Here is a 72,089-nt window from a genome sequence, read left to right as displayed (position 1 = left end):
TAGGATTAGCTCAGGGGTAAAGTAGTGATAGCTCTCGTGAGACCATAGTCTCCGATAGGCACAGCGGAATAAATGCAAAAAGAAAATGAAATACAACCAGAAAATGATAAACAATAAGAATAACAACAAGATTTACGTGGTTCGGTAAAGCCTACATCCATGGAAGCAATGACACTAGAATTTCACTAAGGAAATCTCAAAGTACACAATACACTTCTCAAATGATCACACTCTACCTATCAATACATGCCCACAATGACATATATAATAGTCCCTCGGAGGTTTCCCTCCAATTACACAACCACCCCAACGTTCAAATTCAAAATTCAAAAAACTGCTCGCAACTCAGGTGCACTTGTTGACGAGTACAGGGGATTCATCGACAATCCAAAGGACACTCATTGAAGAGTATAGGGTATTCATCAACGAGCCCATTTTTTGCTCTCGGTATCTCAGGATCTTTGAGTTTTTGTTGCTCTCAGGATCTACTCATTGATGAAGACAGGGCACTCATCGACGAGTCCCTACTGTGCTGCCCCCCCCCCCTCCCCCGCACGTATGTTTTTCTTCCTTCTTTGGTTATGAAATCTAAAGTATAAGAGCCACACAACCAGAAAATGATAAACAACAAAAATCAAATCAAATCAACTCGAATCAAGAAATTGATTGACCATTTTTTCAATTTAGTTTCGTTTAAAATTTTTATTTTTTTTGGTTATCGAGTTGGTTTTGTGTAATAATCCCAAAAAAGGATATAGAAGATTAGTGGAGTGATTCCCAAAAAAATAAAATAAAATAAAAATAAGTAAAAAATAAAAATAAAATTAAAAAATAAAAAATTAATTAATTAATTAATAAGATTAAAAAAAGAAAAAAATAATTAAATTTATTTTTATTTTTATTAATACATTATATTATTATTAATATTAATATTAATATTAATTAAATTTATTATTATTATTATTATTATTATTATTATTATTATAACTCTTTCAAAGCTTCTAGGTTCAGGTTTGATTTTTTTTTTATTTCTTTGTTTTTTTTCTTTTTCTTCTTCTTCTTCTTCTTTTCTTTTTCTTTTCTCCTATCCTGCATGTATCTTCTCTCTCTCTCCTCAATTTCGTGATGGATTTTCGCTCGATCGAAAATCAAAAGATACCGTTGAGCTCCATTCTCCGCTGCCATCATTTCTACCGGAGCGAATCGGTGGTAGGAGCAGCATAGGCATATCCCCTAGGGTAAACCAATTTCTTCTTTTTCTTTAATTTCTTGTAAATTATAAGCCTAATTGATAAACAGATACCACCACGAAAATCTAGAGATGATTCTCTACAATTCTAGGGGGATGGAATTCTCATGGGGTCGTCGTGGGAAAAATCCCAAATTTGGGGTACGTGGGTTATTAAGGGGCTTATTTTTAATTAATTAGGATTAATTTAGAAATGTTAAAATGTTGAACATTTGGAGTTGAAGTGGAATTTTCAGAAATTTAGGGCCTAGGTGAGCGCCGCGGATATAATTTTGGGACCCGCAGGCAAAATTTAGAAAATTAAGTGGGGGTGTTAAATATTAGTTTAAATGTTAATTTGAGGTATATGGAGCCTAGGGAAGGTTAGATGAGCATTATTTTGAGGAAATAGGTTAATTAATTTGGAAAAAATGCAAATTGCAAGATTTGAATTTCGGGCGCCAAGAGCATAGAATTTGGGTCCTAATGAGATTCTCAGTAAGTCAGGTAAGGGGAATAAATTATAATAATATTTTTAGAATTACTATGTGAATTAATATGTGAAAATGAACATATGATATTTTGCCTGAAAATTATTATGATATAAATATTAGATAAATTGTGTGACATTTGAGTAATACTAAATTGTGATGCTTTACAGTGTGAAATTAACATATTATGAGTATTAGATGAAAATTATGTGGCACATGACATGTGTTGAAAAATGTGAAATATAATGATGTGTATTTTCTGAGAAAATATTGAAATGAGAATGATTGATGTGATATTTATACGTGAGTAGAAATTATTTGCATGAAAAATGAATTTGTACAAATTACTAATATGAGTATTTTGGGAAATATGGAAATACGTGAAATATGATATATATTATTATGAGATGATGAAATGTGCATAGAAAATGATGAGAATATTTATATTAAATTGAATTGAGATATACTAAAATATGATTGATGATATGCCAATACCGCACAATAATTGCAGGTAGGTGATATTTATTTCCTACTGATGCCGTTGGGGAGGCATGGTCAGTATGGAGATTGCGTGTGTGTGAAGTTCCTACTGATGTTCTTGGGGAGGTATGCTCAGTAGGGAGATTGTGTGTATGAAGTTCCTACTGATGTCCTTGAAGAGGTATACTCAGTGGAGATTATGTGTGTGTGTGTGTGAAGTTCCTACTAATGTCGTGGGGGAGGTATGCTCAGTAGGGAGATTATGTGTATGAAGTTCCTACTGATGCCATTGGGGAGGTATGCTTAGTATGGAGACTATGTGTGTGTGCAAAATTCCTACTAATGTCGTTAGGGAGGTATGCTTAGTATGGAGACTGTGTGTGTGTGTGTGAAGTTCCTACTTATGTCGTTGGGGATGTATGCTTAGTATGGAGACTGTGTGTGTGTGTGTGCAAAGTTCCTACCAATTCCGTTGGGGAGGTATGCTCAATATAGAGATTGTGTATAAGTGTGTGAAGTTCCTACTGATGCCATTGGGGAGGTATGCTCAGTATGGAGACTGTGTGTGTGTGTGTGTGTGATTCATACTGATGTCGTTGGGGAGGTATGCTCAGTATGGAAATCGTGAATGTGACGACGTGCTTAATATTCACATTTATTTTATATATATTACATATTACATAATCACTAATCCTAGCTCAGCAGATCATAACCCACCTAGACCCGTGGGTACCAGGGATACATCAGAACACAAAATGGAAGCTTAAGCAGTAGGAAACATACAATCATATACATCTCATTATACCATACATCACAATACCAGAGTTACTAATATCATTGTATATATATACACAACACTCAACCCAAAAAGATGTCACAGAGTCATTTCCACAAAATACATCCGACCCTATCAAAATACTTACCCTTCTGGAAGGGCAGATTTACCGTACTAGATCAGCGGGGCTTTACCTGCTCTCCTATCAAGGGCTCCTGAAAAGTTTATAAAATTTTGGGGTGAGACACCTCTCAGTAAGGGAAATAAACTAATATCAGTATGTGACAACATAAGTATTCCGTGTTATACATATACCATACAGAACATATTCAGTAACTGTTATGTCAAATCTGGGAAAACACATATATCATCAAAACATGGTAGAATATACTGCATTTTCATAAACATATATCATCTCATATAATAAAAATACAAAAACATTTCTAGTAGGTTAGCTAGCTGTTGTCATGTATTACCCCCACATGACAGGGTTGTATGGCCCGAAGGCAGGACCTGACAATGGTTGGTCGACCACTGTCAAGTCAAAAGTACAGTCTGTAAGTCTGGTGGGTCTGCCAGACCTGGTCCATACACCAAGGGCGCTCACACACTTCTTAAAAACCACATCGACCATTCAATCTCATACCACTCCGTACAGCGGCATTAACGCAAATATCATGATCATGAAGACCATGGACACATAGCAACGGTACCGTGCAAGTGCTAGCCTAAACCAAGCCAACCGGGTTCTGATATCAAATAACATATATTGAAACTGTGATACATGGATATTTCATATCATTAATTAGCAAATCAATCATATCATTTCACATATATACGTATATCACGAAAATCATTGGCCTGTACGCCGATATTTCACATTTTACCATAGCTCGGCCCATACGCCGGCAAATCAGAGCATAGCACAGCCCGTACGCTGGCAAATCACATCCATAGGTGAGCTCGTATGCCTACAAATCATATACATAGCTTAGCCCGTACGCTGACAAATCGCATCCATAGCACGGCCCGTATGTCGGTAAAATATATCCATAGCTCAGCCTATACACTGGCAAATCATACATATAGCACAGCCCGTACGCCGAAAAAATATATAAAAATCTCGGCTTGTATGCCGGTTTTCCATTTTAAAAATCCGTATCATTACACATTCTCAGAAATAGTATTTCATATTAATTTCTACTCATGCCACACTAAATAGGTTTTTCGTATATTTAACATATCATCACTTTCAACAGCATTTTCCCAAATAAAAATCATATATAAATATATTTATTTTCCTGAAATCGAATGCTATAACAATATACATATTTTTCATAAAATACTAGCTTAGTTTATCCCCTTACCTGATTCTTGAAAAGCCTTTAAGAAAATCTGCCCCGCACCGGCAGGGTTCTCAACTCAACACCCTGGAAACAACATTCCTCATAACTAAAGTTCAGTATTTCTACGTGTATATCACTTCCTACAACTATCAATTAACCAAATATTGAGTAGAAAACCTTATCCTGGATTTGGGATGATTTCCAACTCAGCCCCACCGACGATCCGCTCCGGTAGACTTACAGAGAACTTTCCCAGGAGCGTCGTGGTAGCTTCAGACCATCGATCCAGCGAGGATTTGGCCCGAAATCGAAGAGAGAAGGGGAAAGGGCCGTATGATGAGAGAGAGAGGGTTTCTGCTTTTAATTTCCATAAAAAAATCCAAGTTCTTCACTATTTATTGGGCTGGATTCGTCGACGAACCACGTCATCTCGTCGATGAGTTCTTTAATAATTTCGTTGACGAAACCTATCCCTCGTCGACGAATCTTACCTTCGTCGATGAGGTCCTCTTATACCCTCATCGACGAATCCCCTGTGTTCGGTGGCAAGGTCCTGAAAATTTCTCTCGGTTTATTCCTTCCAAAATGTAATGTCGTCGACGAAGTTGACTGTCTCCTTCTGTTTTTGGTTTCCATTTCCCTTTCTTTTATTATTTAAATACCATTATTTTTCGGGTCGTTACATTCTCCCTTTCTTATAAAATTTCATCCTCAAAATTTACCGTTCACGTAACTCGTCATCAAGAAAAGGGTCTACTTATTTTATTACTTACCCTCACTTATGGCGGAGGAATACCGTGATTACATTCCGAGTCCTGGGAGATTACATATACAAAAGAAAAAATTCTCCCAAAACTAAAATGTTACACTAATTAAACCATTACATGTACCTTCAAAATAAATACTACCTAACTACTTGCATTTTACCTATTTAGATCCCTTGGAATAGATGCGGATACTTCTGTTTCATCTATTCCTCGGATTCCCAAGAAGCCTCTTCAATTGCATGATTCTTCCACAAAACTTTTACTTGAGGAATCTTCTTGTTACGTAGCTTCTATACTTTTATGTCCAGAATCTGTACTGGTACCTCCTCATATACCAGTGAATCACTAAACTCTAATTCATCATAACTAGTGATATGAGAAAGATCTAGGACGTATTTTCTCAACATAATAATATGGAATACGCCGTGGATCCTGGATAACACAGGTGGTAAAGCTAGCCTGTAGGCTACCAGCCCCACTTTATCTAGAATCTCAAATGGACTGATAAACCTAAGATTAAGTTTACCCTTCTTCCCAAATTACATAACCCCTTTCAACGAAACTATCTTCAAAAACACATGATTACCCACATCAAATTCCAGATTCCTGCGGCGATTATCAGCATAACTTTTCTGTCGACTATGAGCTACACTAATCCTGTCTCTGATAAGCCGAACCTTATCGCGCGCTTGCTACACAAGCTCTGACCCCACTACTCACCGCTCACCCACTTCATCCCAAAACAAAGGAGAACGGCATCTCCTACCGTATAGAGCCTCAAATGGTATCATGCCAATGCTGGTCTGATAACTGTTATTATACGCAAACTCTACTAGTGGCAAGAACTGAGTCCAACTACCCCCAAAATCCAATACGCACACACAGAGCATATCCTCTAATGTCTGTATCGTCCTCTTAGTCTGCCCATCTGACTGAGGATGGAATGCCATACTAAATGACAATTGAGACCCTAGTGCTTCTTGCAGACTCTTCCAAAAACGTGACGTAAAACGTGGGTCTCGATCTGACACAATCGATACTGGCACCCCATGAGAACGAACTATCTCCTGAACGTAGATCTCCGCCAAACAGTTGAGGGAGTAACTGATTTTGATAGGTATAAAGTGGGTGGTTTTAGTAAAATGATCAACAATCACCCAGATGGCATTCTGGCCATGTAATGTCGTCGGCAGTCCTGACACGAAGTACATAGATATATGATCCCACTTCCACTCTGAGATAAATAACGGCTACAATTGCCCTGCCGGCCTCTGGTGCTCAGCTTTTACCTACTGGCACGTCAAACACTGGGCTACATACTCAGCGATCTCTCTCTTCATACCACTTCACCAGTACGACTCTCGCAGATCTCTGTACATCTTCGTACTACCGGGATGAACTGTATACAAAGATCTGTCAGCTTCCTCTAAAATAGTCTTTCAGATCTCTGTATCGGCAGGAACACATAATCTGGAACGGAACTGCAAAGCTCCATCATCTACAATACTGAATTCCTCCCCCTAACCCTTCTGTACTCTATTTATCACCTCTGCTAATTCTGGGTCTTCCTTCTGGACAGCTTTAATTCTTTCCTACAGAATAGGCTGCACCGCTAAACTGGCAAGGTGAGTCTGAGAATCACTCTCAACTAATTCAATGTCGAATCTCTCCAGATCCCTCATGATCGAATATTGGATCTCCATAGCAGCCAACACTGATTCCCTGGATTTCCTACTTAACACATCAGCTACCACGTTTGCTTTCCCCGGGTGATAATTGATGGTACAATCAAAATCCTTAATTAACTCTAACCATCTTCTCTACCTCATATTCAGTTCCTTCTGCATGAAGAAATACTTTAAGCTCTTATGGTCGGAGAAAATCTCACATTGCTCGCCGTACAGGTAATGCCTCCAAATTTTCAATGCATGTACCACTGCAGCCAATTCAAAATCATGTGTAGGGTAGTTCTTTTCATATTCTTTCAACTAACTGAACGTATACACCACTACCCTGCCATGTTGCATCAATACATAGCCAAGTCCCTTCAAAGACGCATCACTGTAAATGACATACCCCTAATCCCCTAACGGAATGACCAGTACTGGTGTTGTGACTAGTCTTTGCTTCAGTTCTTGAAAACTCTGCTTACAGCTATCGTCCCACTAAAATTTGACATTCTTCCTCGTCAATCGTGTCAAAGGTCTTCACAAAGCTGAGAATCCCTCAACAAAATGATGGTAATAGCCAACTAGCCCCAAGAAACTCCTGATCTCTTGAACATTTCTCGGTCTAAACCACTTCACTACCGCCTCAATCTTGCTAGGATCCACAGAAATATCATCTCCAGATACAACATGCCCCAAGAACACGACTTTCTCAAGCTAGAATTCACATTTACAAAACTTGGCATACAAGTTCTTTTCCCGAAGTGTCTGCAAAACCTGCCTCAAGTGCGTCTCATGCTCCTCATAGCACCTCGAATAGTCCAGTACATCATGAATAAAACAACAACAAACTGATCTAGGTATTGGTGGAGGACTCTGTTCATCAAGTCCATAAATACCGCAGGAGCATTTGTCAAACCAAGTAGCATAACAAGAAACTCGTAATGCCTGTACCTGGTCCTGAAGGCCGTCTTCGAGACATCTTCTGCTTTCACTTTTACTTGATGATAGCTAGATCTGAGGTCAATCTTCGAATACACCCGTGTACCCTGGAGCTAGTCAAACAAATCATCGATACAGGGTAGAGGATACTTGTTCTTGATTGTCACTTTATTAATCTCCCTATAGTCTATACACATCCTCATAGTTCCGTCTTTTTTCTTCACAAATAAAACTAGAGCTCCCCACGGAGATATACTGGGTCGTATAAAGCCCTTATCAAGCAGATCTTGCAACTGATTCTTCAATTCTACCAGTTCTGCTGGCGCCATCCAGTACGGTACTTTAGAAATTGGCGCTGTGCCGGAAGGTAGATCAATAGGGAAATCTACCTCACGATCGGGTGGCAAGCCTAGTAACTCGCTTGGGAAAACATCTATAAACTCCTTTACTATAGGCATGCTAGCAAATTTCAATTCATTCTCTAACATCTCCTTCACAACAGCCACAAACCCCTGACAAGCACTCAGTAGTAGTCTTCTGGCCTGAATAGCTGAAACTAGCTGAGGCGGGGATTGCACTCGCGACCCTACGAACATGAATTCTGCTTCCCCCGGAGATCTAAATATCACTTCTCGTGCCCGGCAATCTATGCTGGCAAAATTAGCTGCTAGCCAATCCATGCCAAATATAATATCAAACTCATGTATGTCTCGCACTATCAGATCAACAAACAAAGTCTTTCCTTGAATATCAACTGGACAATATCGGAGCACCCTACTACACCTCACTGCTGACCCAATCAGTGTAGATATAAACAATTTAACATCTAATGGTTGTGTTTCAACCCCACATAATTTAACACACCCCGAAGACACAAACGAGTGTGTAGCTCCTGAATCAAACAATGCAATAACTTTAAAAGAAAGCATAATAACCATACCTGTCACCACGTCACCTGTTGTCTCAGCCTTACCCGGTGTCAGAGTAAACACCCTAGCTAGAGTCGTATTCCTCTGTTGGCCCCCATGTGGCGCTTGATAACCTCCCTGATATGGTCTTGGAGCTGGAACTACATCTGGTGGGGTAGGGAAATCTGGCACCATGTGCCCCGATCTACCGCAGCGATAACACACCACACCACCAGCTCGACACTCTCCCCAGTGCCTCATACCACAAGTCTGACATACTAGAGGACCCTGCCCTGTCTGCACCTCACGTCCTCCCATCTCCTGCCTCCATCCTCTGCCATGATTTCCTCTCCTCCACTGACCCGGTCTATGACCCTACTGGTAGCCGGTAGATCCAAATCTCTTCCTCTGTCCCTGCTCCTCTACATCGAGACACTCACCAATCTCTGCCAAGGCTGCCCTGTCGACTAACTCAACAAAGTCCTGGATCCGCAGCACCACCACCTACTTGAATATACTCCGCCTCAAGCCTCTCTCAAACTGCCTCATCTTCTTTACTTCATAGGGAACAATGTACAAGGCAAAACAAGAGAGCTTGATGAAACGCGCCGTATACTGCTGGATGCATAGTTGTCCCTACTTCAGACTCAAGAACTCTTCTACCTTAACCTCCCTGACAGTAGCTGGAAAATATCTATTGAAGAACAATTCTTAAACCGGTCCCATGTCATGGCTATCAGAGTCACCCTCTACTGCTTTAATAGTCTCACTACAGTCCACCACCTCTTGGCCTATCTTGTCAGTCTATAGGTGGCAAAAAGGACCCTCTGTTCCTCAATACACTGCAACATAGCCAAGACTTTCTTGGTCTCCTGCATCCAATTCTCAGCGGTTGCAGGATCAACTCCACCTAAGAATGTCGGAGGATTCATCTTTGTAAACTTTTCTATAGTGCACCCATGACCTGCAAATGGACCACTCTACTTGCTCGAGCTCCTAGCGATCTCAGCCATAACCTGTTGAGTCACGCTACGTAATACCACATTAGAGTCGGTCCTAGCTACACTCGAAGGCCTTGCTCCATCACTGCCACTTACATAGGCACTATTTCGTCCTAAATCCATCCTGAAAACAACAAACACAACTTAGAAATTTTATCCTTATAATTTACCCACCTATCCTCACCACTTATCTCAACATTTCCAACTCATTTTTAATCTCCAGTCCTACATTCTAAGAACACAACTCAACAATATCTTACTATGGTTTTCCTGAAATCATCACCCTAGGAAAAATACAGAAACTACCACGGAAGTCCTGCCTCTAGACTGTAGAACAAAACCTCAAATCATTTCCTAAACTCTGGTCTTGTTTCCGCTGCATTCTAAAGTCTACAGAACCTATCAACCTAGGCTTTGATACCAAAATTGTGACGACCTGCTTATTATTCACATTTTTTTATATATATTACATATTACATAATCACCAATCCCAGCTCAGCAGATCATAATCCACGTGGACCCGTGAGTACCAAGGATACATCAGAATAAAAAATGGAAGCCTAAACAGCAGGAAACATACAATCATATACATCTCATTATACCATACATCACAGCACCAGAGTTACTACAATCACTATATATATATACACAACACTCAACCCAAAAAGATGTCTCAGGGCCATTTCCACAAAATACATCCGACCCTATCAGAATACTTACCCTTCTGGAAGGGCAGATCTATCGTACTAGATCAGCGGGGCTTTACCCGCTCTCCTATCAGGGACTCCTGAAAAGTTTATAAAATTTTAGGATGAGACACCTCTTAGTAAGGGAAATAAACTAATACCAGTGTGTGGCAACATGAGCATTCCGTGTTATACATATACCATACATAACATATTCAGTAACTGTTATGTCAAATTTGGGAAAACACATATATCATCAAAACATGGCAGAATATACTGTATTTTCATAAACATATTTCATCTCATATAATAATAATACAAAAATATTCTTGGTAGGTTAGCTATCTGTTGTCATGTATTACCCCCACATGACTGGTTTGTGTAGCCCGAAGGCGGGACCTGACAATGGTTGGCCGACCACTATCAAGTCGAAAGTATAGTCTGTAAGTCTGATGGGTCTGCCAGACCTGGTCCGTACACCAAGGGCGCTCACACACTTCTTAAAAACCACATCGACCATCCAATCTCACACCACTTCGTACAGCGGCATTAACACAAATATTATGATCACGAAGACCATGGACACATAGCAACAGTACCGTGCAAGTGCTAGCCTAGACCAAGCCAACCAGGTTCTGATATCATACAACATATATTGAAACTGTGATACATGGATATTTCATATCATTAATTATCAAATCAATCATATCATTTTGCATATATACGTATATCACAAAAATCATTGGCCCGTACGCTGGTATTTCATATTTTACCATAACTCGGCCCATACACCGGCAAATCCACAACCCAAATGTTGGCAAATCACATCCATAGCTCTGCCTGTACGCCGGCAAATCATATACATAGCTCAGCCCGTACGCTGGAAAATCACATCCATAGCACGACCCATATGCCGGCAAAATATATCCATAGCTCAGCCCGTACGTTGGCAAATCATACACATAGCACGGCCCGTTCGCCGAAAAAATATATAAAAATCTCATCTTGTATGCCGGTTTTCCATTATAAAAATCCATATCATTAACACATTCCCATAAATAGTATTTCATATTAATTTCTACTCATGCCACACTAAACAGGTTTTTCGTATATTTAACATATCATCACTTTCAACAGCATTTTCCCAAATATAAATCATATACAATATATTTATTTTCCTGAAATTGAATGCTATAACCATATACATATTTTTCATAAAATACTAGCTTAGTTTATCCCCTTACCTGATTCTTGAAAAGCCTCTAAGAAAATCTGCCCCACACTCGCAGGGTTCCCAACTCAACACCCTGAAAACAACATTCCCCAGAACTAAAGTTTAGTATTTTATGCGTATATCACTTTCTACAACTGTCAATTAACCAAATACTGAGTAGAAAGCCTTATCCTGGATTTGGGATGGTTTCCAACTCATCCCCACTAACGATTCACTCTAGCAAACTTGCAGAGAACTTTCCTAGGAGCGTCATGGTGGCTTCAGATCATCGATCCAACGAGGATCAGGCCTGAAATCGAAAAGAGAAAGGGAAGGGGCCATAGGATGAGAGAGAGAGAGAGAGAGAGAGAGAGAGAGAGAGAGAGGGTTTCTGTGCTTAATTTCCATAAAAAATCTGAGTTCTTCACTATTTATGGGGTTGGATTCGTCGACGAGCCATGTCATCTCGTCAACGAGTTCTTTAATAATTTCGTCGACAAAACTCACTCCTCATCGACGAAATTCAGACTGCCCAAAACCTCTCTCTGTATTTCCTCGTTGACAAATCTTACCTTCGTTGACGAGGTCCTCTTATACCCTCGTCGATGAATCCCCTGTGTTCGTCGACGAGGTCCTGAAAATTTCTCTCTATTTATTCCTTCCAAAATGTAATGTCGTTGACGAAGTTGACTGCCTCCTTCTGTTTTCGGTTTTCATTTCCCTTTCTTTTATTATTTAAATACCATTATATTTCAGGTCGTTATAGTGAATGTGTTGAGAATGAAATTATGTGATTTAATGTATTATGTAAAGTACATAAATGTGAATTTATGTATACATAGATATGTAATGAGTTAAAATGGGAAATGATTATAAAAAATGAAAGAGTGTGTGTCTTATAAAATAAATAATTGAGGCGAAGTGAAACTCTCCGCCTGAGGGCTTACTGAGTAAGGTGAGTGCCCTGATAGGTATCAAATGTGGCCATTCCTGGCTACATAATGTGTTAAGGCAGAGGGAAGCTACCTGTGTGGGCAGGCAATCTTCCCTATTCTTAAGAATTTCGCGGGAAATTATGTGTGTTGGAAATGAATAAACTTGAGAAATGGTTTTAAAGCTTACAAAAGTTGTGTTGTATATCTATATGATTTTGTGAATGTGAATATCAGTGTATTTTCTTAGATGAAATGTTGTTTTGAAAAAATAAAGCATGTTATAACTGAACTCATATAGCCACACACTGTAAATAATTTATTCCTTCTTATTGAGATGTGTCTCACCCAAATTATCTAAATTTTTCAGGGAACAGGGAAAGACCAGGTAATAGAGCTCCATGATAGTAGGGAGTTGGAACCCTGATATACAAGGTGAGTTTGGACTAAGGGGGTGTGATTCCCTAGGGTTGTATCGTTTTTGGGTATGAGATAGTATTGTGTAAATATGTATGTTAGTACTCTGGATATTGTATTCTGGATGATATGATTATAATGTCTTCCGCTGTTAGGTTTTATAAATAAAATGACTTTTTACCTGGTACCCAATGCGGGTCAGGTCGTATGGATGGTAGTAAGGTTGTTGACGTGGCCGATTTATAGATGTTATTGTTGACAAATGATTATTTATTTATTAATTAAAAAAATTGGTACAAAAATCGGGGCATCACAGTTTGATATCAGAGCCTAGGTTGCTAGGTTTTGTAGACTTTAGTAGACAGCGGAATACAATACCAGAGTATAAAAGTGGATTTTGAGGGAAATAGGAGATGGGTATATTGAAATGTGAGTTAGTGGTTGTTAGAGGATGAGGTGAGAATTTAGGATTCTATCTCGCGGCCTAGAGGCAGGAGTACCAGGGTTGTTTCTGTATTTTTCTTAGGGTGACGATTTCAGGAAAACCATGGATACTATCACTGGGTCTTGTTTTTGAGTGGTAGGACTGAATCTTAAATGGGGATTAAGAATGTGGATAGAAGAGTAATTTATGAGTTATAGCGGTGTATGGGTTGTTGAATAGTAATTGTATGTTGAGATTGGTTTCTCTCCTTGCAGGATGGATCCGGAGAATAGTAACACGAATGCGGGAGGTGGTGGAGTTGGACCTTACAGTATGAGTGGTGCAGACCCTGACGTGGTGTTGCGTAGCATCACTCAGCACATGATGGCTGAGATGGCTAGGAGTTCGAGGGAGCGGAGCTGCACGATCGAGCAGTTCACTCGTATGCGACCCCCGTCTTTCGCTGAAGGAGCGGACCCACTGGTAGCAAAGAACTGGGTTCAGGACATAAAGGACATACTGGCAGTCCTCATATGTATAGACGAGCAGAGGGTGCTATTTACCACATTTAAATTAATTGGGCAAGCAAAGCGCCGGTGGAGGTCAGTGAGATTACTTGAGGAGTAAAGGCCTGACTCTGTAGCGATGACATGGAGTCGCTTCAGGGAGATTTTCTTCGAGCGGTACTTTCCCGCTATGGTCAGGAGTGCGAAGGTGTCAGAGTTTCTGTATCTGACACAGGGATTTATGATGGTACAGCAGTACATAACGAGATTTTTTGAGCTGTCTCGGTTTGCCCTGTATATGGTGCCAGATGAGGAGAGGAAGGCAAGGAAGTTTGAGAAGGGCCTAAGGCAGAATCTGTATGAGCAGGTGGTAGGCTTCCAAGCTCATATCTTCTTGGAGATAGTAGATAGGGCTGCGGTGATTGAGAGCAGCATGCAGAGAGGCGCCGCAGCCCAGAGCCAAAAGAAGAGGTTCGCGCCTTCTAATTTTCAAGCAAGGCCAAGTCGAGGGCCGTGGAGGAGATATGATAGCATAGGGGGATGAAAACAGGGAGGAGGCTAGCGATCAGTGCAGGGCAGACGAATGCCCCCTCCTTGTCCTAGATGTTTGAGGAGGCACCCAAGAGAGTGTCGAGCGAGGGAGGTTGTCTGCTATCAACGCCACCAGCCTGGGCATTTTGCGAGGAACTGTCAGGCACCGCTAGCGGTAGCGGGTGCTCCTTGACCATACATAGGAGGCTATTGGGCACCTCGATGTGGACAGCAGAGGAATACTGCCCCAGCACAAGTTTATGCATTGACACAGGGAGATGCTGAGGCGGTGGGAGATGTGGTGACAGGTACTGTTTCAATACTGTCATTTAAAGCTACTGTCTTATTTGATACTAGGGCGACTCATTCTTTTATTGCCCGGGATTATGTTAAGTTGTGTGGGTTTCAGCCTCAGCAGTTAGATATTAGTTTGTCTGTTGTTACGCCAACTGGAGCTGTAGGGATATGTAGAAAGGTACTCAAAGACTGTCCGGTGGGTATTCAGGGGAGGTCTTTGTTAGCTAATCTGGTCGTTTTAGACATGCATGGGTTTAAGATAATCTTGGGTATGGATTGGCTAGCTACCCACTATGCTAGTATTGATTACCATCAGAAAGTGGTAGTATTCATACCTCCAGAGGGACAGGAGTACATATTCGTGGGATCACGTGTGCGCACCCCACATCAGTTACTATCATCTACTCAGGTATGTGGATTGCTATTAGAAGGTTGTCAGGGATATTTAGCCTGTGTGAAGGCTATATCAGAAGGGGAGCTAAGGGTGGAGGATATCCCAGTGGTGAGAGATTTTCCTGATGCATTCCTCGAGGATTTTTCGGGACTGCCTCCTGATCGTGAGATAGAATTTGTTATTGATCTGGTTCCGGGGACAACACCGATTTCAAAGGCGCCGTATAGAATGGCACCAAAAGAGCTGAAAGAATTGAAAGAACAGTTACAGGAACTATCAAATAAGGGGTTTGTTCGGCCCAATGTGTCACCCTAGGGAGCATCGATTTTGTTTGTGAGGAAGAAGGATGGCTCAATGAGGTTGTGTCTCGACTATCGAGAAATAAACAAAGTGACTATCAAGAATAAATACTCGCTCCTGCATTTCGATGATTTGTTTGACCAATTACAGGGGACACTGATCTTTTCGAAGATATACTTACGCTCTGGGTACCATCAGGTAAAGGTCAAGGCAAAAGATGTTCGGAAGACAGCATTTAGAACACGGTATGGCCATTATGAATTTCTAGTTATGTCATTTGGTTTGACGAATGCTCCTGCAGTGTTCATGGATTTGATGAACAAGGTCTTTCACTAGTTGGATCAGTTCGTGGTAATGTTTATTAATGATATACTGGTGTATTCAAAGAGCCCAGAGGAGCATGAGGAGCATCTGAGTATAGTGCTTCAGGTATTGCGAAAGAAGAAGCTTTATGTGAAGCTCAAGAAGTGTGAGTTTTGGCTGAAACAAGTTACCTTCCTTGGACACATTATATTCAGGGGTGGTATTTTTGTTGATTAGAGTAAGATTAAGGTGGTAGTAGATTGGGTACGACCAAAGAACGTGCACGAGATTAGGAGTTTCCTGAGATTGGCTGGATACTACCACAGGTTTGTTGAGGGATTCTCTAGACTGTCAGGCCTATTGACCAGATTGACCAGGAAAGGAGTGAAGTTTGAGTGATCTGATCAATATGAACAGAGCTTCCAGGAGTTGAAGCAACGACTCATCACTGCGCCTGTGTTAATGATTCCTTCAGGAGAATAGGGGTTAGTAATTTATAGTGATGCATCCTATAAAGGGCTCGGATGCGTATTGATGCAGTGGGGGAGAGTAAAAGCCTATGTCTCACGATAATTGAAAGAATATGAGAAGATTTACCCTACCTATGATCTGAAGTTGGCAACGGTTGTTTACGCACTTAAGATTTGGAGGCACTATCTATATGGGGGTAGGTGTGAGATATTTACTGACCATAAAAGCTTAAAATATATCTTCATACAGAAAGAATTGAATATGAGACAGAGGAGATGGCTGGAGCTAATAAAGGATTACGACTGTACTATCAGCTACCACCTAGGAAAGGCTAGTGTGGTCACTAATGCTTTGAGCCAAAAATCAGTGGATTCACCTGTATTTGTAGTGGAGATTCAGCATCCGATCTAGACGGATCTAGAGAGACTCGGTGTGGAGCTGGTAGAGGGCGATCACCAGGCGTTCATTGCTGACTTAGTTTTGCAGCCAACTCTGCAGGAGAGGATTAAAGTAGCTCAGAGGAATGATGCAGAACTAGTAGAACTTGTAGGAAAGGTACAGGATGGTCAGGAACTAGAGTTTAGCATTTCAGATGATGGAGCCTTGTGGTTCCGTACCAGGTTATGCGTTCCTACTGATCTTGAGATCAAGAAAGTTATTCTGGAGGAAGCACATCGGTCTTTGCATATTGTACATCCGGGTAGTACTAAAATGTACAAGGATCTTCAAAAGTCCTTCTAGTGGAGCAACATGAAGAGAGAGATAGCTCAGTTTGCGGATCAGTGTTTGACGTGCCAGTAAGTGAAGGCTAAGCATCATAGACCAGTGGGATCATTGCAGCCACTCCACATTCCTGAGTGGAAGTGGGAGCATATAGCGATGGATTTCATCACAGGATTGCCATCGGCATTGCATGGACAGGACGCTATTTAGGTAGTGGTGGATCGATTGACAAAGGCTGTCCACTTTGTACCGATTAGAGCTAGCTGCTCCATTGACAGATTAGCTAAGTTATATATCCAAGAGATAGTTAGGTTCCACAACGTCCCAGTGTCCATAGTTTCAAACAGAGACCCACGGTTCACATCTTGTTTTTGGAAGAGTTTACAAGGGACCATGGATTCTCAGTTGTCGTTCAGCACAGCTTTTCATCCTCAGACAAATGGGTTGACAGAGAGAACGATACAGATTCTAGAGGATATGCTGCGAGCATATGTGCTGGACTTTGGAGGCCATTGGATGCAGTATTTTCCATTGGTCGAGTTTGCGTACAACAACAGCTACCAGGTCAGCATTAGGAAGGCATCGTATGAGGCGCTGTATGGCAGGAGTTGTCGATCACCGTTGTACTGGGATGAGATCGGGAAGAGATGGATATTGGGGCCAGAGCTGGTACAGTAGACTCAGGATAAAGTTAGACTCATCAGAGACAGGATCTGAACAGCACAGAGCCGGCAGAAGAGTTCTGCAGATACTCGTCAGCGAGAATTGGAGTTTGACGCAGGAGACCACGGTATTCCTCCGCCATAAGTGAGGGTAATTAATAAAATTGAGGTGTTTCTCTTTAAGGATGGAAAGCTGATGAATAGCAAATTTCGAGGATGAAATTTTTATAAGGAAGGGAGAATGTAATAACCCCAAAAAAGGATATAGAAGATTAGTAGAGTGATTCCCAAAAAAAATAAAATAAAATAAAAAATAAAAATAAAAATACAAAAATAAAAATAATAATTAATTAATTAATCAGATTAAAAAAAAGAAAAAAATTAAAATTTATTTTTATTTTTATTAATAAAATATATTATCATTAATATTAATTAAATATATTATTATTATTATAACTCTCCTGAAGCTTCTAGCTTTAGGAGGTTTGATTTTTTTTTATTTCTTTGTTTTTCTTCTTCTTATTCTTCTTCTTCTTCTTCTTCTTTTTGTTTTCTCCTGTCCTGCGTGCAGGTTCTCTCTCTCTCTCTCCTCTCATTCTCTCTCTCACTCTCCTTGATTTCGTGACGGATTTTTGCCCAATCAAAAATTGGAAGATACCGTTGATCTCCATTCTCTGCTGCCGTCATTTCTATCGGAGCGAATCGGTGGTAGGAGCGGCGTAGACATATCCCCTGGGGTAAGCCAATTTCTCTTTTTTCTTTAATTTATTATTGAAAAAAATTAGTACGAAAATCAGGGCGTCACATTTTGATTTGAATAAATAATAATAATAATAAAAGTGGGATATATATATATATATATATATAAATTAGGAATAATAACAATAATGTTGTAAATGAAATAAAAAGGAATACAAAAAAGTTTGGAGTTATAGAAATTCAACAAGCTAGTTCTTGAGGAACTAGATGTTACTAATCATCTTATTATCTCATTTTGTTGTAAAGCATGTCCTTATATAAGCAAATACATTGGCATCCCAAAGGTTAACCACATAATGAACTATTATGTGGGCATATCATCAAAAGTTGTAACCTATTATCTAGATAGTCATCCACATAAATATACATGTTTTACAACACTTCTCCTTAGATGACTATACACTATGAATATGTCTCGTTAAAACCTTCGCTAAGGAAAACCCTGTGGGACAAAACCTTAACGAAAGAAAAAGAGTACAATATTCATACTTCCCCTAAAAAATACAATCAATTAAGAAATGTCCTTAGGTTGTCGCATTCCAATGTTATGTACATGCTTCTTGAAAATTGAAGTTGGCAATGCTTTTGTGAATAGATCTGCTAAGTTATCACTTGAACGAATTTTGCAAATGTCAACATCTCATTTCTTCAAAATTTCATGAGTGTAAAAGAACTTTAATGAAATATGTTTAGTTCTATCACCTTTTATGTACCCACCTTTGATTTGTGCAATACATGTTGCATTGTCCTCATACAGTATTGTTGGCATGTCATTCTCCAATGATATAATCCACTTATCCCTTTAATGTGTTGGATTATAGTTCTTAATCATACACATTCACGACTTACTTTGTGAACTATCAATATTTTTGAATGGTTTGAAGAGGTAACAGAGATTGTTTGCTCTACAGATCGCCATGAGATAGCAGTATCACCACATGTAAAAATATAGCCTGTTTGTGATCAAGTTTTATGAGGATCAGAAAGATATCCAGCACCAGCATATCCTTTCAACACATACTTTACTCCCTTTGGGTAAAACAAACCCATATCAGATGTGTCATGGAGATAACGAAGAACATGTTTTACTCCATTCCAATGTCTCTGAGTTGGTGTAGAACTAAACCTTACGAGAAAATTTACCTCAAAAGCTATATCTGGTCTAGTGCAATTTGCAAGATATAAGAGTGCTCCTATTGCATTAAAATAGGATACTTCAGGACCAAGGATTTCTTCATCATCTTCTCGAGGATGAAAAAAATCCTTTTTCGCATCAAGTGAACGAACAACCATCGAGGAGCTTAATGGATAAGATTTATCCATATAAAATTGTTTCAAGATTTTTTCTATATAAGATGATTGATTAATAAGAATTCCACTTGTTAAATATTCAACTTGAAAACCAAGGCAATATTTTGTCTTCCCAAGATCCTTCATCTCAAATTCTTTCATTAAGCAGTCAGCAGTCATTGAGATATCTTCTAGAGTTCCTACTATGTTTATGTCATCAACATAAACTGCAACTATAACAAATCTAGAATTTATCTTCTTAATGAAAACACAAGGACAAATAAGATTATTTTCATATCCAATTTTCAAAAAATATTCACTTAGATGACTGTACCACATCCGTCCAAATTGCTTCAATCCATACAAGGATCTTTATAATTTAATAGAATAGATTTGCCTTTGTTTTGGATTATATGCTTCAAGAATTTTAAATCCTTCGGGGATTTTCATATATAAGTCATTATCCAATGAACCATACAAGTAAGTGGTTACTACGTCCATGAGGCATATGTCGAGTCCTTCAGAAACCATTAAACTAATCAAAAATCTGAAAGTAACTGCATCCATAACAGGGGAATAGGTCTCATTACAATCTATACTAGGCCTTTAGGAAAAACTTTGTGCTACAAGACGCGCCTTGTATCTCACAATTTCATTCATTTCATTTCTTTTACGTACAAAAACCCATTTTTACAGGTTTGACATTCTCAGGTGTTTGGACTACTAGTCCAAATACCTTACATTTGGCTAATGAGTCTAGCTCGGCCTATATTGCTTCTTTCCATTTTGGTCAATCATTTCGATATCGACATTCTTCTACAGTTTGAGGCTCAAGCTCATTAACATTAATAATTTCTGAAGCAATTGCATATGCAAACACATTGTCAACAACTTCATTTCTTCTCTGCATATTTCCAAATTTTAATGAGATCTCATAATTTTCCAATACCGGAACCACTTCTAGTGTTGCTTATGTGGAAATGTGGGATTGTTGATCTATATTTCTTTTAACCTCTTCTTGAGTGTTAATGAACGCTTTTGGAGTATCACTTTTATCCATTTCCTTTTTCTTTCTAAGAATAGTATCCTTTACACCAATTGATCTTCCATGTTTCTAGTGCACTTTAGATTCATTAGCTGGTATTCCCATTGGGTGTTCTTCAAGAACAATCAATCTAGTAAGAATATTTGTTGCCGGAACATGTGATTGAGTGACCCTTTTGGTGTCTGTAAAAACATCTGGCAATTGATTTGTAGCATTCTGCAAATGAATTATTTTTTGAACTTCAAGATCACATTGATTTGTGTGTGTATCAAGATTAGACAAAGTTGGTGTGTTCTAAAAAATTTCTTGTGTTTTTAATCCTTTTCCTTCTCCTAATGACAAGAAAACCGATTCATCAAATTGACAATCTAGAAATTTTGTTCTAAAAAGATCACCTGTGATATCTAATGATAGAAAGAGAATCAAAACCAACATAAATACCAAGCCAACGCCATGGTCCCATCTTACTTCATTGTGCAGGTGCAATAGGAACATATACAGCGCAACCAAAAATTCTAAGATGAGATATATTAGGTTGGTGATTAAACACAAGTTGTGAAGGTGAAAATTTGTGATATGCAATTGGTCTAATTCTAATCAAAGATGCAGCATGCACTATAGCATGACCCCAAGTAGATGCAGGAGCTTTGATTGCATAAGCATAGGTCTAGCAAAAAATTATGAACGTTTAATGAAGGATTCTGCTAAACCATTTTGTGTATGAACATGGGCAATAAAATGTTCAACACTTATTCCTATTGACATGCAATAGTCATAAAATGCCTTTGAAGAAAATTCACCTGCATTATCTAAATGGATAGTCCGAATGGGATGATCAAGAAAACTTGATCTTAACTTTATTATTTAAGCAAAAAATTTAGCCAGAGCAACAGTACGAGTTGAAAGTAGACAAACATGTGACCATCAAGTGGAAGCATCAATTAAAACCATGAAATATCGAAATGGTCCGCAAAATGGATGGATTGAACCACAAATATCTCCTTGTATTCTTTGTAGAAAAGATGGAGACTCTAAAGATAATTTAGATAGAGAAGGTCTAACAAGTAGTTTTCCTTGAGCACAAGAAGTACAAAAATAATAGGTTTAACAAGTAGTTTTCCTTGAGCACAAGAAGTACAAAAATAATAACCAAGTAAAAGAACTTTCTTATCATTTAATAGATGTACATGTGTATTTTCAATGATTCGTCACATCATAGTTGAACCAGGATGGTCAAGACGATCATGCCAAAGTATAAAACTTCTAGGCTCGAAGCACTTCCGGTGCATAAAATTTGATTCAACCACCCTTATTTTTTTTGAAATATAGGCCAGATGAAAAACTTGAAAATTTTTCTAATATGACCTTCTCGTTTGAAACTGTAGATGTAAAAAAAAGATATTTCATATCTCCTTCATTTTTGGTTTCAACATGATATCCATTGTGACGTATATCTTTAAAACTTAATAGATATCTTCAGGATCTACTAGAATACAAAGCATCATCAATATATAATTTTTTCCCATTTGGAAACATAATGTGAACTCTTCTAGAGTCCTCTATTACATTTGTAGAGTCAGATATTATATTAACATTAATTTCAACTAATGTTAATTGTAAGAAATATTTTTTAACACGAAGAATTGTGTGAGTCGTGCCACTATCCATCAAACACATGTCATCCTCCATTTTATCAAAGTTTATTTTGTATAATCTAGTAAATGAAAAGTAAAATTTAAGAATTAGGAAAGATAACAAAATATTACCCAGCACATTATATGTAAAACTTTTAATAAAAAAAAAAAATACATAAGTTAATTTTTTTCAAAATAACATAAACATGAAGATAATATAATATTAGACATTTCCATCCCCAATCAAATGATCAATTTTGCCACTAGAATCCTCAAAAAAAATCAGAAACATCAAAATCAACATCCAAAGGAGACTCATACTTAGCATTAATGGGTTCAGACAAATTCACTTCAACATTTTTTCCTTTTCCTTTTAACAATGTCTTGTAAAGATCAACTAGGTGTTTAGGAATGTGACATACTTGAGACCAATGACCTTTATTTCACACTTATAGCAAATATTGTCATTATTTTGCGCTTTATTATTTTGTTCAAAGCTTTCTTTATTCTTTGCCAATTTCCTTTGAGTCTTTTTAGCACCTTTGCTTTCAAATTTTGAAGGATGATCATCACGGTTCCAACAATTTTTCCTACCACATCCTCTTTTACCATCACGACCTCGTCCACGACCTTGAGAAAAAACCACATTCACTTCAGGGAATGGTGTTAAGCTAGTTGGACGAGATTGATGATTTTTTAATAAAAGTTCATTATTTTGTTCAGCCACAAGTAAACAAGAAATTAGCTCATAATATTTTGTAAATCTACGCTCTTGATATTGCTGCTACAGAAGCACATTCGAGGCATGAAAAGTCGAATATGTTTTTTCTAACATATCATCATCGGTAATTTTTTCTCCACATAACTTCGATTGAGAACTAATTTTGAACAAGGTTGAATTATATTCACTTACAATTTTAAAATCTTGCATTCGTAAGCGTATCCAATCATATCAAGTTTTTGAAAGAATTACCGTTTTTTGGTGTTCATATCTCTCCTTTGAATTGTTCCAAATGACTCATGGATCCTTAATAGTAAGGTACTCAATTTTCAATTCTTCGTGTAAATGGTGTCAAAGGAAAATCATTGCCTTTGCGTGATCCTGCAGGGATGCTTGATTTCCTTCTTCAATTGTACTTCCAAGATTCATAGCATTAAGGTGAATCTCAACATCAAGTACCCATGGCAGATAATTTCTTTCAGAAATATCAAGGGCAACGAATTCAAGTTTTGTGAGGTTTGACATCATAACGTAACTTTGAAAACAAATAAAAATTCAAAATTAGGTAAATATTAAATGGAAATGTTATTCTCACACATATCCCAACATAAAAATATTTAAGGACACATACTCAAGATAAGAGATATAGTTATAAAAATATTTAAGGACGCGTACTCAAGGTAAGAGATATAGTTTAACATACAAATATAGTTTAACGAAAAACTAAAGTTATTTAGATAACAAATGTTAAAGGAAATAAGATTCTTACCTTAGAATAATACCAACGAAACTTGTTCTACCATTAGAAACTTGATCATGCTGATAACATGTTGTAAATGAAATAAAAAGAAATACAAAAAAGTTTGGAGTTATAGAAATTCAACAGTCTAGTTTTTCAGAAACTAGATGTTACTAATTATCTTGTTGTCTCATTTTGTTGTAAAGTATGTCCTTATATAAGCAAATACATTGGCATTTCAAAGGTTAACGACATAATGAACTATTATATGAGCATACCAAAAGTTGTAACATATTATCTAGATAGTCATCCACATAAATATACATATTTTACAACAAATAATTACTATTATTAATACCCATTATTATTATCTATAATATATTAAATGCTACTTCTATATAATTATGTATATAATTATATAGAATTACAGCCAACAATAATTTAATGTTTCAACACCATCCCCATGCCGAAATTAATCCTTGGCATACCGTAGGACCCACTCATCTGGGCCTTTGTCAGTGTCCATGACCTAAAGATGCGGACAAGAGTCCACCCGTTTTCTATGAGCCCCATTCTTTCTGTTTTTTGGATATCTCCTAGGTGTCCATGTCCATTTTAAGGTTCGTGACTAATCCCACGCCCTATGGCACTGGCCCCACAACACCATGAGGAGGTAAATCAGGAGCCCAGGGGAAGAATCGAACCCGAGAGGCGCCATTGCTGACCTCGTGAGAGGCACTCCTAGCATCCGACCTTACTACCTGAGCCACGCCCTGGGGGCCTGTGAGCCCCATTCTTGTTCGTGTTTTCGAAGGGAATAACCTCACTTTATTATGTTTTGTGGAGACCCTATTTTTGTAATTTCATTTTTTTAAAACTAAAAGTGGGAGTATGGATTTTGACCTTGAATTTGAACAAAATTTAATATAATTTTATATTATATTTTATAGAAATTCATTGAAGTCCAAGTTCAAGTCCTTTTCAAACAGTGAGGAATTTCCTATTTTCGCTAATCCGCTATTTACTTCAGGTGGGGGCAATGGGCAAATCCGACACCACAAAGATATTGTCTACACACTATGATCTTCATCTTTCTGCTTATGAGTGAAAGGGGAGCTGCATCTTGGATCAGGATTTGCAAGATTTACAGCAGCTATCACTCTTGAGGCACTGTTTAATGGCAGGTATGCTATTTCCATATTACTTAGAGCAATTAATATCAGTAACAGCGCATGAAAGGAGCATAAAATGTGTACGTTTTGCAATTTTTCAGCTTATTGTAGGAAGAAGTTGGAGCACAAGAAAAAGAATGTATATTTTGCTTATCAACTTTTTGGAGGAATCAGTTTGGCGGAGAACGCTTAAACAAGGCAAGAATACCTGGTCACTGTGATTTTTATTAACTAGTTCATAACATCATTGTTGAATGTGAATATTATTATTTAGGTTCATTACAAAGTTACAAAACATTATGTTTGGTTTCCATTGCCAAGTGATATTTTGAAGCAGAGGGACTGTGCAATGAAGAACATGAAGTAAAGGCATACATGGAAAATTGACTAATTTATTCTTAGTCTATACCGGGGTTTGGCAATTAAAATGAGTAAATTGTGGTGGTTTTGAGAGAGGAAGTGGGAAGATTCTACTTCATATGATTGTTTAGAAGCGACGAAAAGCTGCTTTGCACTCTTGTCAATTTGAGGATTTTTTTTTTTTTTTTTTTTTTTTTCTCTACTGCAGGTGGAGGAAAGGTCTTTTTGAAGCCCCAGAGCAAAATTTCATTGTTCAAATGCACTGCGTCATTGTTTCTGCAGCCTTGTCATGGATTAATAATGCACTTGCAGTAAATAAATGGGACAAAAAGGATTTCTGCCAGCCTTCATCTGAATCGTCTTCTATTTATTTTTTGGATCTATAATTCCAGCTCTGATCATCATCCTCCTGCATCTAGAAAGAAGTAGAAAATTGTTTGAATAAGAAAATAAGAAACAGAAGGGACCTGATCTTTGCCCCTGTTTGCGGCGAACAAAAGCCTACCTGCAATTTATGGGAATTCATGGTTTGTTTAGTATGCAAGAGTAGAATATAATAGAATTGAATCAGTCCTCGTAACTTCACATTCCATTGCACTCTAAATCCATTCCATTCTAGCATAGCCAACTATTAGGTCAATTCTCAAAAACAAACTTGAAAACCTTCAAACAGGATATTTTCTGTAGAGTGGTGATTTGAAGGGGAATTCAGTCATTGATATAAGCAGGTGATACCTAATCCAAAGAAGCAATGACCAAGAAAGCTGAACTAGGTTTGTTCCATAAACATCCAAACAGCTAATATTCATCAAATTAATATGATTTGTTTTAAAAACCAACAGTATTTAGCTCATGAAGAGATTACTTATAAATGCTGAAATTTGCTGAACTACTCTTTCCCAAGTCTACTAAAGCCATTGACATAACATTTACCTCCCAATCATTATAGAAATTACATGAAAATGAGATTGCAGTATTCAGAACCCAGGTAGAAACAAAGTGCTTTCATTTCTGCAAGGACTTGTAGAGAACCACTGTAACATATTTGGCAAGAAACCGATATGTTGAACCGAGAGCAACCACTGAAGGACTGCTCTTCCCCTTCTGCATGAACAGATGATTTAGAACCACATGAGGAGGTCTCGACAAAGAAGATGGAATCTCCTTGCAGGAAGAAGGCACATTGAGTAGTGTCATTTGGAGGAGCGGGGGAACTAGTGGTGGCTCCTTTGCATAATCCTCGGAGGAAAGCTGCAAGCTATTATAGCTAGATTCTGGGGACTCAGGAGGTTCAAAACCAGAAATGCTTTCAAGGTCATCCGGAACATAATCCTGCACGACATTTACAAGAACCAATTTCAAGTTGTTATATGCTCGATATATCCATATTTGTTTAAGTTTATACATGTGAATATGATCCATGATATTTTTTTTATTAACAAAAAAGGGCTAAGGTAAAAGGTGATGGTCATCTAGAAAAGAAACCTTGAAGTCTGTAGATCATTAAGCCAAAAATGAGAATGAGTTGGATAATTGAAGATGAACAATTGGGGTCAATGTACCTCAAGAGAATAGAGAGATGGATAAGGAAGACTAACTGGAGGTATTCAGAAAATTAAGAGAAATTATCAGTAAGCTTTCAACATTTGTGTTTGGAAAATGATTGGGGATCTGTATAAATTACACATATTTTATCTTTTCCAAGGTTCAAGCCACAAAAACTCTCCAACTGTGAAGGTAAGGCTGCATGTACGTTGCGCTTCCCATCCCCCTAATAAAGTGTGAACGCTCTGTACAGCAAGTGTCGCATTCATTTTTTTATACATATATTTAATGTTATTTTATAGCTACATTGAGCTTAATTGAGTCGAGCTCAAGTTCTAAGTAGCTGAATCAAGCTCAAATTCAACAATTTTAACCAATCGATTTCAAGTCCAGTTTTGAGCTTTAAATTTTCAAGCTGGCTCAAGTTCTATTGCCGCAATGCTGCCCTCTCCTAGTCCTTTAAATTGTCCTGATCCCAAATTATTTTCTTCATATGGAACAACTACGTTTTGTGCTGAGGAAGGGCATCTGGCCTCTTGGATTCACTACCAACCAAACATCCACCACCCACCCCCAACGACAAATAGTAAATAAATAAATAACAATAAAAAATATTGCAATGGGCTGCTAATGCTTCAGCTTCTTGAGGGGGCATAATATTCTCCTTTTCAACAGGGCAGATACCATTTGCTATTATAATTTGATGCAAGTTCAGGGTAAGTAATGCACTTATTTGGAAAAAAAAATTAATTATTTTTTAAATCCTCTTACAATTTTTCCAGACTTAGATAAATGTGGACATCTAAATCCTCCATTTACATGCCCCAGGCTATTCTTGCCATTGTGTTTCCCAACTAATCCCACGAACTCTGCCACATCAGAGTTCCCTAAAGCTATCTCAACGATTCCTTAGCATCATCAACTGGTTTAGCAAGATTCTCTCAAGTCAAGCAGTGGTAAATCAAGGATTTGTACTGGTAAACTAATTTTTTTAGGAGGTATTGCTACACCTTGGACCAAAGTTAGGGTTCTGTAAGGTGATACTAACAAACTCTTCTATCATTTCAGGTAATTCCAAGCAATTCTATTTGAGAGTTTCAAATGGGGTTGGATAAAAAGATGATGTCTTCAATCATCATTGGCAATCACCCCATTTGCACAAGAGCAACTCCTCTCAGTACCTTCTTCATGCCTAGGGAATCAATGACTTAAGCTTGATACAAATAGCAGTGCTCCAACTACTGATGAACTGCTGATGATCCTATAATGATAATAGAGGATTAGGATATCGTTCATTGTACAAAATTCTGAGACCCATAAATAAAAGAATGGTTAATGATAAATACGGCAATGCTCAGAGCTTCAAATGGATTTGGATAATAAGATGATGTCTTCAATTACACAGGTCATTGGCAATCATCCAGTTCCCACTATAGCAACTCTTCCCAGTACCTTCTTCATGCCTAGGGAATGAGTGACTTAAGCTTGATACATATAGCAGAGCTCGGACTACTGATGAACTGTGAGCTCAGACAACTGATGAACTGCTGATGATCCTATAATGATAATAGGGGACTAGGGTATCATTTGTTGTCTACCCATTAGTATTTGGATGATCTGAGAACCTCTCATAAAAGAATGGTTAATGATAAATATGGCAATGCTCAGAGTCTCAAGAGTACTGTAGGACAGCTGACAAATGATGATCCTATCATGATAATATGGGATGAGTATACAAGTCATTTATTGCCAAAAACCACATTTCACTATTATAGTAGAAGTGTAGAACCACAGGCCTTAATGGAGGCGTAGATACCTAACTAGGTAAGCAAAATTCATTAACTCATTCTAGGCCATTATTAACAATTTATTTTGGTGTATGTGTTGTGTCATAGGCACCATTTCATTTGATTGATGTTTGTATGTCACAAATGGGCAAGGTCACAAGATTTAGCCATACCTGCCAACAAGACAAAGAAAACTAGTATCATATTTCATTCATCAGCTGCCACCTACTTGTATGCTATCATTATTTCAAATAAAGTCTCATTTTCCAAAGAAAAATCTAAATAAACAATTAAGAATATTCAATTAGTTTATATTGGTAACTGAAAAGGCATACAAAATTGCAGCTTTTCTGATAAGCAATGGCAAGAGTGACAAAAGCACAAAAGGAGCCAAACAGGTCTTGGACAATAATTTCCTCTCATGATTGTGGTCCGCCCCTTCCCTGGACCCCGCATAGGCGGGAGCTTTGTCCACCGGACTACACTTTTTTTTTAATGATCTCATCATGAAACAGGGTCTCCCACTTGGGCACTGTAACACTTATGCAAAAATACTTTAGGTTCATGAGATCCAAAAGTAGAAAAGCAGCATCAAGCTTCCAATGTGTGCCCGAGCAAAATTCAATAATTACATATCTTTAACCAATATGAAAAAAAAAAATTTGAGAAAGAATTCACTTGTTCAAAGGGGAGTCTTTTCCATGTCAAAATCACCAACATCGCCACCCCTTCTATTAGAATCAAAGAATCATTATTAAAAAACCCTAGCTTAACATTTTTTTTGCACAAATGCAGCATGACAAGCTAGTATGGGAGCATGAAATTAATTTATTTTCTTTTTTTTATTTAGTCACGCTTTTTATAAATTTTATTTTTATTTGGGCAATATCATATAGATTCTAAGTTGGTATTGTTTAGGAAAGTAGTATTGGAGTTTATTGATGTTTCTAAATCATTTTGCCTGCTTCCCAAGTATTGTAGACCTACAAAACCTCCTTACCCAGGGATTGCCAGGCATTGCCGCATTGCTATAAAAGGGATCCTATCAACTTGTTCCAACTTAGGATAATAAATTCATGAGCTTGGTCTTACTTCACCATCAAAAAACATGGGAAGACTTCTGATTATTTTTTCCCTTGCATTGGTATTTTCATTTCTCAGCAGGATCTCTTAATCTCCTTGTCGTATATTCTCTCTTCTTTAATGACGTTCTCTTCCTTTTTTATCAAAAAATAAATCTCCCATATACCTTAGCTATTTAGATTTCATCTAGAATTGAAATTTGTGTTGGATGTTGACCAGCATCATATGGTATCAAGATTTGACACAGCTGTCAATCTCTTGCTAGGATTCACTATTTCTGCAAAAATTGCTATTGTTATTAGTGTTCAAAAGATTTTCTATGAGTTTCAAGTCTTTCAACTCAAACTCATAAAGTCTGCAATTTAATTTAAGTAACATTATTACGGTTAAAAAAAAAAAAGAGAGAAGAAGCAGAAAAAGAATCCTTCATTCTGCTTCCATCAAGGTCTTTTATAACACCTTCATGACATGCCCCCAAAAAAATTGAAACCATCCATTGTCACACACATGCATGCAACAAATATCCAGTCATTATGGCCTTTTCAAGATATCTAGCCTACTTGAATTTTCACACACCACCACCATTGGACTTTCCACCATCTGATTTGCCAGCACCCAAAATAACATCACAAGGAACAACCTTCCCAGAGCAAGAAAACGAGGGGAGAAAAAAGGAAAGGGGGGGGGGGGGGGTGGGCGCTACATGTACTGCATGTTGGTAAGACACATGGGCATCAAGCAAGCAGCTTGCGACACAAGAATCGAGTCGGTGCTTCATCACCAACACTTCAGCTACCATGGCATCTATACATCATCTAACACATCACTGCTATGTCAGCTCAAAGCTTGCAATCTGACAATTTTAAGTCTTGGCTGATGTAGTTCCAAGTCTTGACAGGGTAAATTTTGCATCTAAAGAGTACGAGCTTCAAGCCTTTACAGCATAGCAAAAAGTTAAAACTTGCCTCACATTAGCTAGCAATATAGTAACTTGAAACTCTCCTTTAAAAGCTCAAATATTTTATGGTCCTCGTGAAAGTATGTGAATTAACCTGCCATGGTCTGTGTGGAAGCTTCTCCTTATGCCATGCATAAATGATGTGGTGGGAGACTGCCACGTAAATGACCATAGATATATTTACAGTTTTTCATGAGATTTTTGACAAAAAACAAGAGTTGGCCAGCAGTTACTGTCTTAAAGACTAAGCCTGTATTTTATGGTATATGGTCCACTTCATCAACACCAAGCTCAAATAATTGAGTCTTATGACTTATGAGGCATCTCATGGAAGAGAAATTAATCCTGATAAATTATGAGTGACAGATGTAGTGAGCTGTGTGTTTTGGCTCAATATTATAGATATGTTGACGCTTACACATTGAGTTTCATGAGTTGGTTGGTTACTAGATGCTCTTTTGAGGAAGATGAACAACAGCATGGTATTCCCCCCACTGAAGGGATTTGCGATGGATCATGAATTGAATTGCATTCTTATGAATTTAGCTGGGCTTCTTAATACAAAGGGGGTTGAATCACCATAAAAACTGTCGCAAAAGGACATTCTTATCAGAATTTCCCTAAGAATAAGCATTTCATTGTTGTGCAAACCACTGTAAATGAGGAAGATGAAAACTGGATAGGGTTCTAGCAATAAACAGATTGTAAAGGCAGTTTAGTATTCTACCCTTCTAGGAATGAAAATGAAGAAGGTATTGTTTAAAAATACACATGGATCTTTTGACTCGAGACTAACTCCTGTTTTGGAAATTGGGGGAGACTAACTCCTGTTTTGGAAATTGGGGGAGACTAACCCAGTACACGAGCTATGGTGATTCCTTTAATTTATGCTTTCTTTTTTTTTTTTATTTAAGGTTTTTTTATTTGGGCAGCATCTTTTAGATTCTAGCTTGTTATTGTCTGGTGACAGTAGCATTACGTTTCACAAAGGTGGCAAAAATGAGATGTTATAATCTGAAGGCTTTATCTAATGAAAAGACTGTAAAGCAAAACAAGGAGAAAGCAAGCATAGAATAAAATTGGAGACATAGGTGATCAACATAGTAGTTGAGATTTAGCAATTAAAAATATATAAATATAAAGTAATGGAGTCAACTTGGCACTTTTGGGAACGCCTTGGTGTCTAGGCAAAATTATAAGGGCCTGCATTTGGGTATTTTATAGTATCAGAATTTTGTTCTTAAGCTATAAGACCGGATAACATCCCAATTAAAGTTTGGAAATACTTAGGTGATACAATTATAGTAATGGAGTTAACTAATTTATTTAATACAATTATAAAAACTAAGAAAATACGAGATGAATGGAGGAAAAGTACTTTAATACCTATATACAAAAATAAAAGAAATATTCAAAATTGTAATAACTATCGTGGAATTAAACTTATGAGTCATACGATGAAACTATGAGAAATGGTAGTTGAACAAAGATTAAAGTTAGAAATGGTCTCAAAAAATCAATTTGGTTTTATGTCTGAGAGATCTACCACAGACGCTATATATCTTTTAAGAAGATTAATGGAAAAGTTTAGGGAAAAGAAGAGGGACTTGCATATGGTATTTATTGACCTAGAGAAAGCATATGATAGGATACCTAGGGAAGTTCTATGGTGGGTTTTAGAAAAAAAAAAATGGTATATGTAGTAGGTATACTGATATCATGAAGGATATGTACGATGGAGTAATGTCTAGTGTAAAGACTATAGATGGAGAAACCAGAGAATTTCCAATCACCGTAGGTGTACATCAAGGATCTACTTTGAGCCCTTATCTTTTTGCTTTACTGATGGACCAACTAAATAAGAGTATTCAAAATGAGGTTTCATGGTATATATTGTTTGCAGATGATATCGTATTAATTGATGAAACTAGGGGCGGAGTAGAGGCGGAGTTAGAATTATGGAGAGAAGCTTTGAATCTAAAGGCTTTACGATAAGTAGAAATAAAAGAGAATATATGAAATGTAATTTCAGTAATGGTAGGAAGAATTTTGGAGACAAAGTTAAACTTGATGTTGAAGAAATAAATAGCACTTGTAGATTTCAATACATTGGATCTATTATACAAGCTGAAGGAGAAATTAAAGATGATGTAGTGCATAGAGCTAAAGCAGGTTGGGTAAATTGAAAAAGTGCTTCAAGTGTGCGTTGTGATCGTAGAATATGTGAGAAAGCCATCAACCTACTAAAATTAGTTAATTCAGTTATTTAGTTGAAAAGTCAGCAGACAACTCAACTTACAGTCAGTAGAACATTCAGCAATAAAATTATTCAGTCAGCAAGTTGCAGCCAATGTGATTCTTATTCAAAGTTCTGTTCAGTTTTTTCAAAGTGGAATACAGCTGTCATCCATTAATAGCACAGGAGTGAGTTATTTAGTCTAGGAACTTGTCATATTCTTTGCCTTGTTTCTAGGTTTATTTAATGAGTTGTTAAGTCCCTAGAATATTAAAATTTCCCATCTATTCCCCATGTACTCTGCCCTATAAATAGTGGTCTAATCCCAGTCATTTTAAGTAGTGGAAAAATAGAAAAGAATCTCAAAAATCCAGCAAAAAGTGCTGCAGCACTGTAGCTTTTTATATATGTAATTTCTTCATCCAGTCAGTAAATTAAAGAGGCATTTTTCAGTATTTTTCTTTTCTGTTTTTTCTATTCTTATGTTCCAACAAAATTTGGTTTTAGAGCCATGTTGTCCAGCACCTCTTCTTCTGCTGGAACTATATTCAATTATTCTCAAAACCAAGTACCCATCTTCGAAGGAGAAAATTATGGGTGCTGGACTGATCAAATGAAAATTTTCTTCATTGCACAAGATTTATGGGAGATTATTGAAGAAGGGTATGACGATTCAACTTCAGCAAATGATGATTCATCCTCTACAAACACAAGCATAGCAACCTCATCTCAGAGATCTACCCAGTACAAAGAAAAAATAAAAAATAATGCTCTTACTTTGAGTTATCTTCATCAAGGGATCAGCAAGACTTTCTATCCCTGCATCTTTGGCATTCAAAAGGCTAAAGACGCATAGGAAACACTGCAGAAGAAATTTCAAGGAAACAATAAAGTAGTCTCGATCCGACTACAATCTCTTTGGAAGAACTTTGATTGCTTGGCAATGAAAGATTCTGAAAGCATCAAAGATTTTTTTTCCAAGGTTTCTGAAATAGTCAACCAAATCAGAACTTATGGTGATCGGATAGAAGAAAAAAAGATATTTGAAAAAATTCTCAAAAGTTTACCACCAAAATTTGATCATGCAACTGCAGCAATTGAAGAATCAAAAGACCTCTCAATTATGACCATGTTTGACCTCTATGATTCTTCAAAATCACACGAGGAAAGAATTAAAAGATCTTCAAGTCAGCCCTTGGAGCAAGCTTTTCAATCAAAGCTCAATTTGAAACAAAAAAACCTAGAGAGGATAGGAAATTTTCAGCAACAAGACCAGTCTCAAAGAGGCCAAAATAATCAGTCTCGTGGTCATGGAAGAGGTCGTGGCAAAGACAGGAATTTTCAGCCTCAAAGGTCCAACAATCAAGGACAGAATTGCATCACATGCAAGAAGTCAAATCACACTTCAACTGAATGATATTTAAGGTGTAAAAGGTGCCGCATTCCAAACCATTCAGACCAAGATTGTTGGCACAAGAAGAATGAAAGTTCAAAAGCAAATTTCAGCAAGGAAAATGATGAAGAGCATGTGTTTCTCACTTGTCTCAATGCTAAAAGCAACTACGACAAGGTTTGGTACCTTGACAGTGGCAGCAGCAGTCATATGACAGGTAATTGTGAGTTATTTGTTAAAATTGATGAAAATGCTTCAAATTCCGTTTTTCTTGGTGATGGGAAATTTGTAAAAGTTGAAGGAAAAGGTGTAATAGCAGTGCATTCCAGATCAGGTGAGAAAATTCATCCATGATGTTCTTTATGTCCCAAGTCTTGCTCACAATCTCTTAAGTGTGAGGCAGTTAATTCAAAAAGGAAGTCAAGTCCATTTCGAAGGAAATGAATACAGAATCATAGACAAGAAGAAGAACTCACTGATGGCTAAAGTTGAGATGACTTGAAACAAGGTTTTTCCACTCTCCATCAACTACACAAGTCCAGTGGCTTTGAAGAGTGAAATTTCAAACGAATTTCAACTATGGCATCTCAGATAGGGGCATTTAAATCATAAGGGACTGCAGCTTCTCAAGCAAAAGGATAGGGTTCGTGGTCTTCCCCAAATAAATCAAATTGAAGGAGTTTGTGAAGGTTGTATTTACGGGAAGATGCACCACCTTCCTTTCCCCAAAACTTCTTGAAGGGCCAAAGCTCCTTTGGAGCTTGTTCATGCGGATATATTTGGTCCCACAAGAACACCATCTCTTGGAAACAAAAGGTATTTCATCCTTTTGTTGATGATTTTACTAGAATGATATGGTTGTATTTTATTCAGCAAAAATCAAATGCCTTCTCAATATTATTGGAGCTCAAAGCCCTCGTTGAAAGGCAAAGTGAGCTGAAAATGAAGACCTTAAGAACTAATCATGGAGGTGAATTCATATATCATCCATTCATGAATTATTACAAGAAGGCATTCTAAAGTAACTAACAGTGAGTAGAGGCCCTCAGCAGAACGGAGTTGCTGAAAGAAAGAACCGGACCATTGTTGAAATGGCTCGGAGCATGTTAAAAGGTAAAGGACTTCCTAATTCTCTTTGGGCTGAAGCTGTACATAGCACTGTTTATATCTTAAACAGGTCACCAACAAAATCAATGAAGAATAGAACTCCCTATGAGGCTTGGAGTGGGAGAAAAACAGATGTTAGCCATCTGAAAGTATTTGGTTGTCTAGTCTACTCACTCAACAAAGCTCCTAATAAGGACAAGTTTGATCAGAAGGGAGAAAAGCTTCTGTTTATTGGGTACAACAATGAATCAAAGGGCTACCGGCTGCTAAATCCTGTTAATTACAAGCTGATAGTAGCAAGAGATGTCATCTTTGACGAAAGGGAACTATGGCAGTGGACTTCCATCAGCCAGAACTCAACAAATATTCCAGATTTTGTACCAGCTGAAGCTAAATCTCAGAATCCAGCAATTTCAGAAACTAAAATTGCACCCAGGAACCTTAGTTCAAAATCCAAAAATTCAGAAAATGAAGGAACTTCATCCTCTTCACCTGTCCTAATAAGATCTGAAAGAGTTAGAAGACCTCCAGGGAGGTATGGTGATTTTAGAAGCTATTTTTCTAATGAAAATTCAGAATTTGCTCTTTTCTCTTGTGAGCCACAGAATTTTGAAGATGCAATGAAGGATAAAAAATGGAAAAAGGCCATTGAAGAAGAGTTGGACACGATTGAAAAGAACAACACACGGAAGCTTGTGGATCCTCCTAAAGGCAAAGACATTATTGGTTTCAAGTGGGTTTACAAAACCAAGTACAACGAGGATGGTTCCATTCAAAAGTACAAGGCCAGATTGGTTGCCAAAGGTTATTCTCAACAACCTAAAATTGATTTCAACGAGACCTTTGCACCGATTGCAAGAATTGGGACAGTTCGGCTTGTACTTGCAATAGCTGCCAAATTGGAGTTAAATGTGTATCAAATGGATGTTAAATCTACGTTTCTCAATGAAGAATTGAATGAGGAAGGTTATGTTGAGCAGCCACGTGGATATTAAGTGAAGGGCAAAGAAGAAAAGGTGCACAAACTAAACAAGGCTTTGTATGACCTTAAACAAGCTCCACAAGCTTGGAACGGTAAGATTGATTCTTATTTTCAGAATTCAGGATTTCAGAAAAGCCCTCATGAACCAGCTCTTTATTTTTTTTTAAAAGAAACTGATTTCATCATTGTTTGCTTGTACGTTAATGATCTGATTTACTTTGGAAGCAATCTTCATTTACTTGCTAATCTCAAGCACTCAATGATGAAAAATTTTGAGATGACACATTTAAGAATCAAGAAGTCATTCCTCGGGATGCAAGTTAAGCAAGGAAGAAGGAAAATTTTCATTTCCCAAGAAAAGTATGCAGCTAATATCTTGAAGAAATTTCATATAAAGGACTGTAAGGCTATAAGTACTCCTATGGCTCTAAATGAAAAATCAAATTCTGATGATGGAGCTAAGAAATTCGACGAAAATTAGCATAGGAGTTTAGTTGGATCCCTTATTTACTTGACTCATGATATTACACAAGTTGTTAGTATGTTGTCTAGGTTCATGCACAGCCCAAGTGTACTTCATTATGCAGCAGCAAAATGGGTTTTAAGATACCTTAAAGGCACACTAAAACTTGGACTGAAGTACAGCAAAGATTCTAAGTTTGTTTTGACCGGTTTCACTGACAGTGATTAGGTCGGATCAATTGATGATCGAAAAAGCACATCGGCATATGTTTTCTATCCTAGAAATGGCACCATTTCATGGTGTTCAAGAAAGCAAAACAATGTTGCCCTGTCATCTATAAAAGCAGAATATATTTCAGCAACAGAGGCTGCTTGTGAAGGAGTTTGGCTGAGGAAATTACCTAGTGATTTAGGGCTGAAGCATGAGAGTCCTACAACCATTTCTTGTGATAATATGTCAGCAATTGCTCTAACTAAGAACCCAGTTTTTCATGCCAGGACAAAGCATATTGAGGTTAGACATCACTTTATTCGTGACCTTGTGCAGAAGAAAGAAATTCAGCTAGAATTCATCAGAACTAATGAACAACCAGCAGACATGCTCACAAAACCTATTACTCCTAAGAAGTTTTTGAAGTTCAGAAACATGTTAGAACCCATGGCTAACCTACTGAAGTTAGTTAATTCATTTATTTAGTTGAAAAGTCAGCAAACAACTCAGCTTACAGTCAACAGAACATTCAGCAATAAAATTATTCAGTCAGCAAGTTGCAGCCAGTATGATTCTTATTCAAAGTTCTGTTCAGTTTTTTCAAAGTGGAATACAGTTGTCATCCATTAATAGCACAGGAGTGAGTTATTTAGTCTAGGAACTTGTCATATTCTTTGCCTTGTTTTTAGGTTTATTTAATGAGTTGTTAAGTCCCTAGAATATTAAAATTTCCCATCTATTCCCCATGTACTCTGCCCTATAAATAGTGGTCTAATCCCAGTCATTTTAAGTAGTGGAAAAATAGAAAAAAAAATCTCAAAAATCCAGCAAAAGTGCTGCAGCACTGTAGCTTTTTATATATGTAATTTCTTCATCAAGTCAGTAAATTAAAGAGGCATTTTTCAGTATTTTTCTTTTCTATTTTTTCTGTTCTTCTATTCCAACAAGATAACCTTAAAATTAAAAAGTAAGTTTTATAGGATAGCTATAAGACCAACTATGCTATATTGTTCAGAATGTTGGTCAACAAAGAAACAAAATATCCAAAAATTAAAAGTTGCTGAAATGAGAATGCTTAGATGGATGAGAAGTACTGAAAGATAAATTAACGAATGAACATATTCGCAGTAAGTTAGGAGTAGCTCTTATAGAAGATAAGGAAGAGACGACTCAGATAGTATGGACACTTGCAACGTAGGCCATATAGTGCGCCAGTGAGGAAGAGTGAGTTAGTTATTGTGGGGGGCAGTAGAAGGAGAAGGGGTAGGCCTAAAAGAACTTGGAAGGAGATAGTAAATATTTAATAGCCCTAAATCTATCAAAAGAAATGGTCCATGATCGCATAAATTGGTGGAAAATGATTCATATAGCCGACCCCACCTAGTGGGACTTGAGGCTTAGTTTTTTTGTTGTTGTTGTTGTGTTGTATTTTAGGTAACTACAATTTTGCAGATGATAAATGACATAGAATCAAAGCTACTAAGGAGAGCTGCTTATAGGTTTCCAAATAAGTAGAAGTAAAAATTATTAAATGCAATCTTAGTAATTCTAGTGAAGGAAATGTTAAACCGGTAGTTAAAAAGTTACAAAGTCATAGTAGATTTTGTTTCCTAGGAAATAGTAAGCAAGCCTAAAGAAGATGTGATACACAAAATAAAAGAAAGATGGGTAAGATGGTGGATTGTGCTTGGCTTTTTACATGACCATAGATGAATAGAATATCCCCAAAATTAAAAAGGAAATGTTACATGGCTATTTTTATTCGCTCTAAAGTGAACTTGGACTGAGGCTATCATTCCCTTGGCAAGTCAGTGGAGAAGTCAATTTTTAAAGGCATTTTGGGAAATTTGGACTTTAAGGCTCAAAACCATAACCCTAGCTCCCTATAAAAGAGTGAGGGAGGCCTAAGCAAAGAGGTTGGACATATGAGAGTGAGGGAAGAGAAAAAGATAACCTAGGGTTTTTTCTTTGCCTATAGGAGAGATTTCAAGCTAAGGAAGGTTCCTCATGCATAATTATCTATATATAATAAATACCTTTCGATGCATGTATTTAGTGCCAAATTTCACCATTGTCATCATTGTCATCATGAGCACCTCATAACCATCAACATATCATCATATCATCAACATCCCAATCTCTACCATCATCGTCATGATAATCATCTTTATCTATTTCTTCTTCTTGTACGCTGTATCCAAGCACCCAACATCATCACCAGCATCCTCATCAGACAACCTTTAGCACACCTCACATCTATGCATCTGCCACAATTGAGAGGAGGGAGAGAGAGAGGAGAGAGATAGGTTGCAAAAGTCTCTACCGGTGCCATCAGCTGGTGGCGACAGCATAGATGATGGTGACAAAGAGAAGGTGAGCATGCAGTGGTGCTGTTTGGCCAGTGGCTGCAGGGGCAGCATGGAGAAGCTGGCAAATATGGTAGCTAAATCTTCTGTGAAGGAACACATGGGACGAGGTAGCTTTGGCTTCTCTTTTTTGGCAACCTTGGGTTGCAAACAATGGCAGCTTTTGGGGGGGGGTGGGGGGTGGGGAGGGGGGGCCCAACCACTAGTGGTGGCTATGGTGAATTGCAGCAAGGCATGAACTGTGGCAGTGGGGTTTCAATACTCTAACGTGCAAAGAAGAGAAGCCCCATTCTAGTAAGTCAAATGTCGGGTTCTATTTTTCTTTGTTTTATTTAAATTGTTTTAATTAGTTCTAATAACATTAAAATCGCCCCCTCCCACCCAATAAGGGCTGCAAAGGCCATACAAGCTAGCCAACTCCACAAAAAAAAAACCACTCTTCTAGGAGTGTATTCTAGGGCCATACACAGAAGTAAAACCACCAATTCCCAACCCCCTTGATCTTAAGTAGTACAAACAAACAAAAGGAACCTAAAACATAATCTTACAAGATATAACCGTAGTGTCCCAAGCAACAATCCCCCCCCCCCCCCCCTCTCTAAAGCCCCAGAAGAAGGAAGAGATACCCACCTTTTTTAAAACAAGACATTAGGGTTCACTATATTTACCGGGTCTTTAAAAACTCTTCTCTTGTCTAACCCCTCTAGACCTATAATGTTCCAAAAATAAAATCTTCATTTGGTAAGTGCCAACCCCCAAGCACCTGCCCCCTTTCTCATAGTTCACTAAGGTTGCTAATCTAATCAATTTAGTAGCTTTTTTCCTCTCCCCTATCCCCTACTTTTTAAGTCTGGCCAGATCCTAAAGGGAGCTGTTAAACAACAACAACAACAAAACCAAGCCCTAAGTCCCACTAGGTGGGGTCAGCTATATGAATCACTTTCCGCCAATTTATGCGATCATGGGTCATTTCTTTTGACAGATTCAAAGATATTAAATCTTTACTCTCTCCTTCCAAATTATTTTAAATCTACCCCTACCCCTTCTACTGCCCCCCACAGTAACTAACTCACTCTTCCTCACTGGCGCACTATATGGCCTACGTTGCAAGTGTCCATACCATCTGAGTCATCCCTCCCTTATCTTATCTTCTATAGGAGCTATACCTACCTTACCGCAAATATGTTCATTCCTTAATCTATCTTTCAATGTTATACCACTCATCCATCTAAACATTCTCATTTTGGCAACTTTTACTTTTTGGATATTCTGTTTCTTCGTCGCCCTACATTCTAATCCATATAGCATAGCTGGTCTTATAGCTATCTTACAAAACTTCCCTTTTAATTTTAAGGATATTCTATGATCACAAAGCACACTTGAAGCACTTCTCCATTTTACCCAATCTGTTTTAACTCTATGCATTAAACCATCTTCAATTTCTCCTTCAACTTGCATAATAGATCCAAGGTATCAAAATCTACAAGTGCTATTTATTTCTTCATCATCAAGTTTAACCCTGTTTCCAATATTCCTCCTACCATTACTAAAATTTCATTTCATATATTCTGTATTATTTCTACTTATCCTAAAGCCTTTAGATTCCAAAGCTTCTCTCCATAATTCTAACTTAGTCTCTACTTCGTCCCTAATTTCATCAATTAATACAATATCTTCTGCAAACAACATACACCATGGAACCTCCTTTTGAATACTTTTAATCAGTTGGTCCATGACTAAAGCAAAAAGATAAGGGCTCAAAGTAAATCCTTGATGTACATCTATGGTGATTGGAAATTCTTTAGTTTTTCCATCTATAGTCCTTATAGTAGTCATTACTCCATCGTACATATCCTTAATGACATCAGCATACCTACCATATACACCCCTTTTTTTCTAAAACTCACCATAGAACTTCCCTAAGTATCCTATGATATGCTTTCTCTAGGTCAATAAATACCATATGCAAGTCCCTCTTCTTTTCCCTAATCTTTTCCATTAATCTTCTTAAAAGATATATAACTTCTGCAGTAGATCTCCCAGGCATGAAACCAAATTGATTTTCTGAGACCTTCGTTTTTAGCCTTAATCTTTGTTCAACTACCCTTTTTCATAGTTTCATCGTATGACTCATAAGTTTAATTCCACAATATTTATACAATTTTGAAGATCTCCTTTATTTTTGTATATAGGAATTAAAATGTTTTTCCTCCATTCATCTGAAATTTTCTTATTTTTATAATTGTATTAAATAAATTAGTTAACCATATAATTTCATTATCACCTAAGCATTTCCAAACTTCAATTAGGATGTTATCTGGTCCTATAGCTTTCCCATTTTTCATCTTCTTTTGGTGCAAACTTAACTTCTTTAACTCTAATTTTGCGAATAAATCTCATAATTTTAGTCTTTTCCTCATTTGACAATTCTAAGTTTAAGCCTTTAATTTGGTTTTCATTAAACAACTTACTAAAGTAACTTTGTCATCTTTCTTTAATGTTTTCGTCCTCAACCAAGACAATATCATCCTCACTTTTTATACGTTTTACATTTCCTAAATCCTTACTCTTCCTTTCTCTAACTTTAGCAAGTTTAAATATATCTCTGTCCCCTTCTTTTATATCTAATCTATCATACAAACTATTAAATGATCTATATTTAGCTTCACTAACGGCCTTTTTTGCATCTTTTCTCGCCTCCTTATACTTTTCAAAGTTATCCCTATTTTTACATTTTTACCACATTTTATACCATATTCTTTTTGTCTTTACGGCCTTTTGTACATCTTTATCCCACCACCAACTTTCTTTGCTATTCGAGAATCTTCCCCTTGATTCACCTAAAATCTCTTTTACTATCCTTTTAATAAAGCTTGCTCATCTACTCCAAAGAGTATTTGTATCTATCCCATCTTCTATAGTCCAATCCCCATCTTTGATCATTTTATCTTTAAATTTTATTATATTGTCTCCTTTTAGGTTTCACCACCTAGTTCTCTTACACTGGTTTATTTTATCATTTTTCTTCCATTTTTTAATACATATATCTAAGACTAAGACTCTATATTGTGTGGTTAGGCTTTCACCTGGAATAACTTTACAATCCTTGCACGATAAACGATCTACCCTCCTATTTAAAAAACAAATCTATTTGACTTCTATTTTGTCCACTTTTAAAGGTTATAAGTGTTTTCCTCTCTTCTTGAAGCAAGTATTCATTATACTAAAATCATATGACATAGCGAAGTCTAAGATCATCTCCCCAAGCTCATTTTTGTCTCCATATCCATATCTTCTATGTATCCTCTCAAAATTTTATTATCCCTTCCAACGTGTCCATTCAGATCTCCTCCTATAAATATTTTCTCAATCCCTGGCATGCCTTGCATAATACTATCCATATCTTCCCAAAATTGTGTCTTAAAATTTTCTGCTAAGCCGATTTGAGGAGCATAAACACTAATGATATTTATTATCTCGTCCTAATACTATCTTGATTTTTATAATTCTATCTCCTACTCTATTTACATCAATAACGCTATCTTTTAAGTTTTTTTTCTATAATAATTCTTACTCCATTTTTATGTTTTTCTTTTCCAGTGTACCAAAGTTTGAATCCTGATTTATCAATTTCTCTAACTTTCTCCCCCACCCACTCAATTTCTTGAAGGCAAATTATATTAATTCTTCTTCTAATCATTGTGTCCACAATTTCCATGTTTTTACCCGTAAGTGTCTCTATATTCCAAGTTGTTAATCTAATCCTAGTTTCCTGAACTAACTTCTTTACCTGTCCATGTCCAAAATGATGCACTAACCCTTGCATATCTGACACCGTACCCGCGCACCGACACGGCGCGTCGCTTTGCGGCGATGACCTAGCCGACCCTCGCCCACTTTTCACTACATTCGGGTGGTACAAGTGCAACGCTTTGCTCATAGGGGACACCCTAGCAAATATTTGGTAAGGATTCAAATCATAGTGATCTGACAAATTTCACGTTGGCTATCAACTACCTAACACAACCCTCCTCCTTTACCCCCGGGCTTGGGGCCGGCTGTGTGTGAAAAAATTAGGACATTAAGTGCATCACAGTCAAAGTTTAAAGGGAGCTGTCAAAGAGAAACTAAAATCATCAAGAAGTTCTTGGGCCACTTAGTTTTCTCCCTCATCCCCCAACAGATCAACAAGAAGTTCTTGGCATTTCAAATTAGCCTTTGACCTTCTTAGGAGTTCCCTTGGGGTGTAATCCTAGTGTAGCAGATTTTTGGAATCCAATAGTAGAAAGGGTGACTAAGAGGTTAAACTGCTAGAAGGGGGCTTTTTCTCTTTAGGGGTAGAATAACCTTGATTTAGGCTTGTCTTTCTAGAATTCCGTTATATTTCCTGTTTGTCTTTAGGACTCCGATGGGGATTGCTAGCAAACTTGAGAGAATCATGAGAGACTTTTCGTAGTCTGGCAAGGGGGATCATAGGGGCCACTTGATTAGGTAGGGTGAGGTTTTTAGGTCAAAAAAGGAGGGAGAGTTCTAGGGAACTTGGTGTCTAAAAACACAGCTTTTTAGCTAAACGGCTATGGTGTTTCTCTTTAGAAGAATCATCCCTTTGGCATTGAGTAATAAGAAGTAAGTTCGGGTTGGATGAGAATGGGCGGGATACCAATGTTAGTTCAAGTTGTTCTTTAGTGGGCAGTCCATAGAGGTTCATCTCTCATATTTATCCTTCTTTCATCCCTCCACTATATTTGACATGGAGAGGGGCTTTCAGATCCCTTTTTGTAAAGACCCTTGGCTTGGTAATGCATCCTTATCCACTTCATTCCCCGACTAAGCTCCTAGCATAATAGAGCTGTATCTTTATTTCTTGGGGATTTTAGTAGCACATTGGTTTCTTGGAATCTCCATTTTAGAAGACCACTTAATGATAGGGAGTTGGTGGAACTGTCTTTTTTGTTATCTCTATTGAATGGGGGTAATCTTTCTTTGGGGAGGGGTGTTCAGTCTAGATCTTTGGATCAATCAAGAGTATTTTCTTGTAAATCCTTTTTTGAATTCTTACTCACTCCAATTTTTCTTTCCCGCTTTGTCATTTCATCCGGAAGGCTAAGGCTCCTCCAAAAATTAAGGCTTTCACTTGGTTGGTTGTGCTCATAACAATAGTACTAATAACTTGCTGCAAATTAGGAGACCTTTGACGGTTCTCTCTCCCAATGTATGTGTGCTCTGTTACAAAAATTCTGAGGCAGCTTCTCATTTTCTTTTGCACTGTGAATTTTCTTGGAGGATTTGGAATATGCTTTTTGGTATTTATAGAGAGAGCTGAGTTAGCCCTTCTTTAGTTGGTCAAATGTTAGCCATTTCTGTCACAGGCTTTGGTAGGAGAAAGGATAAGGGTAGTCCTATGGAAGTCTGGAATACTTGCAGTTTTATGGGAGTTATGGTGGGAGTGTAATGCAAGGATATTCAATGGGAAGAATTTAACTCGTGTGCTGATTTGGGATAAAATTCAGTATTTGGCCTCACTGTGGTGCGCTGATTTGGGTTTTTCAGAGGAACTAGTTTCCACAAGTTACATAGAAATTGGAGGAACAATTTGGCATGTTGATCTTTTATTTTTTGATATTTATTAGTTGTTCTATTCTGGATTGCTCCAGGCCTTTTTTGGGAGATGTCAAATCCTTCCTCGTGTAAATTCTCTTCCTATTAATGAAATATTCTTTTGCTATTAAAAAAAAAAAAAAAAAAAACTCCATTCTGGTAAGTCAAATGCAAACAAGTAGGGTTGAACTACAGGTTGACCCCACCTGGATTATATTTTTCTTCTGTTATTTATCTTTATTTGTTTTGGTTGTTTTGGTTAGGTTAAAAAAAAATGTAAAAATACAAAAATTTTAAAAATAAAAAATCACCAAAAGTTTTGTTTATTTACTAATCTGTGTATTTATCTACTCATGGATTGTTGTTGTTGTTGTGTCCTAAGTTCATCATGAAAAAATCCAAAAATAAATTGAAAAAATTACATGAAATGTCTAAAATTCTCAGGTTGCTTTTAGGGTGTCTTGTGATTCCCAGGTTCTAGCTAGGTTTCTTTGTGTGTTTTCAAATATTAAGGGTTCCTACCGTGGAATTAAACTTATAAGTCATACGATGAAACTATGAGAAAGGGTAGTTGAACAAAGATTAAGGTTAGAAACGAAGGTCTCAGAAAATCAATTTGGTTTTATACCTGGGAGATCTACCACAGAAGTTATTTATCTTTTAAGAAGATTAATGGAAAAGTTTAGGGAAAAGAAGAGGGACTTGCATATGATATTTATTGACCTTGAGAAAGCATATGATAGGATACATAAGGAAGTTCTATGGTGGGTTTTAGAAAAAAAAAAAAAAAGTGTTTGTAGTAGGTATACCAATGTCATTTAAAAATACGTACGATGGAGTAATGACTAGTGTAAGGACTATAAATGGAGAAACTAGAGAATTTTCAATCACCATAGGTGTACATCAAGGATCTGCTTTGAGTCCTTATCTTTTTACTTTAGTGATGGACCAATTGACTACGAGTATTCAAAAGAAGGTTTCATGGTATATGTTGTTCGCAAATTATATTGTATTAATTGATGAAACTAGGAACGGAGTAGAGGCTGAGTTAGAATTATGTAGAAAAACTTTGGAATCTAGAGGCTTTAGAATAAGTAGAAATGAGACACAATATATGAAATGTAATTTTAGTAATGATAGGAGGAATATTGGAGACAAAGTTAAACTTGATGATGAAGAAATAAATAGCATTTGTAGATTTCGATACCTTGGATCGATTATGCAAGCTGAAGGAGAAATTGAAGATGATGTAATGCATAGAGTTAAAGCAGGTTGGGTAAAATGGAGAAGTGCTTCAAGTGTGCTCAGTGATTGTAGAATATCCTTAAAATTGAAAGGGAAGTTTTATAGGCCAGCTATGCTATATGGTTCAGAATGTTGGGCGACGAAGAAACATAATATCCAAAAAGTCAAAGTTGCAACCGAGATGAAAATGCTTAGATGGATGAGTGGTATAACATTGAAAGATAAATTAACTAAATGAATATATTCGCAGTAAGTTAGGTGTAGCTCCTATAGAAGAGAAGATAAGGGAGGGACAACTCAGATGGTATGGAAACTTACAACATATGTCACATAGTGCACCAATGAGGAAGAGTGAGTTAGTTACTGTTGGGGCAATAGAAGGAGTAGGGGCAGATCTCAAATAACTTGAAAGTTGATAGTGAGTAAGGATTTAATATCCTTGAATCTATCAAAAAAAATGGTCCATGATCGCATAAATTGGCGGAAAAGGATTCATATAGCTGACCCCACCTAGTGGGACTAAGGCTTGGTTTTGTTGTTGTGTTGTTATTTAATTTGATAAATAAATAAAAATAAAAATAAAAACTAGTTTTAGGTTTCAGGTGTTCATTTTTTTTTTTTTTTTTTTCATTATTGCACTTCCTTTGTTAGACTATAATAGTATTAGGCTTCTGAATTTAGGTTTCCAATGTTTCATTATGGCATATTCCACATTTGACTAGGATAGTATATGAGTCTTAATCTTGTTTCCCATATTTTCATTATTGCACTCTCCATAGTTGCTTAGGGTGGCATTATTTTGGTTTTCTTATTTGTATAATCACACCTTCTTTGGTTGATATAGTAATTTATTAACAAATGATGCTTTGAAATGCTTTGAATCAATCCATCCAATGACGGAAGTCAAAAGTATGGTGATAGTGTCCTATTGGGATTCATGCAGAGCAAGAATCTTCATGTGCTTGACCAAGATACCAAATGATCATAAGGTGGGAGCAATATTAAGATGGATTTTATAATTCGAAAAATAATTAAGTAAACTGAAGATCGTTATTAGTTAAAATTTGGATGATGCTAATTAGGTACTCTTCGTGGGATAGGCATGTAAGGGTTGCTAATATCTTCCCTTCACATAACCATACTAGCGAACTTAGCTTGGTTATACAAACCAAATCGTACTAAGGTCGCTAATATCTTCCCTTCACATAACCATGATTGTAAACTTAGCTCGGTTATGCAGACCAAATCGTACTAGCTTTTGTGACCTATGTTTGATTAAGGGTTTCAATAATTAGCAGTCAATGAAGTGCCACACCTAAGGTAAAATGAGAAGTTAGTGTCGACTCCAATTCATTTAAAGGAGTAGGTTTGCTCTATTTATACACATATTTTGTCCCACCATCCTCGTTGAGGCGATGGATCCTAATCCGCATGTGTTGACATATGCTATGGACCAAAAAATTGGCATCTAAAAAACAACATATCCAAAAAGTAAGTGTATGATTTGAAGATGGATGAATGGCATAGCTTCTAAAGCTAAAGAATGAACAGATCTGCAGTAGGCTAACACTTGTAAAAAATAAGGGAAGAGTGATTGACATGGTTTGAGCATGTGCATCATAGTCCAAGTAAGGCTCTAACAAAGAAGCAACTAAAATAACTCACACCATTAGTAGGAAAAAATATGACATTTCAACTTTCTAAAAATATTGTACCATAACAAGCATAATAGTGAAAAAGTGATTCATATAGGTTATATAGCTGACCCAATTCAGGTCAGATAATTAGAATAATAAATTAAACATAAATATGTGCATGCAAGAACTACTATTACTACTACTATTGTTATTATAGGACACGAACTAAACAGACTATGCAATTTGTTTTCTCCTTGACATGAACTGAAAGTTGGTCAACCACCACAACTATTTGTGTGGGGTGGAATGATCCTATAAGTTGTGGCTAGATTTGAACAAATTCAAGGCTAGTTTTGAAAATACTCTTTGGTAGATATGCAAAGGGATTGGTGGAGATTACTTCGTTAATAATTTTCAGTTCACTTTGTTTATGTTTTGTTTTAGAGGAAATATTGTCCTCTTTGTACTCTCTTTTGCCTTTCTTCAAAAACTTCTTTGTCAATATAAAAAGGAATAATTAGATTTTAATAATCTATTAATTAGTTATAATTAATTCTCCAGTTTTGTGCTTTACCCCTTTTTCCCATTCTTTTGGCATTTTCATTAAGGAGATTTCATTAAAAGTCTACTTTGGAACATTAAATTCGGTTCAAAGCAACATGCAGAAGACAATGCACCGGTGAGACAAAGTGATTTAGTTAATGTTAGATGTTATGGGAAGGGAAAAGATAGAACTAGAATAATTTGGACTTGCGTAATTGAGAAAGATCTGATGACACTCCATTTTCCAGATGGTATTGTTGTAGAATGGGATTCATATGCCACCCACTTAGGCGGCCTAAGGTTTTTCCTTCTTGTTGTTGCTGCAGCTAGTTTTTCTTTTAGAATTTCTTAAGTATTTTATAATATGCAAGGAATTTTCTCAGAAACGCAATCTAATTTAGCAGCAATAGAACTGCCGAAGAACATGGACTAATACCTTGGCAACCTATAAGGTAATCACTTCTGTCCACATATTGACTAACAAGCCCCAGCCAAGGATAATGAATTCTCCTTAGGCATGATAGTAGAAGCCCCTAAACACCCTGGAATAAATGCTAGGCAGCAGCTAAACAAGCGGATAGATCCTGTCCTACCCTAATGCCCACGACAAGGTCGCTGGGATTCCATTAAGGAGGTCGATCCAATTGTCAAAATCTCACATCGAGCATGTACTAAGGACAGATTAGGCCTTAACCTGTGAGGCACCTTTTAAAAGAGAAATCGTGAGGCCCAATAGGCAAAAGTGGACAAGACTACACAAAAGTTGTGCCAAGGGCATTGCATTTGGTAGTAGAGCCACCTAAGTGTACTGCCATGTGGGTGAATCATACATAAAGCCTGTCTGCTACAATTTACATGTATCTAAGCAGCAACAAAGAAGTTGGCCATTTTTTATACCATGAAGAAAAATCATTATCATATAAAGAAGAAGAATGAATATTTTATATCTAGTCCAATGAACAACTCTGACATTAAAACATTGCAGATCAGAAGCATCCATTCTATTGCCCTTTATATTTTGTCCATTCAGTCTTTGAATGTAGACTTCAAGTTTTTTCCCCAAATGAATAATGACATTGGACACTAAAAAGTGTGAACCAAAACCCATAATATAGAATATCATATTGCAGCAATAATACATACATAGATTACATTGTTTTCATGTGAAAGTATCTGATTTTAGTACAGTAAAGCATGCCTCAGAAAAACCCCTAATTTTTATCCTTAGGATAAGTATAAAAAAAGGGCAGCTCAGTGCACAAAGCTCCTGCGTATGCAGGGTCCGGGGAAGGGGCGGACCACAATGGGTCTATAGTACGCAGCCTTACCTTGTATTTTTGCAGAAGGCTGTTTCCACGCCTCGAACCCATGACCTCCACGTTACACAGCAACAACCTTACCGTTGCGCCTAAGCTCTCCTTTTATCTTCGGGATAAGTATGTGGTACAAAATTTTGGTTTTGTTTTTGTTTGTTTTTTTCCCTTTAGGGGAAGGGGGAATGAAAAAAAGAATAAATAAATAAATCATCAAATCCCCAAAATGCATGCAAAGTTTTACTTTATTTCCTCATTCTAAAAAAATGAATGTGTTCGTTAGAAGCTAGAGGTGCACCAAGGAAAAGAGAGAATCCATCTATTACAGCTATTTATGTGCAATTGAATACACCATGAACATGAAAGCAGCGAAAACAAGTCTACCCCAAGGCATTGTGGTAGAAGACACGATAGTCATTATTTGGGTACAGATCCGGCCCTCGCTAGACTGAGTGCCTCAAGAAGAATTAATGCACTTCAACCCCACAGTCAAACTTTTAGGCTTGCTATGTTCCAATAAGTTAAGTCAGTACATAATTTTCTTACTAAATCCATGCAAACCCATTCCAGAAAGAGACAATGATACGATTTACCTGCAAGTCCAAAACGTTGTAAGCATTGCCCATATCATCTTTACACCATGGCATGTCAGGGGTATACCTCCATTGTCCATCAACAATAAACCGATACTGATAAACACCTGACGGGAGCACTTTCATGATTGTAAAGTCTTTCCCTGACCTCTGCAAGTGCTTTCTAACCAACAAGGTAAAAGGGTTCTATATGAGATCACAATTCAACACGAGTAGCAGGAAAAATAAAATAAAACACATGAATTCCCATAACCTTGTCATCCAATTATCCCAAGATCCCTCCACAAAAACTTCCTTGCCACCAAAGCTCCATGTTATCATTGTCGGTATTCCTTGTTCACTGCAAATGTCTTCATATCCTGAAGTAGCTTGCATCCATGAATGGCTTGAGATGTGCATCTCATCAGGTCTCTGCAATGGAACAATTGGGACCTGTAGAAAAATAAAACCCTTAGTGTTTGGTTCATGGAATAGCTATTCCTTGCAATAAGAAAGAACACAATTAGAAATTTAGGAATAGAGGCAATATATATTCCTTGTATGTTTCTAATTAATTCATTCAACATGTACTAAGAGATATTCCCATAATAAAATTTCGGAATAGTTGTTCCTTGTCTATTCCTTGTTATAGATGCCAAGGTCTTAAATTTCGATTTCGACTCAAATTTTGAAGCTCCAAAAATATAGAAATTTAGATTTCAATGTCAATTTCAATTTCAATTTGAAAAATAATGGAAACCAATAATAAAGCATGGAATTCTTTTATGAAACTTTAGAAATGATTAATAGACATAATAATATAAGTTTTAGGACTAATATATTATAAGTTAAATACATCTATGTTATGTATGAAGTGGAAAAGTTATAATATAATATGTGTATCAAACATATTTGTAAGATAATGTGCAGTAAACATATTCAGTTAATACAAATGAAAGTCATAAATCATTTAAATACTATTTATTATACAAATAATGATAATTTTGAGATGAATGGTTAAATAAAATGTTGTTGTAAGTTTATTTTTTCAAATAATTTCAAAAACCCTTCTAATAATCTTTTGTTTCAATAAAAAAAAATTAAATTAAGAGAGAAATTTCACTTCACTCCTAAATCTCTCATTTGAATTCCAAGGAAATTTCATTCTACAACAAAAATTTCAACAAGTTTCGCTAAGATTTCAAGTTTTTGATAAATTTCGGAAGATTCGTAGAAATTTCAACAGAAATTATGTAAGATGTAAATCAACTGCTATTTCGATTTCCAGGGTGATGGAAACCAGAAATTTTGATGGAAATTTCGACAATTTCATGGAAATTTAAGACCATGATAGATGCATAAAAAATTTCACTTTGTTATTTGCTTTATGGTAACATAATTTTTGTATAACTAATTGTAACTAACTTATTATAACTAATTTATTTTTAGGAATAGACATTTCACATGCTAAATCTAACCTAAGGCTTTTTTTGGAACTTGACAAATATAAAGGCAATGGAAGAAAATTTTAAAGGAACTACTTTTTCTTGTTAGGTAGTCAAGAAAAAGATGAGGCTAGGAAAAGGGCAAGAGTTTCCATATCGAACATGTATTAAACACATATCAGAGATGGAAACAACCCCAACATGGATGAATACGTGTCTGACATGTGTCTGAGATCATTTTTAAATTTTGTATTTTCTGAACATGACTGGACACCCCTAGATACATCCAGGATACGGTCGGGGGCACATTCTGGGGCAAAACACTGCATTTGGTCCATTTTATACAAAATTAAAAAATAAAACTGAGGCAGGAGAAGACAAGCAGGTCAAACACTCAAACGACTGGTCTGGAACCCTAGCTCTTGCAAGCCAACCATCCTCCCAGCCTCCACTTGTCAGAATATCTGCCTTTGAACCTCCCTGCAAGCCTCCAGTAGCAGGAAGTAGCCTTTGAAACTCCCTCCAGTCACTGGAATCAGCATTCCAAACTCCCTCAAGTCGCCAGAATCATCCTTCAGAACTCCCTCTAGTCACCAAAATTAGCCTTTGAAACTCCCTCCCATCGTCGGAATCTCAATCTTCGAAGGCTCAAAAGCCTTTTCTCCTCTGAAGGGTCCACCACTTGAACTTGAAGCCTCAAAGCTTCTTCTCCTTCTAAGGCTTGTAATGTGAGTCCCTCCCTCCTCCTTCCCTCCCTCTTCACCTTCTGCTTACCAGTTGTTAAAGGTTCTCTTTCTTCTCATTTGTCAATTGCTTGTTTGGTGTCACTGGTTTTTGAGACTTTGAGTGTTTGATCTGTGATAGTTAAATAACTTAAGTACAGAATGATGTTATTGTTTCAGAGTTTAAAAAATCAAAAGTTAAAAGGTGGCTGGGCTGCTAGTTTATTAGATAGGTACATGCAGGACAGCAGGAACATGGTTCTGCCCACTTGCTTATTTTTGTGATTTGTTTAAAAAAATGATGGATGATGTCATTGATCATAATTACATAATATGATATTAACAAATTAATGAACAAAGCTTCTATATTAAATACCACTGAACTTTATTTTTTAATAGAATCTTATTTGTTCATCATACTGAATAAACATTCAGTCTTAATCATATTTGAGATGGAGAGAATATAATGAAAAATATATTTCTATCTTATTTTCATTTCCTTTCCTCTTCTCTCACTAACACTAATCCAAATGGAACTCAAAGAACGAAAACTTTTCACAGATTGAACCAAGTATATTAAGCATAAACAAAACAATAAAGGAGATGAAAATTGAATTCTGCGGTCACTCTTAATAATCATGTCATGGCACAGCCAAACTTGGCACTGATGTATACATCAAAACCAAAATTTAGAATTCAATGCCATATTTATGCTCAGATTTAATCTCCATGACCAGGCCAAATTCTCTAATTTACCATGTCATTTATTGAAGAAACACATATAACAGTCAAATTACAACGATAGACACATATTGGCCTCTGCTTTCCAAAGAAACGACCTAGAATACAGCGTAAGATCAGTGGAACATGCATCACCGGCTTACTTCTCTTTGTACATACATCAAACAACTAGTCAGCATCCAGAAAAAACACATAAAGATTAAGACAAACTAATCAAGGATTCTCTAATTTTTAAAAAATAAAAAGAAAATCTAAACTAAGTGCTCCGCTATATTTTTATAGTATCATATGATGGATGACTCAAAAGCTCTTCCATCATATGTATGAGTGAGGAAAAAAAAATTCTTTCAACCCATTTTTTGCAGATCCAACTTGAAGATTGCTCGAAAACAAAAATAAATAAATAAATAAAATGGAGGACCATCACTCATTCCATATTAAACTCACTACTTTAAACTCTATCCCCAGAGCGAGAGAGAGAGAAGTCATTAAATCAAGGTGGCAGCAGACCTGAGGGGTGAACATCAAGGGAGAGTGGGCAGCTCTAGGGCTATGAGGAGGAGACTCAGACTGGCGCATCAACCCAGGAGAGCCGCCGTGCGCCGGATACCTAACGTGTGCTCCATCCCGTGAGGCCACGAGCTGCAGTCTATCGCCGCCGCCCTCCTCCTCCTCCTCCTCCTCCTCCTCCTCCTGATCTCCAGATGGGCTAATACTATCCCCATCTTCTCTGCCATTCACATTTCCCATCTACCCAAATTCAAAACCCACCAACGATCTCTATTAAAATTTCCCAATAATACCTCTCCACACCACACAATAACACTCAATAACAGAATAAAAATAAAAATAAAAATAAAACGGAAGCGGCAATACCCAGATGAGAGAAATAATTTTTACCATCAATTCAAGGCAATTGAGAACTGCTATACTCCAATAGTGTTTATTTTTTTTTACGTTTAATTTACTACACCATTTTTCTTCGTATCGTATTTGTACATCAGAAATGCACCGCTCTTTAAGGAGTATTGATGTAAATTGGTAATTGCTCTTCTGCTTCGGGTGTCCATGGTTATGTTACCCCAAATAAAAATTCTAAATCAAAATACAGATTTTGATTTGGTATTTTTGTGAGTCAAAATCGATCCCAACGATTGACTAATCAAATGATCCAATTAATTGATGGTACTATTATAATTTTTTTTTTTAATTATTTGCACATATTATTTTATAACTTAATGATAAGTTCATGAACATTAAAATCAAAACTGAACCAATAATTAAAAATGGTTAAAAAAAAAAGAACAAAAATCAAACCGAATAAATTGATTAACTAAATTTTTTAGTTCGATTCAAATCAAATTTTTTAATTAAATTGATTTTCAAATATTTTTGAACATCCTTAGTTTTGTCTTCCGATGAGCTTATAACCTCTTAAAAATGAAGCATAATGATGGATATGGGATTAAGGGGCATGACCATCACGTCATCATTTTACAAAGTCATATTTTTTCTCTTTTTTTTTCATTTTTTCTCGAATAAGTTGAACCAATGGGTCAAACTAATAGTCAAATTGGTGCTATCTGTGGATAGTCATTTTTCTACCTAGCCAAAAAAAAAAAAGAAAAAAAAATAGTTGAGCCAACTATATGAAAAATTAAGCTAAAAACATAAAGGAAAATGTTGCAACATAAGGCGATCGATCAGCCTCTTTTTGGCAATCGACCGGTCCTCTTTCCCTTTTTCAATTTGGTGCTACTTGTTAGTGGTCGGCTAACCTCTTTAGGTGGTCGACCAACCCAATGAAAATTTAAAATTTTGAATTGTTTTCATTTAATTGGCTAATAGACCCAGGCATGTCAAGTATCCTAAAAGTTGCCACATGTTAGGCAACAAATAGGCCAATTGGTAGTTGGCGGTTAGTAGTTGGTAATTTGAATTTGAATTTTTGAAATTTAAATTCAAAGTGGTGCTTCCCTCCATCCTATGAATGATTTATAAATAAACCCTTTAGGAGAGAGTTTGGGACACATCCATGTGGGGGTAAGGAGAGAAAAATTAAAGGATTTTGTGCATCTTTAGAGGGTTTAAAGTGGGGATTCGATTTTGAGTTTGAAGAGAGTTTCATCTTCTCTCATTCTTGTTTTAATTATTTTTTGGGGTATGTGCATTCATTTGTGTACCCATCACTCAATTAACACCATTTGTTGTAACATAAGGTTAGTATTCTAATCCTTTTATTTAAGTTGTTTTCAAGTTTTGATTAAGCATGTTTGTATATACATGATGCAAAAGTTTATTTCATATGTTGTTTTTTTGTTTTTTTTACATTTCTCTAAGTAGATCATGTCTTCTAGGACGTTAGAAAGTATTAATGTTTATAATTTGTGAAATAATTTTGATCAAAATAACAAAATTTGCAATATTCCAAAATTGACATTCAAACGATTGACTGCTCTGCAAGCGTGATTAACTGCCTCCTTTTGTATTCAAAAAAGTAGCCTTTAGGCTACAAGATAAGGTCGACCAGCCTCTGTTGTCCGTCAACCAACAAATCCAAAGGCTTTATTTTTTTGGTCATTTCTTTAAATTTTTCTTGGATGTTCATGTTATATTTGAGTCAAAACACTCTAAAGTGTGTTGATCGAGACTAAATGCTAATATTCTAAAGGTTTTCACGATTTTTCCATTGTCAAGGCTCAAGTGGCCTATTTTGGTTGTCAATAATTTGATAAGCTAAGAAAATTAACAAAAAAAAAACAAGTAAGATAAACCAAATCATTGATTCCCTTGCTTACTTTTTTTGTTTATAAACGATGTCACCACTTTATTTAGTTTTTGAAAAGATAAAACAAAACAAAATCATTTTAAAAAAAAGACATTTGGTCCAAGAATACTATTGTGATTAGAGAAGCACCCAATTTAAGAATAATTACTGCACTTACCTTTATGTGAATGAATGTATGTATGTCTCCCATTTTAAAGTTCAAATTTTAAGAAAATATTGTGTTGTTTATGGTGTGGCTCTTATACTTTAGATTTCATAAACTAAGAAGGAAGAAAAACTTAAAGGGGCAACACAGTAGGGACTCGTCGATGAGAGCCATGTGCTCATCGACGAGTAGATCTAGAAAGCAGAAAAATCTCTAAGTTCTGGAGATACCAAGAGCAGAAAATGGGCTCGTCAACGAGTGTCCTTCTCTGGATCATCAACAAATCCTTTGTACTCGTTGACGAGTGCCCTTGTGCTGCGACCAGTTTTTTGAATTTTGAATTTGAACGTTGTGGTGGTTGGGTAATTGGAGGGAAACCTCTGAGAGACTGTTATATATGTCATTCAGGGCGCGTATTGAGTGTGTGTGATCATTTTGAGAAGTGTATCATGTACTTTAAGATTTTCTTAGTGAAATTCTTGTTTCATTGCTTCCGTGGATGTAGGTTTTGTCGAACTGCGTAAATCTTGTTGTTGTTCTTGTTGTTTATCATTTTATGGTTGTGTTTCATTTGTTTGTTGCATTTTTATTCTATTGTGCATCCTAGTTATCCTATCCATATCACAACAAATTGGTATTAGAGCGATTGTTGTTATGGCATTGGGATCATCTTCTGTAAGATTTGACATCGTCAAAATTGATGGAACCAAGAACTTTGGTTTATGGCAGAGGAGAGTGAAGGACATTCTTGTGCAATAAGGAATGGGAAAGACATTACTTTGTGTTCAACTGGATGGAATGGATTAGGCAACATGGGGAGAATTGCAACCAAAGGCCGCTTCCACAATATGCTTGTGTTTGGCCAACGAAGTACTCTATCAGGCGATGAAGGAGGATTCTCTAGCGGCTATATGGCGAAAGTTAGAGAGCCGGTACATGTCTAAATCTCTCAATAATAAACTTTTTCTTAAGTAACATTTGTATTGGCTTAAGATGGTTGAAGGATCAAACTTATATCAAATGTTGACTTTTTGAGTTCGATCTCTATTTTGATGCTAACAAAACACAAGGATCTTATGTGTGCATCTAGTTTGACAGACATAATTTGTAGAAATATATGATAAAATAATAATAATAAAATAGGTACCCTATGTGGGGCCCACATAACCGGGTGGAGCCCACAAGTCTCGGACTCGAAGTTGGTGTGGCATATCAACTACGATCTTCATGTATCGAAGGTCTTCATGTAATCCATATGTACCTTTAAAAAGTTACAAACTGAAGTGTGTTTTGAGTGCATGTGCTTGTCTAAGGGTTGAATAATAGGATATAGGTCGACTAATTCCTTTCTACAACAGTGTCCTTGTATACACTTCATAAATCTTGCAACATAGGTGATCATTCCCATATCCAGCGCATGGAGGGCCCACAAACCACGTGGGTCCCACATGAGTCCTGAAGTTATGTGGGGCCACTAAATAGTGTAAGACATATTGGAGTTGTGTGGGGCCCACATGGATCTCGAAACTGTGCAGGGCCCACAAGATCTTGTGGGGCCCACAAGATCTTGTGGTGCCCACAAGAGTTTTTGACTCGAACTTACTTACTCTTTTATAATAAATAATAAAAATCTAATTAATGGTGACTCTTACTCTACTTATTCTACCGTTCACACTTTTTTCCCAAATAAAATGCACAATAAATATATATAATTAAAATAATAAAAAAAAAGGGAAGAAAAAAAAAAGAAAAAGAATGATGAGTGTCGGCAACCCAATTGCAAAACACATCACCCCACATCTCACTACATCCCACATCCCACATGTCATCCCATATTTCACCAATAATTTGAACATATTAAAATTAAAATTGTTGACTTTTTGAGTCCGATCCCTGATTTTGATAATGACAAACCACATGTTACTAATGTGTGTGCCTAAGTACTTGAACAAGTTAATCATTTAGATCACACACATGAAGTGAAGTGGAAGCCAAAAAGACCTTAAACGAGCACATACCGTCTGAAATATTCCATGATCTATGGAGCAAAGGAAGAAGAAGAAGAAGAAGAAGAAGATATTTATTTTAAATGTAAATGCATTTGGTATTTGTATTTTGGGTCTGTAATATTTGCATTTGCATACATGATATGAATAAGCTCGACAAGACTGTAGTTTGACCATAGGGAACCGAATGACCTTAGGGGTCGGCCGACGCCGAATTTTTGGGGTTAACTCTCAAAGGCCTTAGATTGACCGTAGAACCCATAATTATAAATGAAAAAGTTCCCTATTGACTTAGAATTATTTATCATGTGACTATGGACAATCTTATAAAGAGTATAGGACCGAAATGCTCAAATTGGCATGTTCAGTCGACCAAACTTTAATACACAGAACCATTCGGTCGACTGAATCTCCCTAGGGTCAACGGCTTGACCCCTTCGGTTGTGCAACCTTAAAATGAGTTACAACGTTTTGGTAGACAGAACTGACACGTGGGGAGATCCCAATGCCCTAGTCAACCGAACCTTTAGTAGAAAATTGACCTGGTCGACTAACACCCAAGTTTGGTCAACCGAACTCATGTCTCATCGACCGAACCTTGGAGGGTTCAGAATCGCCTTTGGATGGTCGACCGAACTTGTAGTTCAAAAATGCTCCAATCAACCGAACTTAGTGAGATGGTCAACTGAACCTCAAATTTGGTAGACCGAACCTCTTGGGGTTGGTTAATTTTTTACTACAGGTAAACGAGGTTAATTTTAATTAAACATCATTAATCTTTTTCTAAAATGACCTCCATGTCCCAACAGTCATATTTTTCCCCAAGTCTATATATACCCCTTCATTTGTCTTAATTAGCAAGAGATTAGCAAAAATCGTTAAGAAAATTTCTCTAAAATTTTTTATACTCAAACTCTTCTTTTTGCTCAAATACTTCCAATCTTTTCAAAGCATACTACTCATACTCTCTTACACTCCTTGTTTTTAAAATCATTTTGAAGAGAGCACTTGATTAATCTTTAGGCATTTATTTTCTTCATCCAAAGCTCATACTCTCACTTGTTCTTTGTTTGTGAAAATTTATTTTTGAGAGTTAGCTTCTTGGATCTCCCATATATTTTATTGATAAATATTATTGGAAGAAAATCTATATTTGTTACTGTGAAAGACTTGAGCACATATATTTTGTGTTGGGAAAGTCTTCTTGCATTTGTGCTTACCTTGATGTGCATTATTTTGCAAAATCATTAAAAAGCACAAACCCTAGCTTCCTTTGAACAAGTTTTTTGAAAATCTTTTGCGAAGAGATCTTTTGGGGTTAAATCTTTGAAATACTCACAGCATACATTTTACTCAAAGATTCTAATTTTGAGAAAAATCACAATTCTCATATTGAGCTTATTTTCATATCATACGTGAGTGTATTTTGAGCTGTAGTGTTGTACACATATGCTTGTATTAGAAGCATATTTTGTTGTACAAAATATTTTATTTGATTATTTGTTGTATTATAGGCGTGGGTTTGAAGAGGGAGACTAACCCTGTTGAATAATCTCAGATTAGCTTAGACCGGTTAGAAAGTTAGGTGCACCATTTTGGTAAGGTGTGTTTGTAGGTAAAGGTCAGCCCCGTAAATTGACATGGTTGTAAACGGTGTCGCTCCACCCTTTAAGTGAGCTATAGGGATAATCTTTGTGCTGGTGAGCCAAGGCAGGGACTTAGACACTTTGGCCGAACCCTGATATCTCATAATTTCTCAGCCCCTAAAACTCCACAACAAAATGGAGTTGTTGAAAGAAAGAATAGAACTCTTCAAGTAATGGCTAGAACAATGTTAAATGAAAATAAACTACCTAAGTATTTTTGGGCTGAAGCTGTTAATACCACTTGTTACGTAATAAATAGAGTTTCCATTAGATCAAGCCTAAATAAAACTTCTTATGAATTATGGAAAGGAAGAAGACCTAACATAGCTTACTTTCATGTTTTTGGATGTAAGTGTTTTGTACTTAATGACAAAAATGACTTAGGGAAATTTGATGCTAAGTCAGATGAAGGTATTTTCCTAGGATACGCTACAAATAGTAAGGCTTTTAGAATCTACAACAAAAGAACACTAACAACTATTGAATCAATTCATGTAACCTTCGATGAATCAAATCCCTTTGCAAAAGAAATCAAGAATGAAGAAAAAAATAATATTTTAAAAAAAGAAGAAGGTCTAGAAATCAAAGAAGAAAAAGAAGAGAATAATGAAGAAATTCCAAAAGATAATCATATAGAAAATCCTGAATTACCAAGGGAATGGAAATATGTAAGAAATCACCCTCAAGATCAAATCATAGGAGAACTTTTTAGAGGAGTAACTACTAGATCATCGTTAAAGAATTTATGCAATCACTATGCCTTCTTATCTCGAGAAAAACTAAAGAATATAGAAGAAGCCTTAAGTGATGATTCATGGATAATTGCCATGCAAGAAGAGTTGAATCAATTTGAAGGAAGCATAGTATGGACATTAGTCTCCTAATCGGAAAATCATTCAATTATAGGAACTAAATGGGTATTTAGAAACAAAAAGGATGAAAATGGAATAGTAGTTAGAAATAAAGCTAGACTTGTAGTTAAAGGATATAACCAAGAAGAAGGGATAGACTATGATGAAATATTTGCTCCCGTAGCTAGAATGGAAGCAATAAGAATGCTCTTAACTTATTCATCTCATAAAGAATTTAAATTATATCAAATGGATGTAAAGAATGCATTTCTAAATGGTTATATTAATGAAGAAGTATATGTAGAACAACCTCCTGGATTTGAGGACATAAAACATCTAGATCTTGTGTTTAGATTAACTAAAGCATTATACGGATTAAAACAAGCTCCTAGAGCTTGGTATGAAAGATTAAACAGATTCTTACTAGATAATAGCTTCTCAAGAGGAAAGGTAGATAACACTTTATTCATTAAAACCAAAAACAAAGACATGCTTATAATTCAAATTTATGTTAATGATATCATATTTGGTGCTATGAAAGATGAATTATGTAACGAATTTGCAAAGTGTATGCAAAATGAGTTTGAAATGAGTATGATGGGAGAATTAAATTACTTCCTAGGTTTACAAATTAAGCAAGCTAAAAATGGAACATTCATTAATCAATCAAAATACATAAGAGATATGCTTAAAAAGTTTGATATGGAAGGAAGTAAACTCATAGGAACTCCCATGAGTACTTCAATTAGCCTTGATAAAGATGAAAATGGAAAACCAGTTGATATGAAAAATTATCGCGGTATGATAGGAAGCTTATTATACTTAACAGCTAGTAGGCCCGATATAATGTTTAGTGTATGCATATGTGTATGATTTCAATCAACACCTAAAGAATCTCATCAAGTAGCTATGAAAAAAAACCTAAGATACTTGTTAGGAACAATTGATCTAAGACTTTGGTACCCAAAGGACACCGGATTCGAAATGATTAGTTACTCGGATGCCGATTATGCAGGATGTAAAATTGATAGAAAACGCACAAATGGTACATGTCACTTTCTAGGACGATCATTAGTATCTTGGTTTTCTAAAAAACAAAACTACGTAGCCTTATCAACCGCTGAAGCTGAATATGTAGTAGCCAGGAGTTGTTGTGTGCAAACTTTGCATATGAAACAATAATTAAAAGACTTTAATCTAGAATATACAACTATTCCAATCAAATGTGATAACACAAGTGCAATAAATATATCTAAAAATCCTATATCACACTCAAGAACTAAACACGTTGACATAAGACATCACTTTCTAAGAGATCATGTTCAAAAAGAAGACATCCTACTTGAATTTATAAACACAAATTACCAATGGGCGGATATCTTTACAAAACCTCTCTCCGAAGAAAGATTCATATCTATTAAAAGAGAACTGAGATTGTTACATAGTAGGAAAGTAATTTAGAAAAGTTTTAGGATAAGCATAGAAAGAATTTTTACAAATTTACATACTTCAGACGACTGAGCTTGGAAGCTTAGACAACTGAACATTGTAGCCTGAAGGCTCAGACAACTGAGCCATCACACCTCATTTGACTGAGGTGCTACTCCCTGTTCAGATTCCTATTATGTAAATCTTCGGATGACTAAGCAAAATCTTTAGTCTACTCAAGTCGCGGGTCTATATATTTAACACGTAAAAACCCTAACTTCAGACTTTTGAATACTGCTCCATCTCTCATTCGAGGTACCCACTCTCTGTTTCCTTCAATCCACACCAAATATCTCTTGAATCCAAGCCTCCCAACACAATTATACTTCCTTACCTATAGATTCTAAAGTTTCACAGCTGGTGTTTGTTTGCTCTCTGACCTTCAATATGCCTCGCACTAAGACGACAAAAAACCGAGGAACTTCTACTGGCAGAGACGATAACAACTGTTAGCTTTACCGTTAACCCAAGAGGGGGTTGAATTGGTATTTTCAAATTTGATGCCCTAGGTAAATCCCCTAACAAGAGTTTTACACAACCTTATGGTCAATCTAATGCAGATAAATTAAATTAATTTAAATATGCAGTAGAAATTAAATTACACAATAAAATTAACCAAGCATGCACCAGAAAGCAGTAAATAGGAGATGACACCTAGAAATGTTATCTAGGTTTGGCAAACTGTCTATGTCCTCGCATTGGCTAACAAGCACAAGGATTACCGCTATAAGACTCACTTAACAGGTGCAGCGGCACCTAAACAATCAGGTCAATTAGCACAGAACTGACCTCAACCTTTATAGATAATCCTTACCAAACTGGATTACCGCCCCCTCAAGCCATTCCTGGAATACAACAGTATTTTATGACAAGGTACAGTGATTATGCTTATCAGTAAAGCAGATGGGTACCAAACATAATCAATCACAAGCACATCAACAATATAGAATATGTAAGATCAGTGATGTGAATAGTTGTGTAAACAACACTCAACAAGATATTATCACCAGAATGTTCAAGAGTGTTCTAAACAAGCTATATCCTTGAAATAAGTTATATTAAATCTCAATAAAAAATCAAGGTTTCAAAGATGCAAATCAAATACTCAAACTAACTCAAAGGATTTACTTCAATGAAATATGCACAAGAGTATTTTGAAAATATTTTAGCTTGTAGGAAATATTTTTGCACAACACAAACAAAACTATATGAAACTTGCAATAACAATGCAAATATCCTAAAGCTTGTTAGTTTCTCCCAACACAGGATTTATAATAGTGAAATCTGTGGGATAAACTTAACTAAAACTCCCCAAGAATAACTCAAACAATCAAACAAGAATAGTGGGAGTATTAGTAATATCTAGTAATCACAAGTACACTCAATAAGCTCTCATAATATCAGGATGTATTAAGGAAACAAATTATGAGAGTGTTAGGGCAATATGAGCTTTTGGAAGTAGAGAGGATTTTTCACTTAATAATTTTTCTGATCACCCCTAATCCACACAAATGAACTCATCTTTATAGACCAAGGTAAAAATATAACCTGTAAGAACCCGAATCGTGATATTTGGATTAATTATATAAAAGAAGGGTAAATTGGTAAATTGTGTAGAGTTCATCGACGAGGCTAGGGTTCATCGACGAAGTCCCTTCTATTCTCGTCAACGAAATTTAGAGGCTCGTCGATGAGGAGAAACAGAGAGATTTCAGGAAACTAGGAGTCTCAGGCTCGTCGACGAGGTCACCGTTTCGTCAATGAGGCGTCTTTAGTGGCTTGTCGACGAGGGCGCCATTTTTTCGACCAGGGCGATTGAGTCAAGGGCTATAAATATCACTTTCCTTTGCTTAATCACTAAGTTATCTCAAGAATATCCTCTCCCTCTCTCTCTATAACTTGAAGAACTCTCTCTAGGTTTCTTCGTCGTTCGTCACCTGATTCGTAAATCTGACGTTACCGCATAGATCAGGGGACAATTATCTAGGTTTTTAGCGGATCAGAATCTTGTTTTGAGAAGTTTTGGGTTTCGAGCTAAAATTGAGGTGAGGCTCGGTTTTCTTTTCTAATTTGAAATATGTGTAGTAGTATGAGTTGTAAGCATGTATTGTACTGTGATTTATAGGTTTTGGAGTCTTGGTTCGTAGTTTTGGGGACCGTAGAGTTCATAGTTGGATTTCGAGTTAAGGTAAGGGGATTTTGTTTATATCAGTTTATTTTCAAAATCGAGATTGGTAAGCTTGTAGGCTACTATCATATGTATGTTTTGATTGCTTATTTGGGAAAATCTATCGGGTAAAATACGGGATTTTCAGGTTATAGTTTTTAGGAAAATTTGGGGATTTCGGGTATCATCTCTGCTTTGTTTGGAAAACTGTTTGTTTTGTTTAAACTGTATTATTGAGATGCCTGTTATCCATATTTGTATAAAATTGTATGTTTGAATTGGAAAACGATATGATTTGTCGTAAACCAAATAAGTGTGGAATGTATGGTTGTATGTAATTGTTCCAAGTATTTTATAAAACAGCTAGTGGCGGCTAATTACCGTACACTGATATGTACAGGAGTGTGAGCTCCAAAATGATTCCAAGTTTTATGAAATCAGCTAGTAGCGGCTAAATATTGTATGCTGAAACAGCTATGTGGCGGCTAATTACCGTACGTTGTGCAATGTATAGGTGTCAAAACCGTGGGTGAGAGTGTCCGGCTCTATATCCTAGGGTGTGAAATATCGCCTATGTGTTCCAGCTATTCACCGAGTATAGGATGTAGGAAATGGGTAGTGTAGGTCGAGGATTGTGTTGTTGCTAGATGGGGACTTATTGGCGGTGTTCTGTGTTCTTCTTGGAATGACAATTTCAGAAAATCACGCAAATCGTTGATGGATTCGTGTCAGTGTGACGGGACAGGCCTTGACCCATGGGATTGGTAGTTAACATCATTAGGTGATTGATTGTGTTAACTGTGTACGATATAGGAATTCTAACTGATTCCTATTCTATTTTCAGAATGGAGCAAAAGGATAATAACTTGGAAAGTGGTTCCGAGGGAACTACGAGTGATAAGACTCCTTTTGTGCCTCGTGGGTTGACGAGGTAGGTTATGCGAGAGATCGGGTGAAGCATTAGGAGACGCGAGAGCTCTCCTATTAATGCGGGGTGTACCATCGAGAGGTTCACACGCATGCACCCTTCGACTTTTATAAGAGGACCCGATCCAATTATAGCGGAGGACTGGGTCGAGAAGACCGAGAGGATTATGAAAGTCCTCTATTGCACAGATAGGCAGAGAGTCCTTTACGCTACTTTCCAACTGTCTGGAGAGGTTGGGCGTTGGTGGACTGCGGTGAGTCTGCTTGAGAAGCAAAGAACTGGTCCATCGGGTATGACGTGGGACCACTTCAAGGAGGTATTCTTTGAAAGATACTTTTTGATTTCCACTTGCGATGCAAAGACCGATGAGTTTTCGAGCCTGATGCAGGGTACCCTAACGGTGTAGAGATATGCTGCCAGATTCATCAAATTGTCTTGATTTACGTCGTACTTGGTCCTGAACGAGTACGAGAAGGCTTGGAGGTTTGAGAGAGGTCTGAGAAAAGACATCCTCCGTCTTGTGGGGATGCTGCAGATCCGTGAGTTCTCTATTTTGGTGAATAAAGCCACCATAGTTGAGACCGACCTTCGGGGAGATGAGGTATTGCAGGATCAGAGGAAGAGGTCGGTATCTTCTGGGTCTCAGAGTGGTCCTCGGTAGGGACAGTGGAAGAAGAAGAAAAACTACAGCTCAGGTTATCAGCAGAACACCGAGCGACAAAGTTATCAGGGGGATCCATCCTCCGCACCATGCATCAAGTGTCGTAAATGGCACAATGGCGAATGTCAGCCATTCTGGGGTAACTACTACAACTGTGACAAACCGAGCCACCTCTCTTGGAGTTGTCAGGCACCGAGGAGAGATACACCTGCACAAAAACAGAACCGTGGGAGTAATCAAATGCCACGGGGGAACTACCAGGCAACCACAGCTTCGGCGAGAGTGTATTCACTTACTCCAGCAAATGCGGAACACGCTGAGAACGTGGTGACAGGTACCATGTTATTGTATTCGAATAGAGCTATTGTTTTATTTGATTTGGGAGCAACTTATTCGTTTATATCTGCTAGTTTTGTGAAGTTGTGTGGGGTTGAAACCCGAGCTATGGATGAGAGGTTGTCTATGGCTACGCCGACTGGGAGTGTAATGATCTATTGGAAGATGTTAGGAAACCAGCCAGTTGTAATTCAGGAGAGACTGCTACCAGCGAATCTTGTAGTATACGACATATCTGGTTTTGATGTCATACTAGGGATGGATTGACTATTCTCTAGTTTTGCAATGATTGATTGTCATAGGAATGTAGTAGTATTTAGACCTCCTGGGGAGTAGGAGTACGAGTTCGTAGGATTGTGTGTGCGTTTGACGCCACATGTTCTATTAGCATTAAAGGTGAGGAGGCTACTCTTGGACGGATGTCAGGGGTACCTAACTTGCGTGAAGGAACCACCGTGGAAAGAGTTGAGGCTCAAAGATATTCGAGTGGTCAATGAATTTCTGGATGTGTTTCCTGAAGATTTACCCGATTTACCTTTGGATCATAAGGTGGAGTTGGCGATAGAGTTGCTGCCTGACAAGGCACTGATCTCTAAACCTCTGTACCGGATGGCTTCAGCAGAACTTCGAGAGTTAAAGGAGCAGTTGCAGGAACTACTGGATTAGGGTTTTATTCGACCGAGTGTTTCATCCTGGAGAGCTCTAGTTTTGTTTGTGAGGAAGAAGGACAGGTCGATGCGTATGTGCATTGATTACCATGAGATCAGCAAGGTAACTATGAAGAAGCGTTACCCGTTGCCTCGTATTGATGATCTCTTTGACCAGTTGTAGGGAACGCAGGTCTTTTCAAAGATCGATTTACTGTCAGGGTATCATCAGGTAAGGGTTAGATCTAAGGATATAGAAAAGAATGCTTTCCGAACTAGATATGACCACTATAAGTTCTTGGTTATGCCGTTTGATTTGACCAATGCTCCGGTAGTATTCATGGATCTTATGAATAGGGTTTTCCCTGAGTACCTAGACCAGTTCGTAGTGGTGTTTATTGATGACATTTTGGTATACTCGAGGAGTCCGGAAGAGCATGAAAACCATTTGAGGTTGGTACTACATATTCTATGAGAGAGGAAGCTGTATGCCAAGCTGAAGAAGTGTGAGTTTTGGTTGAATCAGGTCTCGTTCTTAGGCCATGTGGTGTCTAAGGGCGGTATCTCAGTTGATCTTAGCAAGATTGAAGTTGTGGTTGACTGGACGAGACCGAAGAGAGTGTAAGAGGTTCAAAGTTTTCTAGGATTGGTGGGTTACTATCATCGGTTTGTAGAGGGTTTCTCTAAATTGTCTAGACCTCTAATACGATTGACCAGGAAGGGGGTGAAGTATGACTGGACCAGCAATTGCAAGCAGTGTTTTCAGGAGTTGAAGCACCGGTTGGTTATTGCTCCAGTATTGACCATTCCTCCGAGGGATGGCGGTTTGTGATTTATAGCGACGCATCCCTGAAGGATTTGGGATGTGTGCTAATGCAACAGGGTAAGGTAGTAGCTTATGCTTCTCGGCAACTTAAGGAGTATGAGAAGAATTACCCTATGCATGATCTAGAGTTAGCTATTGTTGTTTATGCCCTAAAGATCTGGCGACACTACCTGTACAGTGGTCAGTGTGAGATTTTCAATGACCACAAAAGCCTCAAGTACTTTTTCACCTGGAAGGAGCTGAATATGAGGTAGAGGTGGTGGGTAGAGTTGATCAAGGACTATGATTGCACGATCAATTATCACCAGGGGAAGACTAATGTGGTAGCAGATGCGTTGAGTCGGAAGTCAAAGCATGCAGTAGTATCTGCAGTTATAGCTTAGCATCATGTCAGATGAGATTTGGAAAGCCTTGGCGTGGAGTTAGTGTTTAGTGATCATCAGGCTTTCATTGCTAGCTTGGTGATCCAACCGACTTTGTTTGAGCGTATTAAAGCCGCGCAAGCTAATGATGCGGAGTTAGCTGAGATTGTGGAGAAAGTGCAGCAGGGGTTGGCTGTGGATTTTAACATCTCTGATGGAGGTGTGTCGAGGTTTGGGACTAGGTTGTGTGGTCCAAACGATGACGAGATCAGAAGGCTATTCTGGAGGAAGCGCATTGTTCTTTGTATACGGTACATCCAGGTAGTACAAAGATGTATTGGGATTTGCGCGAGTCCTTCTGGTGGATTGGTATGAAGAGGGAGATTGGCCGGTTCATGGAGCAGTGTTTGATGTGTCAGCGGGTGAAGGCTGAGCATCAGAGGCTGGCAGGCCGTTGCGGCTTTTCCTATTCTAGTGTGGAAATGAGAGCACGACTTTGTTACCAGATTGCCGCCAGCGCTTCACAGGCAAAATGCTATCTGGATAATCGTGAACAGGTTAACGAAATTTGCTCACTTTGTACCAATGAAGGTTAGCTACCCTTTGAGTAGGCTAGCAGACTTATATGTGCATGAAATAGTCATAATGCACAGAGTACCTGTGTCTATCGTTTCAGATCGGGATCCAAGGTTTACTTCTTAATTCTAGAAGAGCTTGTAGGAAGCACTGGAGACGAAAATTACTTTCAGTACAGTGTTCCACCCCCAAACTGATGGACAGTCGGAGAGGATGATACAAATCTTGGAGGATATGTTACGGGCTTGTGTATTAGAATTCGGTGGTAGTTGGATCCAGTTTGTGCCACTAGTGGAGTTTGCCTATAACAATAGCTTCCAGGCTAGTATTGGGATGGCACCATTCGAGGCTTTGTATGGTCAGAGGTGTCGATCTCCTCTGTTTTAGGATAAGGTTGGTGAACGTCAGGTGTTAGGACCTAAACTTGTACAACAGGCATCTGAGAAGGTGGGTTTGAAACGGGATAGGATTAAATCGGCATAGAGTCAGTAGAAGAGTTATGCGAATGTTCATCGCCGAGTGTTAGAGTTCAAAGTGGGGGGTAAGATATTTTTGAGAGTCGCTCTGATGAAAGGAGTGATGAGATTCGGGAAGAAGGGCAAGCTGAGCCCGAGGTATATCGGATCATTCGAGATTCTAGAACGAGTGGGTCCGGTGGCTTACTGGATTGCACTACCCCCTGCGCTCTCGAGGATCCATAATGTATTTCACGTATCCATGTTAAGGAGGTACGTGTCAGATCCGTCGCATGTTATTAGTTACGAGTCTTTGGTGATTAGGGATACTTTGGCGTATGAGGAGGTACCTGTTCAGATTCTGGATTGGAAGGTTCAGAAGTTGCGTACCAAGGAAATATCGTTAGTAAAGGTATTGTGGCGGAATCACACGGTTGAGGAAGCTTCTTGGGAGTTAGAAACGGAAATACGCCGAAAGAATCCACAGTTGTTTTAAGTAGTAGTTAGATAGCAAGGTCGGTATGGGTATGTATGTATGTATGTATGTATGTATGTATGTAGTACTCTGTTATCATTGTAGAATTGGGTGGTTAGTCTTTGGGAGAGTCTTGTATTATTGTGAGCTCCCGAGACCATATATGTATGTAACCACGGTATTTCTTCGTCATAAGTGAGGGAATGTATGTATGTATATATGTATGTAGTGTAATAGGGTTGTGTATAAATGGTTGTTGGTTCTTCTTAGAGTATGTATGTATTCGGTAGCATAATTGGGTTTGTATTGAGAGATTGCAAATTGCGAGGACAAAATTTTTGTAAGGAGGGGAGGTTGTAAGAACTCGAACCGTGATATATGGATTAATTATATAAAAGAAAGGTAAATTGGTAAATTGTGCAGAGTTCGTCGACGAGGCTAGGGTTCGTCGACGAACTCCCTTCTATTCATGTCGACGAAATTCAGAGGCTCGTCGACGAGGAGAAGCTGAGAGATTTCAGGAAACCGGGAATCTCAGGCTCGTCGATGAGGCGTCTTTAGTGGCTCGTCAACGAGGGCACCATTTTGTCAATGAGGGCGGCCAAGTCAAGGGCTATGAATATCACTTTCCTTTGCTTAATCACTAAGTTATCTTAAGAATATCCTCTCCCTCTCTCTTTAAAACTTGAAGAACTCTCTCTCTTTAGGTTTCTTCATTGTTCATCACCTGATTCGTAAATCCAACGTTACCGTGTAGATCAGGGGAGGATTCTCTACGTTTTTAGCGGATCAGAATCTCGTTTCGACTAGTTTTGAGTTTCGGGCTAAAATCGAGGTAAGGCTTGATTTTCTTTTCTGATTCAAAATATGTGTAGTTGTATGAGTTGTAAGCATGTATTGTATTGTGGTTTATAGGTTTTGGAGTCTCGGTTCGTAGTTTTGGGGACTGTAGATAACGTAGTTGGATTTCGAGTTAAGGTAAGGGAATTCTGTTTATATCAGTTTATTTTCGAAATCGAGATTGGTAAGCTTGTAGGCTACAATCGTATATATGTTTTGATTGCTTATTTTGGAAAATCTATTGGGTAAAATACGGGATTTTTGGGTTACAGTTTTCGAAAAAATTTGGGGATTTCGGGTATCATCTCTGCTTTGTTTGGAAAATCGTTTGTTTTGTTTAAACGTATTATTGATATGATTGTTATCCATATTTGTATAAAACTGTATGCTTGAATTGGAAAACAATATGATTTGCCGTAAACCAAATAAGTGTGGAATGTATGGTTGTATGTAATTGTTCCAGGTATTTTGTAAAACAGCTAGTGGCGGCTAATTACCGTACGTTGATATGTATAGGAGTGTGAATGGGGGCTAAATACCACACGCTGAAGGAGCTATATGGCGGCTAATTACCGTATGCTGCGCCATGTACCGGTGTCAAAACCGTAGGCAAGAGTGTCCGACTCTATATCCGAGGGTGTGAAATATCACCTGTGTGTTCCAACTAGTCACCGATGGGTGTGCGCTACACTGTAGTGGAAATGGTATCGCTGTGGGGCTTCGATTTCCATAAGGTATTGGGTGCTCGTATTGGAAACGTAATCACAGTGAAGCTTCGGGTTTCATAGAGAAGTTGCGTATTAGTGTGACGATACTGACCGTATGTTTGGGTATTATATGTATTGGAATGGATTTGTGAAAATACTAGAACTGTATGGAACTATATGGAAATGTTTTCGATCTGTATCATATTTCATGGTGTTATGTTTTACGTAAAATAACACTACTATGCCACACACTGATATAACTCGTTTTCTTCCTTACAAAGAGGTGTCCCACCCCGAATGTACATACAAATGTTTTCAGGTCCTTCAGGTAGCCGTAATTAGAATCGTAGCATTTGGAAGCGGGGGTGTCATTAGCTGCTGTTAGTGCCTATTTAGGTACGAGTTTTTGTAACTGGGTTGTTGTGATGGTTTTTGTAGACACTCGGGGTATGTTTTGTAATTTGGGAATGTATATCCTAGCTTTGTATAGACTTTGGTATGACACTGTACATGTATAGAAAGATCGTATTCCGCTGTGTATTTGAAGAGTATGGATGTGTATGTTTATGTTTTAAGGACATCCGTGTACCCCACGGGGTCGGACCCTCATTTGGTATTGTATCATGTATGTTTTAATTGATACAGAGACAAGTTAGGTTACTATATTCACACCTGGGACCCATTTTTGGGTTCGGGGCGTGACATAACCGTTTAGGACCTATAGGGTATTATTAGAAAAGGTTTAAAATGTTTTAGAAAAATTAACCCAACTTTAGGCTTTTTAACCTTGGTAAAAATTTAAGTAACTTGAGAAGATTTGGGTGGTTGAACTTAAGTTCGGTTGCTCAAACAGACTCAGCTAAAAAATCATTTTAAACGGTTTGGGTGCCCGAGTTTGGATTTGGTTGGTTGAACAAAAGTTAGAAACATTAGTGCGCGGTTTGGGTGCCCAAAAATATGTTCGATTAACCAAACAGACTAATTCGGTCGCCCGAGGCCTGATTTGAACTAAGAAGTTAGGCAGCCCAAGTTGGTGAGAAGTATTTTTCTAAGGG

General features: G+C 37.3%; 1 protein-coding gene across 1 annotated transcript; it reads right to left on the bottom strand.

Annotated features, from left to right (window-relative positions):
• Positions 1-25,958: 25,958 nt before the first annotated feature.
• LOC131159331 (SNF1-related protein kinase regulatory subunit beta-2) lies at positions 25,959-54,063 on the bottom strand. The gene is made up of 4 exons (XM_058114174.1): positions 53,641-54,063; positions 50,497-50,675; positions 50,244-50,406; positions 25,959-26,516 (listed from the first exon to the last, which is right to left on the bottom strand). The coding sequence occupies exons 1-4, from the start codon at positions 53,878-53,880 to the stop codon at positions 26,190-26,192; spliced, it is 909 nt and encodes a 302-aa protein (XP_057970157.1). The 5' UTR covers positions 53,881-54,063; the 3' UTR covers positions 25,959-26,189.
• Positions 54,064-72,089: the final 18,026 nt, after the last annotated feature.

The sequence above is a fragment of the Malania oleifera genome, chromosome 7 (assembly GCF_029873635.1).
Source record: "Malania oleifera isolate guangnan ecotype guangnan chromosome 7, ASM2987363v1, whole genome shotgun sequence".
In the NCBI taxonomy this organism is placed as follows: domain Eukaryota; kingdom Viridiplantae; phylum Streptophyta; class Magnoliopsida; order Santalales; family Ximeniaceae; genus Malania; species Malania oleifera.
The sequence above is the reverse complement of the archived record's forward strand: the minus strand, read 5'-3'. Positions and strand labels throughout refer to the sequence as shown.

Coding starts and splice junctions, on each gene's coding strand:
- LOC131159331 (XM_058114174.1), bottom strand. CDS start 53,880: ATGGGAAATGTGAATGGCAGAGAAGATGGGGATAGTATTAGCCCATCT. Junction 50,676..53,640: donor CCTTGATGTTCACCCCTCAG/GTCTGCTGCCAC, acceptor ATTTTTCTACAG/GTCCCAATTGTTCCATTGCA. Junction 50,407..50,496: donor TGGGATAATTGGATGACAAG/GTTATGGGAATT, acceptor CTTGTTGGTTAG/AAAGCACTTGCAGAGGTCAG.